This window comes from Bombus huntii, unplaced genomic scaffold, assembly GCF_024542735.1.
Source record: "Bombus huntii isolate Logan2020A unplaced genomic scaffold, iyBomHunt1.1 ctg00000062.1, whole genome shotgun sequence".
In the NCBI taxonomy this organism is placed as follows: Eukaryota; Metazoa; Arthropoda; class Insecta; order Hymenoptera; family Apidae; genus Bombus; species Bombus huntii.
The window spans coordinates 819,280-891,368 of NW_026099323.1; the positions used below are offsets into that span (position 1 = coordinate 819,280).

Below are 72,089 nucleotides of genomic sequence, written 5' to 3' on the forward strand. Positions count from 1 at the left end.
TAAATAAAAACCTAAGAGAAATAGGATATAAAGGAATTAGTGATAATATAGTTGGAAGAAAAATAATATACAATTACAAGACGTATAGGATAATGATGGTTTATAATCAAGATACATAAGGGACATGGAAAAAATAGAGGAAAGAGTAGACGGAAGAGAAGAGGAAGTGATGATCATCGGCGGAGACTGGAACGCAAGAACGGGAGAAGAGGGAGGGTCGATAAACGAGGACGTAGGGAAAGAAAAAAACAGACGATCAAAAGACAAGACAATAAACATGGAAGGAAATCAACATGAAGATAAACGAAGCAATGCAAAAAAAGAAAGTAAAGATAAGGAATAGAAAGAGAGGAAAAGAGAGTAAAAGAGAGATGAGAAGGAAGGTGACAAAGTTTATGAAAGGAAAATACAGTAGCGAAGCTCTTATGGAGGAAAGAAGGCATTCAAATAGAGGTGCAAACAAAGAAAGGAAAGATACGAAGAAGAAGAAATGGTGAAAATCAAGAAGATCAAAACAGAACAAGAAGCGTGGAAATACATAAATAAATACAGAAGAAGAAGAGAGAATATAGATGAAGATTATATGAAATAAGCGAGGAAGAGTGGAAAAATCATTTTATGGAAATTTTAGAAGGAACAGAGCACAAAGAGGGCAGGAAAAAAGAGGAGCATCGAGCAGAAGAGAAAATAATGGAGGAGAGAGAAGATAATATATAGAGAAGGAAGAGGAAGAGGATATACAAACTAAGAAACTTGAAGGAGAAGAAAGCAATGGGGGAAGGCGGGTTAGAAAATGAAGTATGGAAGTATGCACCGAAGGAAGTGGGTGAAGCGTTATGGGCTCTGTTAAGGAAAATATGGAATGGGGTGGGGATACCAGAAGATTGGAAAAAAGGAGCAAATATGTCCGATATATAAAAAGAGGGACAAGAGAGCAGGGAAGGGTTACAGAAAAGTAACATTAATGGATACAGCATACAAGATCTGTGCAGGGATACTGCACGAACGACTGAAGGCAGAGATTGAAAACAAACTGAAAGAGAGCCAATTCGGATTCAGAAAAGAAAGACGCGGTATTTGTGATAAACCATATCATAGACAAACAGTTGAGTAGAGAAAAAGAAAAACTACATGCCTGCTTTGCGGACTTAAAAGCGGCGTTCGACAGGCTAAACAGAAAGAAATTGGAGGAGAAAATGAGAAAAATGGGGATTAACGAAAACTTAACCAGAAGGATTAAAGAGATATACGCAGAAACAAAGAATGTGGTAAGAATCAAGAATAACAACACAAAAGAATTTTGGACAGTGAGGGGAGTCAGACAAGGATGCCCGTTGAGCCCTACGTTATTTAACATCTACGTGGCGGGGCTGGAAGAAGAATTAAGGAAAGGACAAGTCGGGGGGGGGCATAGTGGTAGGAGAAAGAAAGGTATGGTCATTGACATATGCAGACGATATTGTGCTGATGGCTGATAGAGAGGAGAAGCTAAAGGAAATGCTAAAGAGATTCGAAATATTTTTAAAGGAAACCGAATTGGAACTGAGCACGAAAAAGGCCAAGAGTGTAGTTTTCGAAAAAAACGAAAGAACAAGAGGAGACAAAGAAAATGGAAATGGTGAGAACGAGAATTAGAAGAAGTGGACGAGATAAGATACCTAGGGTACATACTACTGAAAAAACGGTAGTGATGAGAAACACATAGAAGACAGGAAAAAGATAGCAAGAATAGCAATGAAGAAAACATGGAGCGTGGAAGAAAATATTTCCAAACAGGACAACAAGAGGAGAATGAAGATGTTTGGAACGCTGGTAGAGAACGTGGCGCTGTTTGGAGCATAGGTATGAGGCTGGAACATGGAAGAAAGGCTGGATAGAATACAAAGAAGATATGTGAAATGGAGCTTAGGTTTAGATATGACAACACCGAATTATATATCGATAGAAGAATGTAAGCTAACAGAAATCAAAGAAAAAGTATTAGGAAGAGCAGCAAGGTATGAAGAGAAAGCCATAAAGTCAAAAAAAGGAACTAGTAAAGAAGTGCATAAAGGAAAGAGAGAGAAACTGGGGAAATGGCCAATAACGGAAAAGAGCAAGAAAGAGAAAGAAGGGACTAGAAAGGATGAGAAATGGAGGGACACAGATGGAAGTAAGAGAAGAGCAAGAAAAGATGACACTAGACCAAATTATAGAAGAAAGGAGAAAGAGAGAAGCAGAAGAGAGGGGGAAAGGATAAGGGAATCAAAGTATGACAAACATTATAGAAAAATCGCCAAAGAAGAGTTAGCAAAATATTTAGAAGGGAGGATGAAGTGGAAGGACAGAAAAATATTAGCAAGATTCAGATGTGGAAACGAGACTAAATCAAGGGAATACTGGAAAGAAGAGGGAGAAAAAAGATGCAAGCTATGTAAAAAGAAAGAAGAAGACCTGAGACACGTAATAGAAGAATGAGAAATAACAGGAGAACCAAGGGACACAGAAAATAATAATAATAATAATAATAATAATAATAATAATAATAATAATAATAATAATAATAATAATAATAATAATGATAATGATAAGAATAAGAATAAGAATAATGATAATAATAATGATAATAGTTATCCTTACTCATCCTCAATTATTAACAAATCACACACCCATACATTCTAATTAAAACGTTAAAAACCTTCCTTATTTTATTTTGTCTTTTTTTTATTATGGGTAATAGCACAGAAATCCCCATGCTATAGTAATTAGCAAATGATACAAAAATGTAAGTATTTGTAGAAACAAATAAGAACGTTTAATAAAGGAAAAATTAAAAAGAAAATGATAGATACTTCTACCTCTCAGAGGGATCAAGCAAAAGGACCAAACGCATCGAGATCTACAGTAAGACACGGTAAACCGGCCTATCCTGTTCAATATCCATGTTTAGTGTCCTATTATAAATGTATGGCATGAACAAGAACGGCAATCAAAATAATAAATCAGCAATAGCATTCGTAAATGATATGTTAATTACATCAGAAACAATAAACCGTGACAAATAAAAATCCAGCTGCAAGACCTAGTCAAGAAAGTAGAAAATTACGCTTTCCAACACGGAAGCTAAGAATCTACACCCATAAATGTGAAACAATCTCGTTCAGTCCATATATTTCAAAAACTTCAAAAGCAAAGTACGACGTGAGAATAAATTCGAAAATATTCTTCCATACAACAGAAAATATCAACGGAAAATTTTCCGATGCAAACAAAGTTAGATGCTTCGGAGTCCATCTAAACTTCGGGTTAAATCACAACGACAACATAAAGACACAGTTATAGAAAGCAGATAAATTCTTCTTATACCTCATAAGACTACCTTGCTCGAAAGATTCGCACAGATCAATAAAACTTCACTGCTACAAAACACTAATTAGACCAACCATTCTAATGGTCGTTAAATCTGTTTCAATGTAAGTGTCAACGCCACGGAAAAATTAAGAATCATTGAAAGAAAATACATCACAGCATGTTTAGGAATATATAGATTGCCAGAATTGAAATTTAGCAAATATAGCAAATCACAAGCTATACGAAGAGCCAAAATTAATCCATATCGATTCTTCATTCTTAAATTAGTCAGACCACTGGTCAAAGATACACAAAATAATCATAAACTTCATCGTCGCCCACAATCTATAGTCAAACCCGTTATACCATAAACACGTTCAAAAAACAGGTTATTTCCCCCCGGAATCCTTCACCTGTTTAGATAGCGTGAAATTAATCCAAAACAATAATAACTTAGCATTATTCTATCACTACAGCAGAAACGTAATAATAAAAAATACTGTACGATAGCGACATAGACCATAAGGATAGCAATATAAGACTTATGTATAAATTGTCAACCGTAGATTTAAGTGAGACACTCAAAGACAATAAAGATAAATATTGGTGGCTAACCACCGTAGAAAATTAAATTATAGCGATAAGAAAACCGTATGTTTAGTTAGTAAATGAACCAAAGATTGTAAGCAAAGATCACAAAAGAACAATGCAAATGTCACGTAAACTTGAGGGTTAGACGATAAAATAAAATAGCTGAGTCGTAACACAACTATTAATTTTGTTTTCATTAATCTTTATTATGAATTCAGCAATCACAATGAAATACACACTGAATTAACACACACAAATCACAATTCACTCCAATCACCTTATGTAAAACCTAGTTACACTGATACGTTAAGTACGCGAATGTTATAAGGATAGAGACCGGTAAAGATATGTTGACTATTCTAAGGATACGGAATAAGTGAAGTTTTACTGACGATACTGTGTCTGGGGAAAGCTAGGGATGGGTGTGTCTAAGGACACGGGACTATCGGACTTGTTGATGATAATTTTGGTTAAGGAAGTGAGGGTAGTAGACATCTTTCTCCGATTGGATAATAAGACGGTTGGTGGACCAGGAAGGGTTTTAGCCGCCCTCGTGAGAAAGTTGCTAACGCAACATACCAGACGCGAGGAAAACCTACTTTCCCTGTTAACCCGTAGTAAACAATAAACGTAAAAGGAAATCTAAGACAAGAGATACTCGCTTGGCCTGAAGGACCTTAACTATGAAAATTCCAAGACCCCTGGTGGGTACTTAGGACTACTGAGGGCACGCGCCAAGGATGTGCAGACATCTGGGCGCCATCCTGCCCGCGGTGTGTGGCCTGGTCTCTGATGTGAATTGACGTTATACAAACACAGTTAAATTAAGAAAATGTTCCCTGCAATTGTGTAATCATATATACGTAATTATATATCTCATACGTTTATTCTCTTTCTTCCCCCTCCTAAAATGTCAGCGATCCATAATACAATATCGGGCCTACCTATACTAGTTTGTAAGTTCATAGTCTAAGGAATGGTTACATTGTAAGTCAATAAATGGTAGTATGAAGTGCAACGTTTATGTGAGCACCTATACTAGGCGTACATTACGCAAACATTAAAAACTTCCCACAAGCTGAGACCCTCAACTCATAAATCAAATTCTTTTTATTTTTGATTCATTGTAGTAAATGAAATCATTTACCAACATATTTGTCACACTTTTCTCATTCAGATAAGACCAAGCACGATATAATTTGGAGCATATTTGCTTACTGAGTAAATGATAATTAAATACATATCAATAAGTAAATCTAACATCACAAATATATTAGTAAAAGTTTAATTTTGGAAAAGTTAGAAATAAAAAAGTTTTACTTTTGATTCAGCACATAGATACATTGTCTCCGCGCTATCTGCCACTGGACCATATTACACCACCACAAAATATCCCGAAGTTCTTGTTGGACTCAATGGGTATAACATCGCATATACTTTGCATATTTACTGCATAGACCTCCGCAGTTTATTTAATTTTTTATAATCATTGTAACAAAAGTTAGTGTTATAATTTCATTTTATTGCAGCATAAGTCAAGTTTTTGTGTGTGCAATAAAATATTGTTATACTACTATCACCAGGAACGATGTGTAAAAGTACACTTACAAGAAAAGATAAAAATTTATTTCGCAGTTATACTTAAATGTGGCATAAAGAGTAATATCTGAAAGAAAATTTCAGAAACATTGATTTCCAGAATTATTTCATTACTTTCCACATACAGTTGTCAATATCCACAGTTGGCTGAATCCCACATGTAGAGTGTAATAAAAGAAGAACAAGACAATACGATAAAATGTTGTAAGAAACAAGAAATTCTAACAGTGAAATAAATAAAAAAACAGAAAAAGATAAAACAGATAATAGGAAACTACAACGGAACAAAGAAAGCTCAAGAAAGTAGACAGTTACAACTAAAATGGCAGAGGAAAGAAACACAAGAGGAAAATTAGAAAAACACATCATAAACAGCAAAATGGCAACAAAAGACAAAGAATAGATAACAACAAGTATAAACAAAGGAAATATAGTTGTGAACACAGGGAATAAAGGCATGAAATTTGAAATCCTGAAAAAGATAGATATGTTTAGGGAAATGAGAAATTTTTTTTTTTTATTTATTTGTTGAAATTACAATCAATTCTCGCGTTGAGAAGAAATGAGAAATATGAAAGACAAATTAAAGAAGATAAGAAAGGCAAATAATATATTTAGTTACACCTAATACAAGATGTTAAGCTAGAGAAAAATAACAGGAGATAAGGAAATAAAATGGATAGAAAAAAGAAGAAAACTTGAAACTACAAGATAAGATAGATGAACTCGAAGGGATGACGATAAATTAAAAGTGATAAATGAAGCGGAATATATTCTAGAGATAAAAACAAAACACCATTAAAAGCTGCAACAGTTATACTTTCAGACCAGAAGAATAAGATGAGAGTATAAGTAAATGAAAAGATATGGAACATTTAAGGACATTAGATATAGCATTGCAAAGAAAGGACAAGATCATACATGATCTATCACAAACGCTATCATACTTTGAGAAAAATATATTTTTTATCTTTCTTAAAATCCTTTTTAAGAAGGAAAAATGATTTGAAACAAGAACAAAAGAAACTTTCAATCATTTTTCTTGCCTTAAATCGCAGTGTAAAAATAAAGATGAAAATTTGGGGAAATTAGGATTACATCAACATGGATTTTAGCAACAGGTTTGGAACCATGCAGGATCTTAATCCTACTACAGAATTTATCATCAATACATTTGCGACATAAATTCCTGTAGATGGATTTCTAATATCTTCATTGGAATTTTGTAAATTTCTACCAGAATAAAATATACAAAATTAAAGCTAGTGGTTTGTTGAATGACTTGACATATCTCATAGCTGTGTATCCTTATATTGTAGAATGAAGCTGATAAAAAATAAACAGTGTTCAATGTTATAGCGGATTGTAAAGACAATACAATGAACGAGCATACCTTGTTGTCGCGAATTGAAACGTTGCTCGTCACCGTGTGTGTCTGATTTGACGTGCAAGGCATTTCCTTGCGGAAGTTGAATTAAAATTAAATTTTTTATAAATAAAATATATATAATAATATTGCTAATAAGTTTTAAATTAGAATAAAAAATAGATAAAAATAGGATAAAAAATATATAAATATGAATATAAATATATATATATATATTAATATAAATTTTATTAAAAAATTTTAGTTTAAGTAAAAATATTTTACTTACACTAAAAAGATTAATTATTAATTAAAATTTTAATAAAAAAATAATTTAATATAAATTAATTATATTTAAATAAATATATATATATATAAAAAAATTGTGTGTTATATATATATATATATATATATATATATATTATTTATATATATATGAGTGTATATGTGTGTATAAAATATTTATAGAATTAATTATTAATTAAAATTTTAATAAAAAAATAATTTAATATAAATTAATAGTATTTTAATAAATGTGTGTATATATATATATATATATATATATATAATGTGTGTGTATGTGTGTATTATAAATAAATATGTAAATATTTTATATTTTAAAAATAAAAATAATTTAATAAAAAAATTATATTTAATGTAATTTGCATATTAAATTTTGATTTTAAAAGAATTAATAATATTAATAATATAAAATAAATTTTATAATGATTTTTTAATTAATTATATTTTTGTATTAATAAATAATGATTTAAAATTAAAAATTTATTTTATTTTAATAATTGAATTTAAATAATTAATGAAAGTTAAATTTAGAAAATAATATAAATAATGATTAATTTAGTGCCAGCAATAGCGGTTAAACTAAATTTGTAAATTAATTTTATTAATTTATATATATATAAATATTTAAAATAATATTATTTAATAAAAATTATATATTTTAGGTGAAATTTAATTTATAATTAAATTAAATTTTATATTTATAAATATAATAAGATAAAATAATAAACTAGGATTAGATACCCTATTATATAAAATAATAATATTGGATTTATTATTAAATGTTGAATCATTAAAATTAAATTATATGGCGGCTTTTCATTCTTATTAGAGAAACTTGTAGTTTAATTTGATAATCCACGATAAGATAAACTTAAGTAGATGTTTATGTATTGTTGTATATTATTATATAAAATTAATTTTAATAAAAATTTAATAAAAAATTTTAATTCAAATCAAAATGTAGTATATTTAAGAATTTATGAGTTATAATAAATTTAATTTTTTAATAATTATATTTTAATATTAATTTGAAAGAGGATTCAAAAGTAAAATTAATAAATTAATTAATTTGAAAATAGTTTTGAAAAGTGTACAAATTGCCCGTCAATTTCATTTGTGGAATAAGTCGTAACATAGTAAAAATATTGGAAAATGTTTTTAGATAAAAAATTAGTTTTTATAATATTTCATTTTTAATGAAAATTATTTAAATTGAATTTTTTTTAAGATAATAAATTTAATATTTTAGTTTAAAATTTATTAAATTATATTTTTGTAAAGTTGTATAATAAATAATTGTTAAAGTAATAATTTATGAAATAATATAACGATTTATAGATTTAGTAATGTGAATGAAATTTTAAAGAATTAAATAAGTAAAATAAATTTTGTACCTTTTGTATCAGGGTTAATTAATATAATTTAATAATTTTATTATTCTCGAAAGAAAAAGAGTTAAATATATAATTATGTTTTTGTTGAATAAAAAATTATAATATATATTTAGAAATTAAATGTTAATCGATTTTTTTTATATCTAGTTTTTTTTAAATGAATTTAATTTATATATAAAAAATATAAAAAATTTATTTTACAATTTTTTTTATTTTTATATAAAAAATTTATGGGATAATCTATAAATTTAAATATATAATTGAATTATTATTATTATTTAAGAACTTATATTATAATTATATTGATTTAGTAATAATTTTTATTAATAAATACTTAATAATTTAATGATTTCATTTTAAAAATTTAAGAAATTTATATAAAATTGAATAATATATATTTATTAAAAAAAAATAATTTATAATTTATTTAAATTAAGTATAATGATTATATTAGTAATATTTTATGTTTAAAATTTTTATTTTTTAATAAATTTTGAAATATATATATATATAAGGAATTAGGCAAATTAAATATGTCGGGTTTACATTAGAATTAGGGTTAGGGGCGTGAAACGAATCTTCGTTTGGGTTACACGTTGTCGTTATGCAATAGAGAAGACATTGACTAGTGCAAATACGATTATTATAGAACCGGACAAGTAACCGCGGTAGTTAGGTGCTCGAGATACTAATGACAATGATCCTAGGTTCAATAACGAATCCGCGGTCAACGGGATGACAACAGAACGTACTCACAAAGTCTAAGTCTGAGAGAATAATCACTGATCGCGAAGGCGTTACTCTTGGATCGATGAGATCGCGGGCGAGAATGCCTTTTCCGTCCCGATGATGCCACACAGGAAAACTATAACGGGGTGTGTCTAAGGATACGAGATCATCGGATTCGTCGAGAAAAGCCTTCGTTCAGAAAGTGTTGCTGCTAATTGGTTAATCTCCATATCGGTGGTTAGAAAAGGATGCTAGCCGCCCTCGAGGGAAAGTTGCTAGTGGGAGACGCCGCTCGTTGAAAAATATGTCTCCCCTATCTTCCCGTAGTTGGGACAAAGACTGTTTGTCTGTTTGAAGGACTTTAGTTAACTAAACCTTAAGATTTATAACGGGCCCTCGGGCTAGCCGAACATGTACTGCGGAGACGCATCGACATCTGGCAATCATCTTACTCGAAGAATAGGGTCTGCACGTGGCGAGCCACGGGACAGAAACCGTTGGAATGTTTACTGTCGCGTGTCGCCACAAATATTTCTTTTAAGGAGAGCTATAGAATTACTTCATACCTTTGTTAGGCAAAGCGTTCATCCCGTGACCGCGGCTACGTTCGGCGACTGACTGTCGCCTCGAGCCCAAGCTCATTATCACAATTCTCGAATAATTACAATCGGGTTGAATAACTACAATTGTTCAATTACAGCTATAGTAGACTCTAGGTTACAATGTTGCGGGGTTATCCAAAATTCCAAAGGCTCCGGTGTTCTTTCATCTCCGACATATATATATTTAAATATGTGTGTATATTAATAAATTTGTATGTATTTATATAAATATATTAATATTATTAGTAAGTTTGTGTTTTTATATATATATATATATATATATATATAAATAAGTAAATTTGTGTGTGTATTTATATATATTAAATATATATATATATAAATTTATGTGCATTTAAATTTTAAAATATTTATATATATATATATTTATGGATATATATATATATAAATTAAATTTTTTATTTTTTATATTTAATTTATTTATAGGTTTTATTAAATAAATTATAAATTTATTAGATAAATTTAAAATTAAAGAAAAATGTAAATATAATTAATTTTGATTTAAATTAAATAAATTATTTATGTTTAATAATTATAATAATTTAATTATATAATTAAATTTTAATTTATAATTAGATAATTGTTTATTTAAAGTTAATAGAAAATTTTATTTCTATAATATGATTTCAAGTCATATACTTATTCAAGTTCATTAACTAATTATTTTTTTTAATAATATATCTCAAATATTATTTATGAAAAATGATAAAATTAAATATATAAAATATACTGATGTAAATAATATATTTAAATTTGTATATGGATATTCAATTATTTGTTTTCCTAATCAAGTAAGTATAATAATCGTTAAAAATCAGCCGATGTTATTTGCAAATTGTCAGTTGTTGTTATCTGTTTAATAAACATTATTGGTTAAATATCACCTAGTGTACTTCAGTACCTATTACACCATTCCACCTCATATTCAAGAGATAAAAACAAAACACCATGAAAAGCTGTAACAGTTATACTTTCAGACCAGAAGAATAAGATGGGAGTATAAGTAAATGAAAAGATATGGAACATTTAAGGACACTAGATATAGCATTGCAAAGAAAGGACAAGATCATACATGATCTATCACAAACGCTATCATACTTTGAGAAAAATATATTTTTTATCTTTCTTAAAATCCTTTTTAAGAAGGAAAAATGATTTGAAACAAGAACAAAAGAAACTTTCAATCATTTTTCTTGCCTTAAATCGCAGTGTAAAAATAAAGACGAAAAAAATGTTATAGCGGATTGTAAAGACAATACAATGAACGAGCATACCTTGTTGTCGCGAATTGAAACGTTGCTCGTCACCATGCGTGTCTGATTTGACGTGTAAGACATTTCCTTGCGGAAGTTGACCCTCTAGTTGTTGGCGCGAGGTTCGCCGCTAACGGTTGCTGCGATGCTGATGATGATGTGATCATGTGGCACTGTATGATTTACTGCTGTATCTCTGTTCACTTGATCGTCCAATGCTCGTGATCCGGCTCGAAGGACCAAATGTTACGACCGTTCGCGTAGAGACGCGATCGCGAGGGAAACGTGTGAGCGGGAGACGTAAATTTTTGCTACGATTATGATAATCGACGCCGCGAATTAGTCGTTCCCCTGTTTCGTTTAGAATAACAGAGATAGTTCAAATGATTTTAACTTTGAATTAACACAGTTAATATAAACGTGTATATTTAACGATATTTAAAGTTATAATGAATACGTCACAAATGATTTAACGATGATACAATTAGTTTGTTACAGTAATTTGACCCGATTTTATGATATTTCTCGATGTATTCGTTAGACTAAGCGACTTTGATTTTATTCGTCTGAACCTTTCGATGCATCCCGTTTGAATTCTCATTTGCCACTGACTGCCCTTCCATTTGGTCCTTTGTCTTCTCTGGAAGACGACCCCCACTACGCTCGGATCACGCCACCGTTCGCGCCTATGATCACGTATACCAGCTTCTTTCTTTATGCGGATAAAATAACGCACCGAAGGCGAATAGATGTTTCTGGAACTCGCTGCTTGACGACAACTATGCGTTTATCGCTACTTTGTGTATATCTCGACGGTCATGTAAGACGATCTGTTTGCGACGGTTAGGAACACGGCCTATAGTAAGCCTTGGGGCGTAATAAACGGAGAGAATAGAATAATCTTCTTTCTCTGTGGGATGTTAGAGACTGATGTGTACAAATCGAAACCGCTGAGGAGAATATCGAAAGGCGAGTGTCACAAATAAGTGAAGAGATATTATTAAGCATCTTTAAAAACATGTTCCGAAGAAATAATAAATGTACTGAATATCAAGGCGGGCATATTTAACAATATTTGTAATTATTTTTATGCATATTAATTGTAAGTTATCGATCCTTATCAGGAGCACGAAATTACACAATTAACAATTATCGAGATCGTCAAACTTTAAAACGACGAAATTTTCGGCTCTCTCGTTAAGTACCGAAAGAACTGAGTTACAGTTAAAGGTACGCGAAATTACATTAGAGAAATTAATGCAACATGTTACGCCATGCGGCTTACCATAGATCATATTCTTAACTGTCGATCGCGGCACTATAATGTCGCAGACGGATCGTCGCGGCTGCCCGGCAAACAAACATTGTAGTGGCAAGCGCATGGTTCATTAAGCAGGGCGACCTCCAGAAACGTCGATTCGTGGCCGTTATTTTACCTCGCGTAAAAGAATGTGGCGTGATCCGAACGTAGTGGGGGTCGCCTTCCAGAAAAAACGGAAAAAATCGAAAGGCGTGCAGAACTTTTCGAGAAGCCGAACCGTCAACACATCTCTTATATCGCGCATTACTTATCAAGCAAAACGCAGTTACATTTCTTTTTGTTGTTCTCTTTATGTCTTCCCAGTTGATAATTTGTTAAAATAAACGTTAATTTATTTGTGTTAATTCTGTGGAATTCATTGAACTATCCTTATTATCCTAATCGAAATGAGGGAATCGATCAGTTCGTGGCGTCGATTATTTAATCGTAACGGGAACTTACAACTCTCGTTGACGTGCTATCTCGCGATCGCGTCTCTCCGCGAACGATCGAAACACAACGTTCAAACGACAATTGATAGTCCTGACGAAATAAACGTCGCTCAGAGAGTCGAAAATTTGTCTCTTCAAATTTTAAGCGAATACGAGTTATCCCCACTACTTCGCGGAACTGATCACTGCAAGTAGTTTCCGGTGTTTTCTTTGTCTGCTCCAGCGATAACGCAATTACTCATAAATTGCCAAAATAAGAAAAACGAAGTTTTCATATTTTTTATTTCATTGTTATAAAACGATTTAATTGGATTTTTGAGAATCTCACGATCAAAATGATATTGGACGATAGCTAAACTCTGGAAATGCGCAACGTTCGGTCAACTGCACAGAAGACCATGCCTAAGTCCGACACAATTCTTTGAAGTTACAATGAATGTTGATACCAAATCCGTCGTTTAGAGATACCTTGGCTTCTTATGACACTAAGTTAAACAACTTCCGTTATTTGCTGACTAGTCCAAATGGATCCAGACACTGGTTAAATTATATTTCTTTTGACTTTATTTGTCTAGATATAAAATCTGTAAGGTATCTCGTTGTATCTCAATTGCTTCTCTTCTTTCTTATTCCCACATTCACCGTATTCACAAAACAACGATCCAAAGACAAGTAACAGCGGTCAGTTTGTGAAAAGTGCTCGTTAACAAATCCTAAATTACAACGAAACGAAATTGTTCAACACCCTAAAATTGAAAATTACCGAACTAAGTAGGAAAAAGGCCACAATGTTTGTAGAAAAACAGAATAATTGTATTATAATTCACCAATATCTGTGGCAGGCTAGCGCGATTTTCAATTTAACAAAATTACATCGTAATTATATTTCAGGTATGCATGAACCAAAATACTAATCATAAAAAGAAATTTGCTATATGTAGCGAAAAACCGTGTTACGTCGCGCGAGATAAACCGTACGCCATCATCTCGTTGTCAAACTTCGGCGCCTCTACACGAGATGTCTGAGGGAGGGAGTCTACCCACGAGCGTGGCGGACGGCGAGGCTGGTCTTACTCCGTAAAGAGGGCCGAACGGCGACATTGCTGTCGGCATATCGGCCGATTTTTCAATTTTGGACGATTTGTACGAGAAAGAAATGATCAGACCAAGCAATTCACCATACGCAATCCCTTGTTGTATTAGTGCGGAAAAAGAATAAAAAATGCATCTCTGCGTCATCTACGGGGAATTAAATAAGATCACCGTGAAAGACAATTTTCCGGTGCCTTTTACGACAAAAGAGAAGAATTAGAATTCCTAAAGTACCTACTATACAAAATAAAAGCGCAAATGAAACGAGAATTCGCAAACGCTATAAACCATTACTGGACAAATAAAATAAGAAACATCTCCAAAAACGACTCAGCCAACATGTTCCCACAAATAAATCAAATCTTCAGACCAAAAGGACAAAGCTCCATCCCACCTCTCAAATTGCCCCCAGAAGAAACCTCCCTCATCCAAGAAGCAGGTATAACAATACACAACACCACCAAAGACATCGAGGGTAACTTCATAATAACTAAAACAACGGAAAAACTAGACATCATCGGCACCCACTTTTCCAAAATACATACACAAAACGAACACATGGGCCGAGATCAACTAAACAGAATTATCATCGCCGAAACAAACTTAAAAATGAAATGGAACAAGACAAAACGCTAAACAAAACAGTCTGTACATTCTCAAACGAAAACACCGCAGACAACCCCAAACAACCAGATCCAGAAATAAACTACTTCACAAATTACAATCAACCAAACACAATCTTCTCCAAACTAAACAACAATAAATCCTCCGGCTTCGACGGCATCCCAAACGTTTTACTCAAGCGCCTACCGAACAAAATAAAATGGTACTACACAGTACTCTTCAACAATGCTCTAAACAACACATATTTCCCCAGAAAATGGAAAAAAGCCAAATTGATAGCTATTACAAAAAAAAGACAAAGACGGCTCATCGCCCGCAAACCTACGACCCATAAGTCTCCTCCCCAACATAAGCAAAGTACTTGAAATAATCATAAACAACCCCCTAACTTCCTTCTGCACAAAAAATGACATAATCGCAGAAAATCAATTTGGCTTCAGGCACAACCACTCCACAATCCACGCAATAAACAAACTTACGTCGGACATCTGCTGGGCCCTAAACGCAAAACAACGAGTAGCCGCCTGCTTAATAGACCTCGAAAAAGCTTTTGACACAGTCTGGATCCCAGATCTCATATACAAATTGATCAAGATAAACCTTCCTAAACATCTAATTAAAATAGTCTGGGACATGATCACAAGCAGAACATTCGTAATGACCGAAGGTTCAAACACATCAAGCAAAGAATTCTCCATAACAAATGGTCTGCAACAAGGTACAGTAAATTCCCCGCTACTTTTCAGTATTTACAATAGTGACTTACTAAACCTCTTTAATTTCAATACATCCACCCACAAACGCTCCATAGCCTTCGCAGATGACCTAATCATCTACGTAACAGGCCGCAAAACTAAGACAATAAAAACTGAACTGCAAGAACTTTTCGATAAAATAAACGACTATTACCACGCGTGGAAACTAAAAATCAACACAAGCAAATGCGAAACCATACTATTCAGGCCCAAGTTAAGTGAAATCGACCCAACAGAAAGAGAACACTGCCGAAAATTCCAAGTAAGAGAAAAAGCAAACAAAGGGGCTCTCATACCACACAAAAACTGCGTAAAATACTTAGGAATAAGCATAGACGACAAATTAAACTACAAGCAGCACACCGAAACCCAAATTGCTAAGGCCAATAAAGCATTCTGGCGAATAAAAAGACTATTTTACTCCAAACATCTCGACAGCAAAGTGAAAATACTATGCTACCAAGCACTAATCAGACCAATCATTACCTACGGCAGCCCAATCTGGTACAACATATCAGCCTCCCAGATGGAAAAAATCCGCATATTCGAAATAAAATGCATCAGGGCTTGCCTGAGCACATACAGATCCGAACACAGCGGATTCAAAAAATATGTAAAAAACAAAACAATATACGACCTAGCCAACATTCACCGCATCGACTGCCACATCCTAAAGCTAATAAGAAACCACTTCGCGCAAGCAGCAAAAATAAAAGAAAACAGCTTAGTTTTCAGCTGTCTATTTCCTAACAACGCATATTACAAAAACACTGTGAAACAGGCCACATCCCCCTAGAAGCCTTCCTATACCTAGACGAAAAAACTACCTCCAGGACCAAAACAACATCCCAATAATATATCACATAAAAAGAAAAACAGGGATCAAAACCATACTCTACGAAGAAAACATAAATGGACAGACCGCTGACCCGAGATGGAGATACAACATTGCCCTCCCCCGGAAAGACACCAAAGACAAACACAGAAGAAACACAAAAAAATACTGGTGGATACAGAACTCATAACAAAGTAAGAGAGAACATTAAACCGACAGAGCTCAATTCTCACACCGCATAACACAGGTGTAAAATGTAAACACTGTAAATATTTGTAAATATTTGTAAATAATCCTATTTGTCCCCCCCCCCACCCGCCCCATCCCTCTCATCCCACCCTTCCCCAAAGTTACACAGCACTCAAAAAGCAAACTACCGAAGCGTCCTGTTTTGCGACCAAGTTTTTCAGGGCAGAAAAAAAATAAAAAAAAAAGCTCCGCTCCCCAGAGGCTTAAAGCCAAAAACCGCATCATACAACAAAAAATGTAAAGCGCCGACACATAATACAGCATGGCTACGTCGTACCGCCGCGTATCGGTACCTTTGCCTAACATACCATTACAAAAATTCATGTTTATTGTGAATATATGCACTTAAAATCTGTATTTTCTGGGCCCAATAAACTCCTTTTAAAAAAAAGGCCTAAAAAAAATATTTGTATGATTTGAATGTACAACCGTCTCTAAAGAAATTGCATGTAGAATTTTAACATGTTTCTCTTGGCATAAAAATTGTGCAAAGTGATCAAGCGACAGTGATATAAAATAATATCACGTTGCAGTTTGTCTGAACGAAAAAACGAAATATTTACTTGTGCAATATTCACAAATAAAACTATGCAATTGTGAGAGATATCGCAATCGATCGAAAATGTTGCACGATTCAAAACAGTTTGTTAAAAAAAGTTGAAAGAAGTGTTGGTTTATTAGATCATGTGAAACAAGAAAGTATTCACATAATAACAACTCCGAGGCTCTTCTTCCTGGGATTATGGAATTTGGAGGTCCAGTTCTACCCCAGAAATCCTTGTAGAGCCTCTTCACCTCCCTTGCCTCTGGCGGTTGCCTGCCTGGTTCTAAATAAGCCAAGTCATTGTTAACAATTACATCGACCAACATCCTTGGACATATTTTAAAGATCTCCTGACAGCATGCGTTGACCCAAGACGATGGCATGCAGATAGGTTGTGTTCGCGTCGCTTCGTACACTGTGTACAAACAGTCCGCCACGAAAGTAATCCAGATGTCTTCACGTGGGCAGACGCCACCCGCCACGAATGCAAGGATGGTTTTGCAACCCTTGAAAACGCAAAAGCCTGAAAAAGGGGAAGAGGGGTCAACCACCAAAAATCCTAGTATAAGCGCTACACCGAAAAAGCAAAACAACCCAGAAATCAAGAAGCGGTCTGATGAAGAGAAGGAGGATACTAAAGAAGAATCGCGGTCAATACCCGACATAAGGGAACGAGCTAGCGATATGGAAAAGAGGGTCCTACCATTCTGCCACGACCCGAGCAACAAAGTTAACAAGGGCAAACCGCAACGATAATGCGTTACTTTAAGGATATGAGAGGATTTGTGGAGAATCTCCTGCTCCACAACTGTCATCTAGCCGGAAGGCTAGAACAAGCTAAAAGCTAAGAATAAGGAAACTGCGATATTAAGTGCTGTGAGTAAGTCGCTGTGAGTACGCGGAAAAAAGTGAAGATGGCCAGCAGTAAACAATGGACAAATGGCGGTAAAATGTAGTTATAATCCGCTCGGAAATTGAGAATGGTGAAATAAGAACAAGCGGAGAAGCGCGCGACGCGCTATTCACGCTAGTAAACCCCCGTAAAGGGGGTATACAAGTCACAGCAGTTAAAAAAATAAGCGACACTGGCCTAATCGTGGAAACGACGAAGCCAGAAGGGCTGGAAGCGTTCACAGAGAATGTACAGAATACACACATAATGTACAGAATTCGGAAAAAAAATAAAATAATCAGATGACTCATGCGGAAAATCGTTCTTCACATAAGTGGATGAATATCTGAAATATATTCGAAATTCGAACATCTTAAACATGTTCGCACATTTATCGAGAAGTGAGTTGTTTATTATACAATTTCTGTAGATGTATATGTTTTTTGTCGCATACATGAACGCAGTTGGCGTTATTTGGCCAGTTGCTGAACAAGAGCATAAAGATTCTTCATCACTTTGAGTACAGACATATGCTTGTACTTGTACAAAATAATCTTCTTACCATTGAAATCTATCCATAATTAAGCTATAAATTATAATACAATTTGTATAGTGAAATTCAACAGTACATCTCAACTGAACAAATGTATTGCGTAACAACTATTTATCACTAATGCGCAGATGTCTAACCCAATCGAGTTTTATTGTCAATGTTAGTATTATTTTAGAAATAATATAAATAGTAAAAATGAAAAGTAAACAATTTTTAACGTCTGATGATTTAATAAGAGGAGTATCTAACGCTCCTTTTCTCTCGATCAGTTTAGCAATAATTTTATTTACTAATTTTTCGACAGCATCAAATATGATGTCACTGCACTCAAGACTGTCAATAGACAACGTTCAGAGAAAACTCTGACGCCACATAGTTAAAAAGGCTTTAAGTGAAAACATACATACATGCCTGTATGAAAACTGCAACTGCTCACGAATACAATTTCGACTCGGATTTGAGAATCCTATAAAATATCATTTTAAACTATACTAAATATATAGAGTACGCTGTTCCGCGTATCCTGGAGATATCTTTAAAACTACAGTCCTACCAAATTAAATTCAGACTGTTTTCTGAAACTGCTTAATCAAATGATGCATTGATTTATTTATAGTAGTAAATGTGGGCATCAGAAATTTGCTCCGTCCATTTGAAAGTCCATCGAACTCGGTCTATTTATCGCCGTTACGAAACATATATACTCTAGTAGGAACATTCCTAACACGATAATGCTTAGAGGAAAGCACGCCAGAATCGCTGTCTCTCAAATCCATTCAATGAATAAGAGACGAATGAAGATGCGTATTATAGTTATATGCAAGTATCCGTAAAGTGGTGAGACGTTCGAACAGGTTTGTTCGATGAAGATCAGCTACATACTCTGTTCCGGGTGAAGAAATGAGCCGCAAGTGGAAAAGGGTGAAAAGGGAAGGGGAAATAAGGAGAATACAAAGAGTTGATGAATGTAAGGAATGGAAGCTGAATCTCAAAATAAAGAACAAGAAAAAACAAGTTACTTACGATAACACGATTGCTAGTCATCTGTTCTCGATGACGATTGCCTATACCACCGTCCTTGTTGAATATTTTAGCAGTTCTAATATAATTGAGCATATTATATTATATTTCGATGTACACTATCTCTTCGACCACTTATTTCCGTGATTATGACTGAAGAACAAACAGAAGATACTTATCGCAAATTAAATTTAAGCATGAAGAAACTTTATGTAACTTCAAATGGGAAACTAATGTTAACTCCAAATGGGAAAATATGTATATATCAGCATGGATCATGATCTCCCTATTTTTACATTAAATGTTTTGAAAAGTTGTATTTCAAAGCATGGCATGGTTTTCGTTGAAGGAAATCGTTTCGTGGAAGGAAACTTCAAATAGTGAAAGAGGAAAATTATATAGCTCTGAAAGAATAATATAATTTAACATGAAAATATAAAAAAACTGAGTACATCGAAATATAATAGATATTTTACAAGGGAAGTAAAAATATAGGAAAATAAATATAAGTAAAAAATATAAGTAAAAAAGTATAAGAAATCATTTATTTTTTCTAAAATATATTTTGTATGACGCGTGCTATCATTTTGTTATCTCAAATTTATCTTCTATTTATATTTCTTTACATAATTTTCATAATATATTTCTGAATTAGATGTATTTTCATAACCTACGTTCGACTAGTGAGTTTTCACATGCTCAATGAGATATGTATGAGTATAGGAAGTGTATAAATATATGTCTGGTTTACATTATAATTAGGGTTAGGGGCGTGAAACGAATCTTCGTTTGGATTACACATTGTCGTTATACAATAGAGAAGACATTGACTAGTGCAAATACGATTATTACAGAATCTGACAAGTGATCGTGGTAATTAGATACTCGAGAAGCTAATGACAATGATCCTAGGTTCAATGACGAATCCGCGGTCGACGGGATGATAGATGAACGTGCTCACAAAATCTAAGTCGGACGCGTAATATTCACTGGTCGTAAGGGGTTACTCTTTTCGTCGATCAGATCGCGAGAGAGAATGACTTTCCCGTCCCGATAATGCTACAGAGGAAAACTATAATGGGGTGTGTCTAAAAACACGAGATCATCGGATTCGTCGAGAAAAGCCTTCGTTCAGAAAGTAAGGGAAATTGGCGTTGCTGCTAATTGGTCAATCTCCATATCGGTGGTTAGAAAAAGATGCTAGCCGCCCTCGAGGGAAAGTTGCTAGTGGGAGACGCCGCTCGTTGAAAAATAAGTCTCCCCTATTTTCCAGTAGTTGGGACAAAGACTGTTTGTATGTTTATATATTTATAACGGGCCCTCAGGCTAACTGAACATGTATTGCGGAGACGCGCCGTAAGCGAGCTACGGGACAGAGACCGTTGGAATGTTTACTGTCGAGTGTTACAACAATTTCCTTTTTAAGGAGAGCTACAGAATTACTCCATGACTTTGTTAGACATAGCGTTCATCCCGTGAACGTTCGGCGACTGGCTGTCGCCTCAAGCCCAAGCTCATTATCACAACTCTCGAACAATTACTATCGGATTGAATAACTACAATTGTTTACTTACAGCTATAGTAGACTTTAGATTACAATGTTGCGGGATTATCCAAAATTCCAAAGGCTCCGATGTTCTTTCATCTCCGACACATATATTTTTTATGTATCTTTAAACACAAACTAGAATATCGAGCATGTTATCATTTTCCTGTGGATTCTAAAATGATCAACTGTGGTTGATAAATTAACAAATTTTAAAAATTTGTCGATTTGTACTACGAGTGCGGAGTGCGAGTAGTAACGATAGTGAACACACAATTGAATACCCAAACGACAAACTCCTGAGCATTATACTTATTTTTACATGGGTCCAAACTTTATCGATTCGATGTAGTATCCGACCGCTCTGGGTTATTCAAAATGTAGGTGGAGGAATAGAAAAGGAAAGGGGAAGACGTTTGGATATAGTGAATTTGAAGTACAATTTCATTCGCAAAATATAGCGAACCGAGAGAGAACCGTGGAAAGATTTGGTCATTTGTGCGCTTCATCTAACGCTGGAGAGAAGAAAAGAAAAAAGAAACGAGAGGGGAGAGACCAAAAGAATGAAAAATAAAATCTTTCTTCATAAAAGAAAGAAAAGATTCAATTTTGAAAAATCATCTTTAAATGTCAGAAAATACAGTTTCTTGCCTAATGACTCGACTTCCATAGGTCCACATACATCCGCATAAATAATTTCGCGAGGTTTAGTCGCCCGATTGATTTTCTCGTGAAAACTCGATCTATGAGGTTTCCCGTACGCGCAACCTTCACAGAAAAAGTTATTATCCTCTACAACTTTCATATTTAAATTCTTTAAGAACTCTTTAACATACCTGATATTTTGATGACATAGCCGTTCATGCCATAACTGTAATGTGACCGCGTTTGACTCTGCTCTATTGCTAAAATTACACACTGACGGTATGATAACTCGCATATCTACTTTATACAAATTTCCGATAACAGAACCTCTTGCTATTATTTTCTGATTTTGTGAAAATATACAATTGGTCCCTTCCTTTGAAACACAGAAATCTATGCCCCTTCTTGTAACAGATCTAATGGAAAATAGATTTCTTTTCATACCTGGTACGTACAGAACATCGTTCATTGTACATGTTACCCATTTGCCGCCCACAAAAGTCCTTTTTTCCTTTGCCGCACGCATCCATGAATGTGCCATCGCCGATCTCTATCTTCACCGTGTTATCGAATTCTTCGAAGACGCTAAACCATTCCCGTCGTCCTGTCATGTGATCCGTAGCTCCTGAGCCGATTATCCAAACATCAGGGTTTGCCGCTTGTATCGCTGAGGTACTTCCTAATAGACCAATTCCGCTGTGATCCCGATTTTGATTTCTAGGTTCCTGGTTGTCTCTTCTGTTACTTTTAAAACAATTTTTACTTGTGTGGCCTTTCCTTTTGCATATAAAGCATCTAAAGCAATCCTTCTTTAGATGGCCAACTTTTCCACAGTAGAAGCAGCTTGGTCCTTGTTTCTCGTTTTCACGTTTACTTGACTGCTTCTGCTGTTCCCTTTTATAATTATTACTTTTTGTTACCAGTGCCACCGATGTTTCCTGGTCGTCTTTCTTCCATCTGATTTCTCCCGTCATCAGCCTGGTACTAAGCCTGTCTAAGGTCTTCTTTTCTTCTTCCACGGAATCCCACGCACTGTGAAAATGATCAAATTTGTTTGGTAACACCGATAAAATGCGTGTTATCATCATTTTCTCGCCAATTTCACTCCCAAGGTCTTTCATCTTTGCCGCTATGAGTTCCAACTTTGATAGGTTGTACGAGACATTTTCAGATTCTTTCCATTTAAAATCGAAGAACTGCTTCTGGACCATATTTAAATTCTCATCCGACTTCATATCATATACTGTATTCAGCTTTTTCCACATTTCATGTGCTGTTGTGCAACATGAAAGAAGATCCAACGGTTTCCTTCCTACTGAGGTCACGATTAATTTTCTCGCTAACCGATCTGCTTTCAAAAATCTTTTACGAGCGATTTCTTTCTCCGCGCTGTTACGTGGATGACACAGATTCCCTTCACACACGTTGATCAGGTCGTCATCTTCCTCCAAAAGTGTACGCATAACAAAACGCCACTGGAGCCAATTTTCTTCGCCGCGTAACATCTCGATCTTCGCACTTGCTGATTCCCTTTTAGCACTATCCCTTATTTTACCAAGCACAACACTTTAACAATTTATTCACTTCACGTTGCTACCTTGCAATTTACAGCCCTGGGCCCATAACCTGTTGAGGTTATTCGATGTGTAAACAGAGAAAACATGTGGATAAATTGTAAGGCATCGTTTTCCTTTGATCCACAATCTTCTATCCACGAAATTATCACTTTTTGCAGGAAATTTTTTATACGTATTCTTATTCTGTGGCCCATAATCATTTCCGTTGGGGCCCGGGAGCATCTTCTTTTATGCCCTCGTAGTAGTGATCCCCGCCGCTTCACATTCACCGTCGTTACTTCTGAGGTGATGGGCGTGATAGGTATTGAAGGAACACTCGAACATGTTTAACAATAAATATTTATTAACAAAATATATTCGGTGAGTATACTTGGCGTAAAACTCGCGGTTATTAATTTCGGTTCGCGATTACAAGTTCGAACTCGGGTAGATACGATTCGATATGCGCTACGAGTTTGGACGATGATTGCCTGAGATGTCGAGCAACTCGGATCAGTGATTACTGCCAACTACCAACTATCAATTAGGACGGGCGTCTCGCGACTGACTTTCTGTCACGATGATGCTGGATAGGAAAAGCTGTGGTGGGGTGTCTCTAAGAATACGAGATCATCGGATACGTTGAGGAAAGCGTTGGTTCGGAAAGTGAGGGAAGTGGACGTCGCTGTTAATTGGCTAAATTTTGAGTTGGTGGTTGGAAAAGGATGCTAACCACCCTTGAGAGAAAGATGCTAGTAGGAAGCGTCGTAGGTGAGGAAAGCAGATTTCCAGTATCTTCCTGTAGTGGGCGGTAGGTATAGGGGCTGTTAAGACAAAGACCATTTGTCCCTTTGGAGGATCTTAGCTAAATTAATCCTAAGATTTGTAGCAGGTCCTTAGGTTAACTGAAAATATTCTGTAATAATGTATAGGCATCTGGCAATCATCTTGTCCGAAAGATAGGGTCTTTGTGTAACGAGCCATGGGACAGAAACCGTTGGAAAGTTTGCTGTCGAGTGTCGCTATAATTCCTTCTGTTACTGCCCTCTTAGTACATTCCTTGGTTAGCCGTTCCACCGTCTCCTGGAGACGACTGACCTCACTCTCCAGAAAGCGCACCCTTCTCCGCAGGTATGCGCTGTCCGCGTGTTCATGTCCCTGAATCGGTCAGCTGTCCTTCTCGGTCCCTTCTCTTTCCTCCGATTCCGTCTTTATATCCTCTTTCCGCACGTCGTCGTCGCCAACGGCACTGTCGCGGATGCAGAGACGGCAGAGATCGGCGATTGTTGAGGCGACGGCGGAGGTGGTGACCACGTGCGCCGTTGGAGTTCAGCGTTAAACGCTCTCGCCCTCCGTGAGGCCAACCATGACCGGGTAATTTTCCGGTATGATCGCTTGCCGAGCGCGTTCACAACGGTCGTAGAGGAAGGACACGATGACATTTCGTCGTCGAATCTCACCCTGCCGCCGCCACCGTACCGCGAAAGCAGCCCATCCGACGAAGATCCCGGGCCGCTGATAGTTACATCCGGACCCTCTGACCTTCCCCGAGACTCCTCTGGTTGCACGTCCTCGTCACCAGACGCATGAACACGCCCGGGAGCCTGATGGTCCACCCCCGGACGGCCACGATTGCTCGATGGCGACGCAGCGGGGCTCGCTTTACAACCCGCGGCTGCACCGGTACTGAGGTATCTTTTCCCTGCGCCGTAAACGTTACTGCCTTTTTTGTCTGCCATATCCATCCTCCGCAAAATTCTCTGCACCGGATCTGCAAACTGGCGGGTGCCAAAGGCACCGACGAGCCACTTTCCCAGGGCATAGTCCTACGCCCTGAAAACCCATACCCGCCTCGTGTTCCCCGAAAGTGTGGATCGCTTCACGATTTTGCGTGTCATACTTGCGCAGGGGTCATGCTAATCTTCTATGTATCGTTCCAATTTTAGTATATGTAATGCCGAAGCAAGTACTCCCCAATTTCTACCTGATGGAACAATAACCATAAGGAATGTCTCGATTTGAAGGTGTTTTAGGCCACTTAACTGCTTTAGCGGTAAATCCAGAAGCCTCGTTTTATGACCGTTCCTTAGGATTATTGCGACCCGCATAATTATATGTCGGGGATGAAAGGAAAACCGGAGCCTTCCCTTTGCAACTTTTGGGAAAGTTTTCTAATGCTTTAGCCTAGATTTTATCATAGCTGTAATTAAGCAATTGTTGTCATTTGTAATTGTTTGATATTTGTGATTGCGAAAGTGGGTTCGAGGTGACAACTGGTCGCCGAACGTAGCCACGGTCACGGGATAAACGTTTTGCCTGACGAAGGTGTGGATCGGTTATATTGTTCTCCCTAGAAATCACATAGAATTGTACTTTGGAGATGTCGATATAATGGGACACACGTTGTATTAGGAATCAAACTCCAGATAGAAACTGCCTAGCAACGGCGTTTGGATCTTTCTCGATGCTTCCAAAGAGTATACAACAAACTTTTGACAGAAACTGCCTAGCAAAGGCGATTGGAACCTTCTCGATGCCTCCAGCGAGCATATAACAAACAAATGCAGTCGTATAGCGAAAAAGATTTTCATCAGATATTCATTCGTGTGATCGCCTTGGAAAGTGATACATCGAGCGATTTACCGAGTGTCTCAGCAATCGCATCTTTTGTATTTAAAATTATTCTACGCATAGTAAAGAGTTATCCCGTTGACCGTGGATTCGTTTGAACCCAGGAACATTGTTAATAGCGTTAATTAAATTCATTATTCGTAAAACCTATTAATCGTTAATCTCATTATTCGTGAAATTTATTATTCGTAAGACATATTATTTGTTCCCCTTATTATTCGTTAAACTTATTATTCTTTAATCTAATCATTAGTTAAACTTATCGTTTGTTAATCTTATCATTCATTAAACTCATTATTCATAATATTTTGTAAAATCTTGTATATTCGCGTAAATATAATCTCTGTTTCGTAAAACAATGGCTAATTCAAACGAAGAATCGTTACGCGCCTTAAATTCTAATGATAACCCGACATATATATGCACAGTTGATGGACACCTCGACCGTAGAGAGTCACCGGACGTAACATATTCCATACTTCTAACAAAATATGGTGGTTTCCATAAAATGCATGTTAACATCTTGAAAGTTTTATTGTTTGGAGTGATGGAGTTAGACCTTTATATTTTTTAGTTGTTTCACATACTCACAATTTGTTTTTCAGAAGTGTTTTATCCATATCGATATTGTTATAGTAGTTATTGTGATAAATATGTTGCCATATGTTCTTGTAAGGTTCAGTAATCCTTAGAACAGTGTCTTCTAATTTTCTTCTTTCAACAGTATACACGTAAAAGTTGCATACGTAAGAGCATCCTGTAAGAGCTTCACATAGCACTCTTGAAAGTATTCCATATTTTGTAATTTTTAATCGAAATAAATTTTAATCGAAAGTCTGCTCCTCTAGAGAATCATACACTCATCCAACTACAATTGTTGTTAAGCTGAGGTTTCGTTTTCTTGGTTGTCTTGTGTTACGTTTTGTTTGGCCCGTTTTGGTTGTGTTGCCGTTAATTTTTGAATTCAGATTAAATTGTAGTGTTGTCTGTTATTTAATGCGATTGACAATTAAACTCCACGTTTCGGCTAACCTGCTACGCGCAGGAGTACTGGCACGGGAGAGGATTAAAGTTGGTGAAAATAAATGTTCGCTTAATCCTATTATATTATTAGACAAATATTCTTCACAAAAAAATGTTTATTCATATTTTAATTGGATATTGGCAGAATTCTCGTTGAAATTTCAAATACTCGAAGTTACTCGAATCGTTCGCAATACGTTTTCACTCTTATTAATTACAAGATTTTAATTTGATAGATTTGCAATAATTTACAAATTGACAAATGCAAACACGTCGATTAACAAGACTAACAAGAACTGGGGAACTGAGGAACTCTGAACTAAGGAATTACCTCTCTCTCTTCTATGTTGCTACGCTTATTTATATGTCGGAGATGAAAGAACACCGGAGCCTTTGGAATTTTGGATAATCCCGCAACATTGTAACCTAGAGTCTACTATAGCTGTAATTGAACAATTGTAGTTATTCAATCCGATTGTAATTGTTCGAGAATTGTGATAATGAGCTTGGGCTCGCGGTCACGGGATGAACGCTTTGTCTAACAAAGGCATGGAATAATTCTATAGCTCTCCTTAAGAAGGAAATAGTTGTAACACTCGACAGTAAACATTCCAACGGTCTCTGTTCCGTAGTTCGCCACACGCAGACCCTATTCTTCGAGTAAGATGATTGCCAGATGTCGATGCGTCTCCGCAGTACATGTTCAGCTAGCTCGAGGGCTCGTTATAAATCTTAAGGTTTAGTCAACTAAAGTCCTTCAAACAGACAAACAGTCTTTGTCCCAACTACGGGAAAATAGGGGAGACCTATTTTTCAACGAGCGGCGTCTCCCACTAGCAACTTTCCCTCGAGGGCGGCTAGCATCTTTTTCTAACCACCGATATGGAGATTGACCAATTAGCAGCAACGCCAATTTCCCTTACTTTCTGAACGAAGGCTTTTCTCGACGAATCCGATGATCTCGTGTCCTTAGACACACCCCATTATAGTTTTCCTCTGTGGCATCATCGGGACGGGAAAGGCATTCTCGCTCGCGATCTCATCGATGAAAGGAGTAACCCTTTACGACGACTGAATATTACGCGTCCGACTTAGATTTTGTGAGTACGTTCATCTATCATCCCGTCGACCGCGGATTCGTTATTGAACCTAGGATCATTGTCATTAGTTTCTCGAGTACCTAACTACCACGGTTACTTGTCCGGTTCTATAATAATCGTATTTCCGCTAGTCAATGTCTTCTCTATTGCATAACGACAACGTGTAACCCAAACGAAGATTCGTTTCACGCCCCTAACCCTAATTCTAATGTAAACCCTACATATATTTAGGTCTACCGTGGAGGGGTCGTCATGTGACGGGTTATTCCATGGGGGTTGTGAGGCTCGAATTTGGTTTCTATACAAATTGTTAAAATTTATTTACATTTCAAATTGGAACGCTCACTCGCGCTATTGGTGGTTTCAGTCTACGTTACACGCGGGATGTGACACTTGTTTACGCTGTGTCTTAATTTCTAATATTCCCTTTTGATGCTACCTGGGAAAACGCGGGTGCTGCTTATCTTCTGCTGAAGTTTCGTCTTCTTGATTATCCTGTTTACGCCGCTTATTGCATAACCTGAGGCGTCTGTCGTAAGATTAAAGTGTTTGGAAAAATCCGGATATTGCAGAATAGGTTTTGTCATTAGCGCTGTTTTTAAATTGTTGAATGCATTTTCTTGATTCTCCGACCATTTAAAGGGGATGTCTTTGTTCAATAGTTGTGTTAATGGTTTTGCAATTTTGGAGAAATTAAGTATAAATCATCTGTAGTATCCCGCTAGTCCCAAAAACTGTTTGATATTTTTCGCTTTCCTTGGTCATGGAAATTTCGATACGGCTTCGATCTTCTGTGGAGCGGGTTTTACACCATCTTTACTGATTATGTGTCCCAAATAACTTTGTGTCGTAGGAACTCGCATTTATCGGGTTGCAATCGCAATTTGGCTGCATTTAGTATTTCCATTAACTCGTTAAATTTAATTTCGTGTTCGCGAGGAGATCTTGAATAAATCACTATGTCATCCAGATAGACGAATAGTTCTACTCCTTACAATCCTGATAACGCTGAGTTCATCAAGCGTTGAAATGTTGCTGGAGCATTTTGAAATCCAAGGGCCATTCTTTTGAATTGGAAGTGTCCGTATGGTGTTGAGAATGCAGTCTTGTGGGCATCCTCCTGTGTCATTCGAATCTGGCCGAAGCCTGATGCCAAATCGAATGTGGAAAAATATTTTGCACTTCATAATTGATCCAATATCTCTGTAGTGTTGGGGAGCGGATAAGCATCGCCGAACATTTTATCATTATGCTTTCGAAAATCAATAACTAGACTGCAATGTTTGTTTCCTTGCGAGTTTGGTTTCTTTGGCACAATCCATAGCGGAGAATTGTATGGAGATATCGATGGTTCTACGACATCAGTATCCAATAATTCTTGAATTTGACGATTTATCTCTTCTTGATGTACAGGTGGATAACGGTACTGTTTAATATTGATCGGTATGTCGTCCGTTGTGATTATTCGATGCTCTAGAATTTCGGTTCCTTCCAACGTATCTCCTGGGATTTGAAATCTACCTTGATTCCTCCGAATTAATTCTTCGACGATTTTTCTTTCCTCCTTGTTCAAGTGTTCAAGTCGCAATAATTCGATTATTTTGTCGAACCTATTTTCTTTTGATTTTGAAATTGCTTTGCAAGTCGTGCTAGGCGGCGAGCCGAGGTTCTCCAATTCTTTAATTAGCATTGTAGGTGTGATAAATTCGTAATCTTTCGATGTGGTATTTATTATTCTTGTATATCCTCGTCCCTTATGGTTCTTCGCACCTACATTACCAAAATAGACCCCCTTGATTGGTTCGATTTTGGGAATAAATCCCTCTTTTATCTCCGGATTTGTAATGCTAATCGAACATGGCACCGAACTTCGTTTCAGCACGATTATCTTTTTTCTTGTATCGAAGAGGATATAAATATTTCCCCACTTGATATGTTTTCGCTCGTAATCCAAACGAGCCTTGCATCCTGGGAAAAATTCGGATCGCAAGATTCCATCTTGATCGATCAGCAATGAGTCAACTATGTGAAAAATAACTTTTTTTTTATATATATTTTACGTGAAGGAAATCGGCACGGACGCCAGGCCGCTTCTGATAACCGTCCCGGCTGCGATCGAGAGAGGCCCGGAAACTGCTGTGAACGTCGCAACGGGGCCTCCCCCGCTGATGGGACGGTGTGTGGCCATTGTCACATCGCGCCTCGTCGCCGGAGCCGCCGTGCCAGGCAGCCCGGTTTCCCTACCGGACTGCTTGGCGGCCCCGAGGCCAAGCGCCCAAGCCCGAACCCCATGGTGGGCGCGGCGCGCCCGGCGCACTTCGCCAACGCCACACGGAATCCCAGGCGATCACCCATCCAAGTACTATCCCTGCACGCCGCTGCTTAACTTTCGTGATCTAACGGGAACGAGTGCACTCAGCGCGGCCAGGGCGTTGGCTACTTTCACTTGAACTGGAATGCATTTAACTATGTGTACTGCTTCTCCTGCGACCAAAGCCATGTGTCCTGGAGTTTTGGTTATTGCATACGCAAATTCACCAGGTAATATAGTTGCTAGACTTAATGCATTCTCTATTATTTTCTTTTCCGAGATGCATCTTAGTGTCAATATATCCTGATAGAGTGCCGTTATTTGCCTTCTGACAGTTTCTCTACGTAAATGAATTTTGAGTTAACGTATGCGAATATATCCAAATTTTCGACTGCTGTTTTACGTTTGCGTATAAATGTATTTCCTTTAGTCGTTTCTAGGAGAAAGAGCTTGGGGTGTTCTATGGATAACAGGGTGTATCCGCACAAAGGCTGTTCTCCAGCCTTGGTTGGCATAAAGGTTATTTCTTGAGTCGTAAAGGCAAAACCCGGTAGCGTCGGGTTGCTATTGGTTTTTATTTCTTGAATTTTTGTGGCGATTCCTTCGTACAAGACGTCATATTGGTCGAACTTACATAGGAATAGTGGATGTGGCTGCCAATAGGTGTATCCATCTTCTGAATCCAAACAAGTTCCTTTATTAATAGCGCATTCATTAAACTATTCATTAGACTTATTCATTAGACTAGCACTATTCATTAAACTTATTTAACGAATAGTAAGTTTAATGAATAGTATGATTTACGAATAATAAGTTTAATGAATGCTATTAACAACGTTTTTGTGTTTAAACGAATCCACGGTCAACGGAATAACTCTTTACTAAGCGTAGACTAATCTTAGACGCAAAAATACGATTGTTGAAAATGCTCGATGTGTTACTCTCCAAGACAATCGCACGAATGCCAGCCTCGTGGAGATTTTTCTCGCTGTACGATTGCATTTGCTTTCTATACTCGTTTGGAAGCATCGAGAAAGTTCCAAACGCCGTTGCTAGGCAGTTTCTGCCTGAAGTTTGATACATACTCGTTGGAAACATCGAGAAAGTTCCAAACACCGTTGCTAGGCAGTTTCTACCTCGAGTTTGATTATTAATACAATGTATGTCCCATTGTATCGGCACCTCCGAGGCAACATCACACGTGGCTAGGCCCGCTCCCGAGGCCGCATGCCGCCACTACCACATTTCTCGGAAAACCCATACAACCACTCCAGACCTCCGTTAGGCAAAACGTCCATCCCGTGACCGTGGCTACGTTCGGCGACCAATTATCACCTCGAACCCAATCTCGCTATCACAAATCTTGAACAATTACAGCTAGGGTAAAATCTAGGCTAGAGTAGAGGATGTTCCCAAAATTTCCAAGAAAAGGCTTCGGCTTTCCTTTCATCTTCGATATATATAAAAAACGATAGGCGAATGAACAATACTTTATTCAAAAGGCGAAGTTACACTTCAATAGCAAAATACAGACTGACTTACTTACTAAAGAACTGGGATCTTTGCCTCCTCACTATGATTCATATATCTCACGGGTGGGAGTTCGGTTACTGTCTATTCTCGCCGCTATCGCATGACCAGGTGTTGTATGCATATCCTGAGGTCGGCGGATTCCTGGCTTCTGGGCGACGTTACAAACTGATCGATCCCCTGATTTCTGTTACGATAATAGGGGTGGTTCAATTGAGTTTACACTAAATTAACAGGTATAAATTAATGTTTATTTCAACAACTTCGTAAAGAGATAGTTACGCTGGTGCGTATGTACAAGTTAAGTAAGCGATTGATTTAAGGGTAGAAACCCGATAAAGGTATGTTGATTATTCTAACGATGAAAAATAAGTAAAGTTCTGTGACGATGCTCTGTCGGAGGAAAGCTAGTGATAGGTGTTTCTAACCATCGGATTTGTTGATGATAATGTTGGTTAGGAGAGCGAGGATAGTAGACATTGCTTCTGACTGAAATTGAACTTCGTATAAGTTGATGGAAATTTTATTGTATAAATCCAACAGAGTGTCGGTTCAAAGTGTTACAACAGAATAATGTGTTGAGCGCTAATTTAGGAGGGTTTTTATATGGAGGTTTTAGTCCCTTTGGAGGGGCTGTTTTGTTATTATTTCGATGGCATACAGGATGTTTCGTCTACTTTATTACTGTTTCTGAGCGGGTGGCCTTTCTTGAGCGTGTGACACTTCCACCGGCATGTCGGTTGACGTCCACGGTTCGGCTAGCGAAAAAAGGAATAAATCGTAAAACTAAAGGATCGTTCAAAATTGACACTTTATACATTCGTTCAAGTTTGTATAACGAGATTGCGATATTAATTACACTATGTTACGTAGATATTAGTCTATATTCATTATTTACCGAAACTGTAGTAAGACTGACTAAACTTCGATTTTGATGTTTTTTGCGTATGTCGTGCAAATCTATATTTTGAAAAATCTTTTCCTATCCATACAAGGACTGAAATTGCTTAATTTCCGAGATATTCGCGAAAAACTGCCGGTATCGCTTGAATGAATTCTGCCTATAGTTGTGCGTCCGTGCAACCTATGCGTAGGTTGCTACCGGATACAGTATTTTGTTCATAGTATATGTAGGTATGATAGGGGGAGATTGAAAGATTACGGGAGATTAAAAGATTACGGGAGATTGAAAGATTACGGGAGATCGAAAGATTACGGGAGATTGAAATATTATTTAACTGCCAGGTAAAGAGAGACGTCCGCTTGAACTCGCTGACTAAGCCCTCTTGTCTTCATGTAGGCATTCTCTGCAAACACACACATACATTCCTTTATGCAAAAACTGCCTAGGTCGAGTTCACCGTCAAGCCACAAAAACGCGTGTGCTCGGCAGAAACAGAATAAGCCGATGAACCACCAATCAACGAAATAAACTTGATCGTTACAATAGACAATATAGAGGAAATTTATGTCGATTTTTCCCTAACAATAAATAATGTCAATGTTTGCGTACATTTATTGTACAATTACATTATTTATATAAATGTTCTTATGCTGTACAATTACATATATGTCGAGTCAAAGTTCGAATCTGGGCCCGAGTCGTCCTCTTGGCGGAGGCTTGGGACAGGTAAGGATTCCTCACTGAAGCTATCCATTTTTTTACACTGAAGTTATTTTTATTGACACACACAAAAATGTTACCAGTTGACACAGCTCACAATGATCACACACTCGCGACATCTGTGACATCGTTCGTGGAAAAATAGGTCTCTCCTGTCTTCCTGTAACTGGGACAAAGGCTGTTTATCTGTTGAAGGATTTTAGGTAACTAGATATTAGTGTTTATAACGGTCCTCGGGCTAGCCGATCACGTACTGCGAAGACGCGTCGGCATCTGGTAAACATCCTGCCCGGAGAATAGGATCTGCGTGTGGCGAGCTACGGGACAGAAACCGTTGGAATGTCTACTGCCACGTGCCGCTACAAATCTTTCTTTTAAGGAGAGCTATAGGGTTACTTAATGCCTTTGTTAGACAAAGCGTTCATCCCTTGACCGCGGCTACGTTCGGCGACTAATTGTCGCCTTGAGCCCAAGCTCATTATCACAAATCTCGAACAATTACAATCGGACTGGGTGACTACAATTGTTTAATTACAGCTATGGTAGATTCTAGATTACGGTGTTAAGAAATTTTTCCGAAATATCAAGGGAAGGCTCCGATGACCTTTCATCTCCGACATATACTTTAGCCTGCCACGTGATTCTAACAACCTCGATTGAATTTATGTGCAAGTGCAAGTGCATTTTACGCAGTTTATCAATAGTTAGCGACTATCTCCACTCGAATAACTCTACCAGTGCTATACAACTCTCGGGGTGCATGCCGTGATCGCCCACTCCTTATAATAATATCAAACAATCCCATTATTTACATCTACAAATTTAAGACCGTCGCAACAGAATACCCATCCACTAGGTAAACAAAACAAAATAATACACCCGCCAAGCACGAACGCTCTGTAGATTGTTATCATCTGTTCCATTCGTGCTTTATAGACTAAACACTCATTCGTTAGATATTTAATTATTAAATTCAAATTATAAACTGAATTTCAACCACTGTCTAATAAATACTGCTCGCAAACCATCTATCATTTCTTAAATCAAATATAAGAATTGTTTATTTTATAAATTATGTTGTGTGTCTAAACACAGCCCACTCAAACATTGTATCGACCGCATGACATTGATTGTCAACAAGTCCTATAAACTAAGATCTTTCAAATTTCTTTTGTTTTTGATAGACACAACCGCTAGCCGATGAGTTATTCCGGTATATTTGGCTTGTTCTTTGTTATTATACAATTACTGCCATTTGTACGACTGACCTCCTTTCTCGTAGTGACACGACACTATGCTATATTTAATCAAAACTCATAATTGTAGCGATAAAATACTTCCTATCAATACAATATTATTTAATACAATAATATAAAATTTAAATATCCTGGTTTAGGGCTGTTAAAGGATATAGGTTTGGGTTTATTAATTAATCGATTCACGCAGATTTGATTTTCTCCAATATATTTGATCGCCTCGTACAACACGTCTTAACACACAGAATACACTCGGTCAATTAACACGTGGTCGACTTCTAAGACAAAAGAGCGTCGTTAGAAGTCGTACCAACTTAGCTTGTAGTAACTAGCGATCATGCCAACCTAACATTTTTCAACACTCCCCTTTGATCGTAGTTCCTACAAGCCCCATAGCTTTGGTGAAATACTGAGTCTTAACCCTATTTAAGCCTTTGGTAAGGATGTCAGCGTCATTCTCAGGACTAGGTATATACGTATAATCTAATATCCCCTTCGACACGCAGTTCTTAACATAAAAGTAACGCACTTGGACGTGCTTAGAACTTTCGGCAACTACTTCATCCTTTGACCATGAAATAGCTCCGATATTATCACAGAAGATCTTGCAAGGGCGAGGGCAATATGACAATTGGCCCAACTCCCTTAACAGTAAGGAAATCCACACTGTTTCCCTTGCTGCTTCCTGCATCGTCACGAACTCCGCTTCGCACGTCGATTGAACTATGATCGGTTGTCTTTTAGACAACCAGGATATTGCACCACCAGCGAGTATGAAGACATACCCACTCCTGGATTTCCTATCTACCGTACAGCCCGCAAAATCCGAATCGCAAAACGCCTTCAAAGGTTGTCCCGTTCTTTGGTACACTAGTTTTGAGTCTTTGGTTTTCAACCGGTACTTGAATATCCCCTTCACTGCCTTCCAATCGGATACAGTTGGATTTGCACACCTTTGACTTAGTTTTCCTATTGCACACGCGACATTAGGGCAACTTACAGTGGAGACATACATTATATGCCCCACAGCTTGTTCGTATAATTTATTGTCGAATAATATATTTAGCTAGCTGTGTCGACACTCCAACCTCATGAGTAATGTCAAACAGATCCAGCATGATCCAGATGGATAGAAATTGAGTGTCTACACCTAGCATTCTTACGTCTAATTTGTCCTTAATCCTAGTTTTGAATATTTCAATTCTTTTTCGGTAGCTCTCGAAATTGGACGATTAGATACCCGTAAGACAACAGAATGTAAATTTTCCGGACAGCCATAGTATCTATTGATAGCCGATCCCTGAAAAATATCCATTAGCCCACAAAATAAATTTATCTTTTCCATTCCGTTCTCTAAAAGTCGCCAACACAATCCTGCGATTTATTTCAGATGACTTTTGGTATGGATTGGCATTGCCAATTAGTGGAGATGAATTGAAAAATTTCATCCAGTACTCACACTTACTTGCAATTTTGGAACCAAAGCCGCGGTTTCTGGTTCTAGAAGATTGAATTTTTCTTTTGCAATTCTTGCAAATAACACTAGTCGCTATCATCGAAAATACAGCAACAAACTTCAAGATATATTAACTAAGATCACTTGCAAATACTTCATTGTTATCTCTATTTTACAATTTTTTAGTTGATACGCTTGTTATTCGGTTCAGCAACGTGTATCATTCGAGTTACAGTTGATGTACACGCAGAACGCCATATTAGACCTGATGCAATTTTCGTGAACCCATCTGCTGCTATATACGTACTGCAGCTAGTTCTCATTACGAACGCTATCGCTATAAGGTTCATTTCATATCAAGCATTCTGTGCAAAGCAACAGTAATGTGTAATGTTGCCAATATTGAATCGCTTCTTTAAGAGGAAGGCATTCGAGATAGATCGCTTTCATCTTTGATTCTGTTTGGTTTCAGTTTTCTTGGGAAGTACGCAACCGCGTGCAACATACCGTTATCTTGGGGTTGTTTTAAAACGGCTCCTAAACCATCACCATTTGCATCTGTATAAATGAATATTTCTTTGTTTTGCTCATATGTTGCTAGGGCCGGACTTGAACAGACATATTCCTTGATCCTCTGAAATGATTTCTCACATTCTTCATTGCAGATGAATTTGACATTTTTCCTTAATAAGTTATGAAGTGGTTCCAGGAGTTTGCAGGCATCTTCCATAAATTTATAATAAAAATTAATTTTCCCCATTAATTGTCTTACATTCTTTTTTGTTCTTTGGGCGTTCCAGTTCGCCCAAGTCAAGAAATGTTTTTTCGGCTTTCAGCCCTTTTTTTCTCTTTTCCAAATCGCTTTCTTCCTTCCTTTAAATTTTTTAATCCTTTTTTCTCTTTTTCTCTTTCTCTAGCTATCTGCACGATAGGCTAATCATGTCCACACATAGTTTGTTTCTACAATGTTTAATATAAAGAGAATGTCCCGCGAATGTGTACGAGAACATATGCCCAGCGAAGTGCACTGGTACCGATTCTCTAAACTGATAGATTCGAACGGACTTGAAGTGACTTGACGACTAGGCAGATAGAAAGGAGCGCGGTGTTATCGTTCGACGCTCTCTTAGAGTAGGTCGCGGGACGACCATGCAATTTCAAAAACTCGTCGTTCTGTCGATCACCCAATGCAATCCATGTCTTCATGACTTCAGCAGTGAGTGTTGGAGTAAGACGCCTTATCAGTGCATCAGTTGGCAAAACAGTTAAAAGACGCTTTATGAGAGATCCAAACATTCTGTTGATGGTGTGCATGAATATATAGGCTCCAAGACAGACGACAACGATACGAACTACAATAAGCTAAGTCTATGAAGGGAAGCTAAACGCTACGATTAAATTTTACAGATAACTCACACTTCATGGACATAACCGGAATAAGTTGCGATACGACGTAAGAGATCATATAATTAATCTAATGAGCAGTGCTAGTTAGTTAAACCATCAGTCCTCAACATTTATGCAAATTTCATGTACCCATGTTCTTGTTCGACCTGGCTTTTACATTGTTCCGAGATGATTGTTACAGTGTTCCCTCTTTTCTTTGTTTTTTTCTTTACTCTTTCCTTTGCTTGGCAGATAGATTTGATTATTATTTGATTATATAAATATAAATGCTGAAGGCTTTGCATCCTTAGACATCACTGATAGCGTTCCTACGTCCTTAGAAGTGAATAGTAGCGTTTCTACCTCTTATGATAATAGGGCTTACTACACAATGTTGATCGCCTGTTGGTCTGTTGGATCCTCTTGTATTATTCTTTTATTTTATTATTGCTTAGTTCGTGCCTTTCGGCTTTGAATGAACTTTCGGTTTTACATCTCTTACATCTCTTTTCCACTCTATTCTATTGCACTACCTTGCTAATTTTACCTCTAAAAACTAAAAGTAGAAACTACAAATTAGCAACTAATGACTAAAAAACTACTGCAACTTTGGTCTTTAGCCTCCTTGCTGTGCATCCTTCCTGTCGTTTGCCCTTCTCTTCTCTATTATTGCCTTCAGTTCTGTTAAACCTTCTCCAGTCTCATTTAGCGTTTTTCCTATGTCCTTTGGTCCTCCCGTTATTTCACATTCTTCTATTACATGCCTCAGGTCTTCTTTCCTTCTACATAGTCTGCATCTTTATCTCCCTCTTCTTTCTAGTATTCCCGTGCTTTGATCTCGTTTCCGCATCTGAATCTTGCCAGTATTTTTCTGTCCTTCCACTTCATCCTCCCTTCTAAGTATTTTGGTAATTTTTCATTGGTTATGTTTCTGTAGTGTATATTATACTTGGAATCCTTTATCCTTTTCTCCCTCTCTTCTGCTTCTTCCTTTCTTCTTTCTTCTATAATTTGGTCTGCTGTCATCTTTTCTTATTCCTCTCCTGTTTCTATCTGTATCCTTCCCATTCTCACATCTTCTAGTCCCTTCTTTCTCTTTCTTGTTCTTTTCCCTTCATGGCCATGAGGTGGGATGTCGTGATAGGTGCGGAAGAAATACTCAGATGTATTCAACAATCAATATTTATTAACAGTAATATTCGATGAGTACACTTGTACTAATCCCCATTTTCCTCATTTTCTCCTCCAGTTTCTCTCTGTTTAGTCTGTCGACCGCCGCTCTTAGGCAGGTATATAATTTCCCTCTTTCTTCACCTATGAGGTGGATAGGTCGTGATAGGTACTGAAGGAACATTTGGATATGTTTAACAACCAAGATATTTATTCACACTTATGAGGTGACAGTCCGTGAAGGTGACCGTCCGTGAAGGTGCCCGCAAGAAAATACCCTTGATTTTCAACAATAACGTTTATTAGACTCTTAACAATTAACAACAAATAACGTTTAACCACGGTTAACGTTTAGCAACAATTAATAACAAGTAACGATTAAAACTAAACTCTCAAGAGTAGTTTTAACGACTCGTTTCTCTAATTGTGTTTGCTTCTCTTAACCTTTCGCACTTCGCGGCTCGGGGCAAAATGAATCTTTTTGGTTCAAAACCAAACAGATTCTTTCCTTTGTTGCCCCTCGATATCCCCACTACGCGCGCGTTTATCAGAAGTCCGCGACGGTTGCCACGTATGCATTCTACCGAATATTTGGGGAAAAAGTCGTAGGGATATCGATGGTACATTAGGCCTGTCGGCCTTACGCTTTGAAGGTATAGCGCTTTGTGCCGCGAAGCCGTTGGAAATTTCCGTGGTCGAGTGTCGCCACATCTAGCTGCTTGTCTGTGATGTGGTTTATTACATAAACCGTATCGGTCACTTCTCTTCCTTTTCTGAATCCGAATTGGCTCTCTCCGTTTCTTTTCAATCTCTGCCTTCAGTCGTTCGTCCAGTATCCCTGCATGGTAGTGAGTGGTACCATCCGCTTGATGCTCCGATCGAACGGTAGCCGTCTGTATGATGCGTCTGCGCCGGGTTGGACCTTGATGATTCTGCCCAGTGGCCATTGCATTGGGGGAACGTTGTCTTCTCTGAGAATGACGATGGCGCCTTCTCGTATGTCGTGACTGCCCTTACTCCATTTGTTTCGGATGTTCAGCTCGTTCAGATACTCTCGATGCCAGTGGCGCCAGAAATGTTTGAGTTTTTGAATATGTTGCCAGCTGGAGAGACGATTGGATGGAGTGTCCCTGAAATCTCGTTCTCGGAAACTTGTTAATGAATCACCGAAGTGACCGGGAGTAAGGACAAGAAGATCGTTTTGGTCTGATGATATTGGAGTCAGCGGACGGGAGTTGAGGATAGACTCGATTTCAATGATGAGTGTGTTGAAGTTTTCAAATGTTAAGAGCTCGTTACCTACGATACGTCTGAGATGTGGTTTGAAGGATTTCACTGCAGCCTCCCACAACCCGCCGAAGTGATGTGAGTTGGGAGGAATGAAGCGCCATTCGATCCGTCGGTCGGTTAAAAAGGACTGAACCTTTACCTTATAATCGTCGGACTGCAGAAGGTTTCAGAGCTCTCGTAATTCGTTGTTGGCGCCAACGAAGTTGGTACCGTTGTGTAAATAGAGTAGTAAATCGGCCGATTTGAAAGCCTCGTCTCCGATGCAAGGAGGTAATTTTGTCTGTGTTCTCCATTGGTATAGTAGATTGTGAAGACAATGCAATAAACGAGCTTACCTCGTGGTTGTGAGTTTAAATGTTACTCGTCACCGTGTGTGTCTCGTTTGACGTGTAAGACGTGTTATTGCGGAAGTTGACCCTCTAGTTGTTGGCGCGAGGCTGCGTGGTTGCGTTCTTCAACCACCGGGTTATGCCTCTTCAAAAAACTGATGAATTTGGCGTTACTGACTTCGCTGGAGTGGTAACGCTTCTGCTGCTGTTTGTGTTGGATTCACGTGGCACTGTATGGCAGTGGGTGTCACTGGCGTGCACTTTTCACTTGACACGTGATCCGGTTCGAAGGACCAAAATGATTCGACCGGTTACGTGTTCACACTTTTCACTTGCCACTGAATCCGGCTCAAGGGACCAAAATGTTACGATCGTTCGCGGAGAGACGCGGTCGCTAGGAAAACGCGTCAGCGAGAGGCGTAAATTCTCGCTACGATTCGGTTAATCGACGCCGCGAAATAGTCGTTCCCCTGTTTCGATTAAGATAATAGAGGTGGTTCAATGAATGTAACACTGTATAATAAGTTATAAATCACAATTTATTCCAACAACTTTGTAAGGAAGATAGTTACGCTGGTGCGTATGTATAAGATAAGTGAGTGGCTGCTCTACGGGTGTAAGCCCGGTCAAAAGATGTTGACTGTTTGAAAGATGGAAAATCAGTGCAGTTCGGTGACGATGCTGTGGTGGAGGAAAACTAAGGATGGGTGTGTCTAGCTCACGGGACCATCGAATTTGTTGGTGACGATTTTGGCTAAGAGAGTGAGGGAAATAGGCTTCGTTGTTAATTGGTTATTTACTATGGTGGTGGATGAAGAAGGATGCTAACCGCCCTCGAGATAAATTCCTGAGATTTACGGAGGGCACTTGAGACTATTGAGGGTACGCAGTAAGGATCCGAAGACATCTGGCTGCCATCTTGCCCGAGGTGTGTGGCCTGGTTTAGAGTGTTGTCCGACGCAACATCTTCTCTCTCCTCCGTTATTTTCTCTTCCTCTCTATGCCCCGTTTTTCTGCCCTCTTTGTGCTCTGTCCCTTCTAAAATTTCCATAAAGTGATTTTTCCACTCTTCCTCGCTTATTTCTTCATCTATATTCTCTCTTCTTCTTCTGTATTTATTTATATATTTCCACGCTTCTTGTTCTGTCTTGATCCTCTTTATTTTCTACATTCCTTCTTCTTCGTGTCTTTCCTTTTTTTGTTTACACCACTGCTTGAATGGCTTTTTTCCTCTGTGAGCGCTTCTCTGCTGCACTTTCCTTTCATAAACTTTGTCATCTTCCTTCTCATCTCTCTTTTCCTTTCTTTCCACTCCTTGTCGTACCACACTTTCTCCCCCATGCCCCATTTCCTTATCTTCACTTTCTGCTTAGGCATTGCTTCATTTATCTTCTTTTTGATTTTAGTCCACATTTCCTCTACTGTTCTTCCCTTGCAGGTCCAGCCTTTACATTCCTCCAGGTATTTTTCCACACTTTAGTTTGTTCATTCCCTTTTCTCCTTCTCTTCTTCTTTCTTTTCCTCACTTTTTGTAATTCCGGCCCCCTATTTCTATTTCTAACGGCATGTGGTCCGACCCTGTTCTTTTTCCTACTTTCATGTCGATTATTTCTTCTGTCGTCTCCTGATTTCCAATCACATAATCTATTACTGAGTTTCCTCCCTCCCCATATATGTCCACTCCTCCCCTTCTTTATCTCTTCCAGTGATTATCATCCAGCTTCTCTCTTCCAGGTACTTTAGCAGAATTGCATGCCCAAGTACTTTTCTAGTACTGTTCTATCATTGATCTACGTAGGGCAATGGTACAACGCATGCTCCGCATCATTTTCTTCAGCATTATAATCCCAGCATCTTGAGTGGGCCTCCTTATTAATAGCCTTACGATATACGTTAAATATTCCATGTCCACTCAAGTTCTGCATGGTAAAGTCTTCAATATTCCTTCTGTACTTCTTTTAAAAATACAAGCGTCATTTATAAGTCTCCTTGTCCAATTATCCTCCCTATAATATCTCCATTCTTCTCTCCACTTTTTCTCCATACGTTCTTCCACTGTCCTAATCCTTTCTATAAAAATTGAGGCGGTTCCTGACCTAGAACGGGTGTTATATCGCTCCTGTTATTCTACCCTTCTTATCTCATAGTTTTTCGCCTGCAGCTGTGTTTTAAAATATATCGATATAGTGCCCGTAAGCATACACAGTGCTGACACGTGTTGCTTGCTGTCTCCCGGTTCCAGCAATTCTGTTGTCGTTATTTTTAAAGATCAAACTACGTTACGTTTTGTTTCTTTCGTCGTGAGTGCTTGTTGTTTTCTTGGTAGTTTTGTATTTTTATTTTGTTTACCCGGAGTTTGTAAATAAAGTCCCGCGGGGCCTTGTTTACTTCTGCGATCACGAATCTTCGTGTAGTATTCAGGCCATGCCAAGTCGTAAATACGAACAACGTCTTCCTCTAATATCTTCCTCTAGCGTTGACTTGCTAAGAGTATTTTTATTTGCATATTGTTTCAAAAAATTTACCAATATCACGTTATTTAAACACCTATGGACCATATGCAGTTACCATTACTTCGCATAAATCAGTATAAACGTTATTTTGAAGTACTATTATATCATGTGTCACTGCATAAATCTTCTGATTTTGCTTCAGCATTTCTGTTGTATACAACAGTATTGGTGTGCTGTTTTAATCGAGATTTTAGTTCACATGGAACCTAAATCACAAGAATAATAAAAAAAGAAAAATGTTACTTGCTTCCGGATACGACGAAATAAACCACTACTTTTATGGCGTTTACGGGCCCAAATTGGAAAATATGGACGAATTTTGGATCTATGTTATTATCGTTTTTGGCTGAACCTTGCTTTAGGGCAAAACCAAAAATTAATCACTTTTTTGCAATCTATCAGTTTTCAAAACGGGGAAATGTAAAATTATGTAAAATTTGTGTGGTATTTTACACTTTATTTTAGCAATAAATTGGATTCTGGATCTTTCAATGAGTACAGTTTATGGAGCCACTGACTGCGCGTGGATGGTAATCATTTTGACCTATTGAGTCAAACGTGTTTGATTACATGTATTTTGTATACATGTATTTGGTTACATGTATTTGGTTTTTCATTCTGACGACTCAAGGACACTTGTATACAGCAAACCCGGATTAGTTCGATTACTTTTTTTAAAAAAAGGCTGTAATATTACTGTTTTTTCATACTCTTTTTTTGTTTTCGGCAAATTGAAGTGTTGCATAAGTAATCTATGAATTGAAATATTTATTCCTTTTTTTAATAAAAATCATTAATATTGCAAGTGCCTGGTCTTATCCGTATGTTCAGGTTAGAGAGTTCTCCCATTACTGGTGAGATCCACCTTGAAGAACGGTAAAACCTGTTGCTACTTGATGCGACCGGTACACAGGTGCTGAACCTTCTTTGGAACATGTACCCACCAACTATTTCTAATTTTCCATTCATCTTAAAAAAGTGGCAAATCCGAAAAATCGGATGTCCACCCTTAGGAACTCGCTTTTCAACATCGTTTCAATCATCGATCTGTAATAGAACTTTATTAAGTAAACTTATTTAAGTATTTTTCTACAAGTCTGTGCATGCATCCTCCTTTTTTTCCCAGAGCTGCCTTTATGCTCTAAAGAAACTTGGTTACATTAAGTTGAATCTCGAGACAGTTCAGTAAAAGTTCGCGTGAACGGCGCATTGCAACAATATCAGTGTCAAGGCCTGTAGGTAACAGTTTTTTCCAATGCGTCCAAAGAATTCATTTGCGTTTTTTCACCACTGCGTTGTTTTTTCGCTCTCTTTTTATCGTGTTATGCACCTTTTCGCAGTTATCGAATGTTTCCTGTATTTATTTTCAGGTTGACGCTAGACGGCCAATTGTGTTAGTACGAACTAATTTTTTGCGAATATAATATACTCAATGTAACATGTATGCATACTCAGGAAATAGAATTCATTTAGAGACCAGCTAAGGATGGGGACAAAGATGAGGATTGTGCGAATTTTTATGGCGACGTCAACTCATTGAATGATATAATGGACATAAGCTCATTTGGCGCCAAAGAGAAATGTAAAATACTCTGAAGATGTTTTGCTTTGCATAGTCATATGGTATGCGTCATTGGATTCCGTAATTTCAAACTTGGATTTGTGGATTCCACACATTGAAAACTACAAAATTGCAGATAAAAAAGACAATGATTTTTAGTTCCCTACAGTAAAGTTCAACCCCATTTTTTAATATAATTGCCAGTTCTAATGCATAACTGACAGAGCAAGATCGCTACTTTGGAGTATGTTGCTATAAACAATATATTAAACTTTAATATTATATCCAAAATAAAATGTTTAACTCAGTAATGAAAAATATATAAAATAGCACGATATTGATCGAAGGGCTGCTCTGAAAAGATATAGGTTTGCTTTATCTCTAAGAGTCCAGGATTGCACGTTATTATTTTGTGATAGACGCTCTTGAGTTTGCAATCCTTCAATCATCCGCCTATAATAAGTGTACAATAACGATTATTCTATTTCCTAAAATAATATCAATTACTCATTCATTTTTTATGTTTATAATACACTACGCATGCTATTTGTATAATTAATTTGTTATTACTTCACGCAACCGCTTGCGCCCACCTTGCAGCGGTCGGCGAGAACTCTAACCCACACTTAAACCTAATAAATGATGATATTCTCTTTTTATTGAGCTGGTATATAAGTTATAGTAGATAAGTTATAGCAGGCATATGCTGCACATCGTATATGTAGTTATCGTTATCGTATATGTTGTGCCATTATTTTAAGCCTTTGCTCGCCTTACTCTCGTTTATAAACAAAAGGTAACCTACAACTAATACTGACGTTCCCATTGCCAAATAGGCATAACTGTAGTCAAATATACTTTGTAGCGATACCGGCATTTTTTACGAATATCTCAATAAGGCCGATCCCTGGTTATATAGTCAGGCCGGAAAATATTCGGACACTAGAACAACTTTGATTTCTCTGCCCTGTACTTGAAATAAATACGGAAAAAACAACAAAAACATTTTGCAGTATACTGAACTATATTGCATAGGTCTCGAAGTAAAAAACTTTTGATTTAAAAGAAAGCGTTTTTTAAATATAAGAAGTGTTGAAAAATGTGAATTTTGGTGTTATAAAAATATCTGAACATTTTATAAATTAATGTTAGAAAAACTAATATGGCAATACTATTTTTCATAAAAGTCCAATATTTTGTCCGATACCCCTTTTGTTCAATAATGTGTTAGTAGACGATTTTCCAGATGTTGAAGATTATTTTTTATTAATAATCGATACTGTAATTTATTTCTCTATTAAATGAACTTTCTTCAGTGTTTATTGTTATACTTTTGTATGATTGTATTTTTTACTAATTGTGCGACGTAGTTTATTCTATAGGGACGGTCGTGCTTCTGTGAAACACTCGTTATCTTAGTTTGATATCTTAAATCTGTAATGCATTGGAGCATTCTCGTAAATTTTGAATTCACTTTCCGTCGATCTCCAGAAGAATGGAACGTTTCTTCAAGTTCGCTGTTCATTTTATTTCAGGAATCGTAATTAATGGATTGCGCTTTATTTCGCGAACGATACGAATATCTTGCCGCAGCGTCATTTTGCGTTTTCTACCCGTTCTTGGCACATCTTCAGCGAAACATCTCTCTTTGACTGAATCACATGGCATTCTTTTTTTTTCTAAGCTAGAAAAATTTACGGAATGTCCAGCTGAACAAATTGTAAACTACAAATTATTTATTATTTATTATTGCTTAGTCCGCGCCTTTCGGCTTTGGACGAACTTTCGGTTTTACATCCCTTATACCTATTTCGCTTCTTATATATCTACCTCCCCTCTTATCCATTCTATTATATTGCACTCCCTTAATTATTCTATCTCTAAAAACTAAAAAACTAGAAAAAACTAAAAACTAATGACTAAAAAACTATTGCAACTTTGCGCTTTTGCCTCCTTGCTGTGCTTCCTTCTTGTCGTTCCGCCCCTTCTTGTATTACCCTTCTCCTCTCTATTATTGCTTTTAGTTCTGTTAGTCCTTCTCTAGTCTCATTTAGTGTTTTTTCTATGTCCTCCCGTTATGTCACATTCTTCTGTTACATGTTTCAGGTCTTCTTCTTTCCTTTTACATAGTTTGCATCTTTTTTCTCCTTCTTCTTTCCAGTATTCCTTTGCTTTCCACATCTGAATCTTGCTAATATTCTTCTGTCCTTCCACTTCATCCTCCCTTCTGAGTATTTTGGTGATACTTCTTTGGCGATTGTTCTGTAATGTATGTTATATTTGGATTTCTTTATCCTTTCCCCCCTCTCTTCTACTTCTCTCTTTCTTCTTTCCTCTATAACTTGGTCTGCTATCATCCTTTCTTGCTCTTCTCTTGCTTCCATCTGGGTCCCTCCATTTCTCACCTCTTCTGGTCCCTTCTTTCTCTTTCTTGCTCTTTTCTCTTCTTGGCCATTTCCCCAGTTTCTCTCTCTTTCCTTTATGCACTCCTTTACTAGTTCCTTTTTTGATACTAAGGCTTTCTCGTAATACCTTGCTGCTCTTTTTAATGCTTTTTCTTTGATTTATGTTAGCTTGCATTCTTCTATCAATATATAGTGATAGAATTTGGTGTTGTCATATCTAAACCTAAGATCAATTTCACATATCTTCTTTGTATTCTATCCAGTCTTTCTTCCATATTCCAGCCCCATACCAAACCGAAAGTCCTCAAACTACAAATTAAATAATAAAAAAAGCATCTTTCTGACTCCCATTTTCGAGAGCTTATATTTTCCAGGCATTGCAGACAAGGAATATCCTTTTTTTCTTCGCTGAGAGATCCTCAATCTCTATAGTTCTCTTAGTTCTCTACTGCTTACCATAACCAATAAAATATTACCGTTATTATTCCAAGGTAGATTATAAATACCGATAAAAGTAGCGCAAGTGTTCTAATATATTTAAAAAACAGTTTCACAATAAATATTGCAATAGTTCTTTACAAAAAACCAATAATTATGCAATCGTTGACTTATCTTCCGACGATGGAACTCGTTCTTTCTACATTTTTGACTTGTATGAGTATGAGAATTTTTTGCCAAAACAAATGATATATATATGTCGGAGATGAAAGAACACCGGAGCCTTTGGAATTTTGGATAATCCCGCAACATTGTAACCTAGAGTCTACTATAGCTGTAATTGAACAATTGTAGTTATTCAATCCGATTGTAATTGTTCGAGAGTTGTGATAATGAGCTTGGGCTCGAGGCGACAGTCAGTCGCCGAACGTAGCCGCGGTCACGGGATGAACGCTTTGTCTAACAAAAGTATGGAGTAATTCTATAGCTCTCCTTAAAAGAAATATTCGTGGCGACACGCGACAGTAAACATTCCAACGGTTTCTGTCCCGTAGCTCGCCACACGCAGACCCTATTCTTCGAGTAAGATGATTGCCAGATGTCGATGCGTCTCCGCAGTACATGTTCGGCTAGCTCGAGGACCCGTTATAAATCTTAAGATTTAGTCAACTAAAGTCCTTCAAACAGACAAACAGCCTTTGTCCCAACTACGGGAAAATAGGGGAGACTTATTTTTCAACGAGCGGCGTCTCCCACTAGCAACTTTCCCTCGAGGGCGGCTAGCATCTTTTTCTAACCACCGATATGGAGATTGACCAATTAGCAGCAACGCCAATTTCCCTTACTTTCTGAACGAAGGCTTTTCTCGACGAATCCGATGATCTCGTATCCTTAGACACACCCCATTATAGTTTTCCTCTGTGGCATCATCGGGACGGGAAAGGCATTCTCGCTCGCGATCTCATTGATGAAAGGAGTAACCCTTTACGACCAGTGAACATTACGCGTCCGACTTAGATTTTGTGAGTACGTTCATCTATCATCCCGTCGATTGCGGATTCGTTATTGAACCTAGGATCATTGTCATTAGTTTCTCGAGTACCTAACTACCACGGTTACTTGTCCGGTTCTATAATAATCGTATTTGCACTAGTCAATGTCTTCTCTATTGCATAACGACAACGTGTAACCCAAACGAAGATTCGTTTCACGCCCCTAACCCTAATTCTAATGTAAACCCGACATATAGTATCGTTCAATTACTGATTACATTGATATAAACTATCTTATACTTTTATTTGCGATATTTTATACATAAAAATATTTCTTGCATCGTATCGTACAATTTTAAATTACTCTCAGTGTTATAAAGAATTCTGTATGATAGTTATGTAATTATTTCATTCTGATCGGTTGTAATTAATTGTAGATGATTCTCATATATAAAAGCACTGACACAACAGATGATGTATAGAGGTTGTGTTGCTTTAAACAAGAGACATCCTACTTTTTTACATTGGTTACTTGTATTTTCCATTTTTTCCAGTAATATTATTATTCGTTATAGTGCAACCTGACACTACATTTGATACAGACTACATCATGACGCATGTTAAGGACTCCAAGGGGAAATGCTAACATGTTCTACAAGGGGAAATGTTACATATATTTTATAAATTATATATATTATGCTAAACGCACTGGGAAGATCGCTGTCATATGTTGTAGAATATTATATGATTAATATTATATGAAATTTATGGAGGGAAACATAATAGAATCTTGTTATATCTCTTATTAATTGCTATTGACGTGTTTTGATAGCAGAGTAATAAAGTACAAGTCTACTCAATATTTTATTGTTTTATTCCTTAATGAATTTTGGAAATAAGTCTTCCTTCATTTGTTAGTAGAAATGGAAAGATAACAGTATAATTGCTTAGAAGTTCTACGAAATATAACACAAACAAGAGCAGAGAGCAATCGCTTTGCCAAAAATTTATTTGCTAAAATAGTAGATTTTGCGATAAACCGTTCAACGTATTTTGCAGCGATATAACATTTGCAACACTGCAACGTTAGATATCATTCACGTCTCAACGTAAAGAACAATGTATAGAATTCATAAAGATACGTGCACAGTATACAATGCAGGAAACATTAAAGAAAAATTGTACTTAGCGATGAAAAAGCAATCCGTCTAGATGGACGGAATTGTAGAATATGCAAGAAGTTTCTAGCCAACAATGTACTATATATTATGTTGTAATTTGTCGTATATCAACATATGTTGGAAAATCTATAACAAATCTAAAGATATTGATATTGGTCGAGAACTTTATGCAGATTGACCAATGACACAGCAACGTGTTTTGAACTTGCAATATCTATTTATACGATGAGGAATTTGAATAGTTTGAAGAACTCGTACTCAGAGTAATCAGGCAATAAAAATAAATGGTGCAGTACAAAACGATCATTAGTAAAAGAAAACGAAGAAAACATAAAAGTGAAAAGATTAGAAACGATAAACTTGCGTTTTGAAGTTTGAGACGGAAACGGGAAGAAGATGCATGTGATATTATATGTGAAATCAGATGACCACGTGAACAGAACACGCGAAGGAAATGGATTCAATTATTGCTGTCAGATATACAATGCAGTACACATCAATTTTCTAATCATGAAGAGGAGATTTTCATTATTTCACAAACGAATACATTTGTATACTTGGAATCTAGAATTGTGCTTTATCTGTAAAATATATGTCCAGAATTTTAACATATTTCTCTTGATACAAGGATTGTGCAATGTAATATAGTAACAACAATAAGAAATAATATCAAGTTTCAATTTGGATAAATGAGCAAATGAAACATTTGCTTGCCTAATACTTACAAATAAAGCTATACGCAATGAGATCGCAATCAATGGAAAAAGGTTGTAAGATGCAAAAGCTTCTGGAAGAAAGTTGATGAACATCTCAAAAACATTCGAATATTGGATATCTTAAACATGTCCGCACATTTATCGAGAAGTAGGTTGTTCATGACACATTTTCTATAGGCGTATTTGCATTTTGTTGCATAGAAAAATGCAATTCGCATAATTTGATCTCCAGTTACTAAACACGAGCACAAAATTTCACCGCTATGGTTACAAACAACACACTCCGTAATTTCTCCATACAATAATCTTTGTACCGTTGGAAACTAACTATAATAATATTATAGGTGACAATACAATCAATACGATACAGTGCAGCGGATGCAGTGGATGCTTTGTCAACAGCTATGTTTCTCACCAAAACACAGATGTCGAATTCATTCAAATTTTATAGCAAATGTCAGTATTATTTCAGAAATAATATAAATAATAAAAATAAAAAGTAAATAGTTTTTAAAAGTTTATAATTGAATAATAGAAGTATCTAATGCTTCTTTCTTCTCGGGCTTCTGGCGACAGTTTTATTCACAAATCCTTCGAGATTTGCAAATATGAAATTACTGCATTCAAGACTGTCAGTAGACAACATGCAAAGAAAATCTTGAAGACAAACAATCAAAAAAAAAAAATTGACACAGTCAACACAAATAAAAAGATCATTTAAGTGAAAACATATTTAGCGTTTTCACTCAAGGCTGAAATCCTTATATAAAAACTACAACTCTGCTTATAAGTGCAATTTCAGCTTGGATTTAAGGATCCTATAAAATATCCTTTCTAACATCCGAGTCTATTGAAACAATCGCCTCATAAAAACTTCCTTATAATATATGGAGCATATTATCCTGAACATCGAGAAGCTTTTTGTCAAGTGTTCTACCAATTTCTTAAACTCAACTCAGTTTGTGAAACTACTTAAGCAAATGTTGCATCGCATTACGCTAGTAAATTTAGATGCCCAAAATTTTATCTATATGAACGTTTGCTGAACTCGATGTATTTATTACCGTTATGAAACATTTGCACGCTTTAATAGGAATACTCTTGAGATGACGATGCGTAAAGAAAAATGTATCAGAATTTCTTCAATCTCTTTAATGACCGAATGGCGAATACGTATTGAAGTCGTGTACAAGTATCCGCAAAAGTGACGACACGTTCAGACAAGATTGCTCGTTAGGAATCAGTGCAAAAAATGAGTCTCTAAGTAGATAGAAAAAGAAGAGGGAACAGATAGAACACAAATATCACAGTCATCCGTGTTGCGTGACGATTAACTATACCGTCCTTGAAGAATATTGTAACAGATTCCGGTGTATTTGACAATATTATATTTCGTTGTATACTATTTCATCGATCACTTATTTCCATCAGAACAGACAGAAGAACAGATACTTATCGTGATCTTAACTTCAGAAAGGAGGAACTTCCTGTGATATAAATTCGGAGCAGGAACATATATAAACCTGTGTCATGACTTCTCCATTGTTAAATTAAACGTTGTTTAATCTAAACGAAATTTATATTCGAAAACGTGACAAGTAAGAGAATGATGAAACAAAACGCAATTTTCAGAAAAAAATTTAATTAATTTAAGCAGTGAATAGAATTAGTAATGATATAGTGCTATAAACAGTCATAGATATATCAGTTTAATATATGGAAGATAAGAAAAGCATGTTAGTCGCATTGAACGGAGAGATCCTTTCAACGTGATAATGTTCGATACACTTAAATTTACTGAAACTATTATCTTTTTGAAAATATTCAAACCTTGATTTGTTTCGCAAATTTAACAGATCTGAGTATTACGGAAAGTGTTCGGATAGATTTAGTCAGAAGTGTTTTCACAAAAGGAAGTCAATCATTTCAAGCAGTAAGATTAAATTCAATTATGAAGTTCTAGGAAAATAATATAATTTAGCAGAAAGATATTCGAAAACTAAGTATATAATCGAAATATAATAAATATCTTACAAGGGAACTAAAACATGAAATATTATAAATAGCGAATAATATATTCGTTCTACAACACATATTAAATAACGTTTCATATAATTTTGTTACCTCCGGCTTACATTCTATTTATATTTTCCTCTATAATTTTCACAACGTATTTATGAGTTAAATATATTCTCATAATCTATGTTCTACTAGCGATTTTCTATATGTTCAATGAGGTGTGCAATATAGAAGATGTATAGAAAATATATGTTTTATTTTTCTACAGCTACAAATTAGAATATCGAGCATGTTATCTCTTTCCTACGGATTGCAAATTGATAAATTGTAATTAATGAATTGATAAATTGATAAATTGTAAAAGCATCACGACTAATTTCACCAGTCTAGCACTTGTTCAAGATTTGTCAACCTTCGAACGAGCAAACGCAGATGAACTGTTACAGTAGGGAACACGCGATAATGCCCGAGCGAGATACACCCGAGCTTTATATTTAGTTTTATTGTGGATCCGATCTTCATCGGTCCTATTTATATAGATCTCGATTGTTCTGGATTACCTGGAACGTAGTGTAACGTCCATACAGGTTACTGTGTCTGTTATTGATAACGTCGTTCCCCAAAGGCTGGTCATGTGTTCAAGAGTACTATGTGCGAACGTGTTCTTGAGCATTTCGGCAAACTTTTATGACCGTTGCTCGCGAATACTGGTAGTTCACGTTTTCAGACTCCACGAATTTTATCCTACGTATCTAGATAATCTGACTAAACTCGTGTCATAATGATATAATAAGAAATGTGAGAAAACTCAGTAATTCAGTATCAGATGAATGATGTTAAAAGGTGATCATTCGGGTTTTTTATTTATTACGGAACGTCATGAAGGAATGGGAAAGAAGAGATGCATGTATGAAAATTATAACTAAACGGAAGTATTCTTCTCCGGAATAATCAGTTTTTATTACTTTAGAAATAAACGTCTTATTTTTTAATATATACACAAAATGTCTTTTATATATGTCGGAGATGAAAGGACATCGAAGCACCCCCTTTGGAACTTCGGGAAAATCCCCTAACACCGTAATCTAGATTCTATCATAGTCGTAATTAAACAATTGTCGTTTTTCGATCCGATTGTATTTGTTCGTGATTTGTGATAATGAGCTTGGCTCGATGCGACAGCCAGTCGCCGAACGTAGCCGCGGTCACGGGATGTACACTTTGTCTAACAAAGGTACGGAGTAATTCTATAGCTCTCCTTATGATGGATACCAGATGCCGACACGTCTCCACAGTACGTGATCAGCTAGCCCGAGGGCCGTTATAAACACTAAGATCTAGTTATCTAAAGTCCTTCAAACAGACAAACAGTCTTTGCCCAAACTACGGGAAGATAGGGGAGACCTATTTTTTCAACGAACAACGTCTCCCACTAGGAACTTTCCCTCGAGGGCGGCTAGCATCGTTTTCTAACCACCGATGTGGAGATTGACCAATTAGCAGCAACGCTAATTTTCCTTACTTTCCGAACGAAGGCTATCCCCGACGAATCCGATGATCTCGTGTCCTTAGACACACCCCATCATAATTTTTCCTCAGTGGCATCGTTGGGACGGAAAGCCATTCTCTCTCGCGATCTCATCGACGAAAAGAGTAACCCCTTACGACCAGTGAATATTACGCGTCCGACTTAGATTTTGTGAGCACGTTCATCTATCATTCCGTCGACCGCGGATTCGTTATTGAACCTAGGATTATTGTCATTAGTTTCTCGAGTATCTAATTATCACGGTTACTTGTCCGGTTCTATGATAATCGTATTTGCACTAGTCGTATTTGCACTTCTCTATTGCATAACGACAACGTGTAACCCAAACGAAGATTCGTTTCACGCCCCTAACCCTAATTCTTAATGTAAACCCGACATATACATATATCCAATTTATTTGATTTAATTTATATCTTGGGAAATAATAATGTAAAAAGAATTCGGCTTCGTCAAAAATGTACTCCGTCTGCACCATTCAATTTTTCCTATCTATTGCACAATAAATTTGACAAATTAAAGTTGAAATATCTCTTAAACCGCTTTTATATAGGGATTTTTATCCATTAACTACCGCATAAAAATTATTATATTAACATATTGTATGTTATATATTAATATATAATGTGTAATAATTAGTAGATATCTTAATGTATACATATTTTTAATTTTTTTATTGTTACTGAAGTTACAGTTATTGAAGTGTGCTATTCATTAAATGTGTTCAGGGAAAGTTCGGTCACCGAGATCACGCTGTTGAACAGTTTGCGAACAATCATTGGATATATGGAAGGAATTACGGTTTAGGACCTCGATGGCCAAATTTTTATGTCCTCTGTTTGGAACCAACTCTATTCTATTCGCGAACAAAGATTCACGATGGAAGTATCCATCAGAGAGGTTGTCCTCTGCAACTTTACATTGTGAACAGTCCTTGAAGCTGTTTGCGAAGTAACAGCAAGCAAAAGAGTTCTATTCGAAAACCAATTGGGGGGCAATTTACGAAGTTCAGTGTTTGGCCAGCGGGCACTGATCTTTAGACGAGCGCTTTACTCCAATGGTATCTCGTAAGATCGAGAGTGGATAGCGATCGTGGGCGTGTAGAAATTTACAGGTTACTATCTTTAAAGAGATTTATCAAAGAACAGAAATATCAAATAACAATATTTGTACAAGGAATATAGTAATATTAATAGAATAGCTAAAATGGCAATCATTTTAATCATAATAATATACTATAATGATGGAAGCTAGAACAAAAAAGTTTATAATATTATGAAAGGCTTTCGAATATGTAGAATAATTGAAATCCTTAGAATCTGTTTTATCAATCAATCCGTAGATGGACCTTAAATGGCAGACCCAGCAGAACTTAGAACTGAACTCTGCTCCTCTCTAGCTCATTAAATTTTGGGTGATTCTTGAATCAACGTCTGTGTTTAACCTGAAGTAAGTCTTTAAACCGCAGTGTTGCTAATTTGTTGCTAATTTATATATACAGTTACGTGCAAAAGTTTTTGATAACATCGTTTTACGATAGAAATCTTATAATATAATGGAGTTAACTTGCTCTTTGTCGTAAAATATTGTTGATATCTTGTAGCTATGCCTTTCGCAAGGATAATAGCAGCAACGTGGCCGGTTTTCTTTAGAGCATTATTTTGGCCAGGCCAGGTCAGAATTTCTTTGTCTTTGAAGATAACTAGTGTCTAATAAGACATTTTCTGAGCGCCGACGTTGACATGCGAATGACATCTCATTGTCCGAGCTTCTCTGAGGCACCGCGATCTCTTCCCAAATTCATTGCCGGAATGACGAGACCTCTTGGAATGATCCACACCTCTTGAAGTCGTCCTAAGGTTGGACTCGCCACCGTCGCCTGGAAGAGATTAACCTCATTTTCGAGGATACGCGCATCGTTTCACGCAGAAGCGCGTATATTCTAACCGGTCGTACTTTATGGGATGGCTACCTGAGCCTATGAACATAGGTAGCCTTCAGGCCTTTAGAAGGAGTGACAGCTGCACCTCCTCTATCTCCCGCATAATCTCAGCGCCAATGTCGGTAGTTATTCGGACAATTATAGCGCTCTTGACATTGGATACCTGTTCAGAGTCGTCCCCAGAAAGGATAATATGACGACTTAAACTTGTTTTATTAGTTATCAAATGTCCATATCGTAAATTATTATGATTAGTTTATTAATGATAAATGGATTAAAGAGATGTTAATTAAACAGAAAACAGTGGTTATTAAACATGACCCAATTGCAATAAACGTATATTAATTAAAACAATTAGATAATTAATTAACAATTTTCGTCAACGCAAATTCAACTCTCTTTTAACAACGCTAACAACACTATCTTGACAACGCAATCCGCACTCTCAATTTATACTCCTGTTAATTCGTTTATCGTTCCCTAGCATCCCCTTGTCTTTTGTCATAGCCCCAGTACGCATATGCTGAGCAACCGCTTGTTTATAATTCACACCTAGGCAACCGCTTGTTTACGATTTTCACAACACCCCTTAGGCCCCTCGTTCATGATACTACATTCGGCCGTACCTGACAATCACATCTGCCCTCGGATGTGCTCATCATCACTAATTTCACCCTCACCTCTGACTTCAACAACGTCCCACCATTTCATGCGATTAGCCGCCGCGGTTGTTGTTCGTGACCCTTCGTGTTCGCCCTCTCGTTGTACCACATAGCAGTCATTCCGCAAGACTTTTATCACGCGGTACGGCCCAAGGAACTGCGACTGCAACTTCGGACCAGGACCTGCGTTCTCTCGATCGCCACTAAATCTCCTGTCTTATACGCTGTTGCCTCTTTACGTCTCTTGTTAAACGTCCGTCTGTTTTTAGCTTGAATTTCCTCGATCCGTTTTTTTGCCTTTACGCGTAGCTGATCTCGCTCCTCCTAGAACATCACGGCCCACTCGTCTTCGATCAGCTGCGCGCATTCTCATCCGCGTTCCAAACAAGAGTTAGAACGGGGTAACATTCGTACTTCTGCTGGTGGTTGCGTTCAAATACCTTTGCGCTATCTCTAGGTGTAACCGCTTGTCTGGTGTTGGCGCAGACAAATTCGTCAATAGGGGAATAAGCGTCCGTTTCACTCTTTCTACTTGTGCATTGTAGTCCAGCCGTGCTGTATACCTTTCTCATTCCAATAATCCTCAAAGGCAACGGCTGTGAATATCGTCCCGCGATCCGAGATAATTCTTCTCGAATTTCCGAAACCTACAGACTGCTTCCTCAAATGGCGAATAACTTCCGCAGAACTTGTTGATTTTGTGGAATACAACTGAGGTGGTATGGTGATAGGTGCGTAAGGAACTACTCTTGGTGTTTTTAACGAACAATAGTTTATTTAGAACTAATCAACAATCAGAGTTAACAATTAACAATTAACAATTACACTTAACAGACAACTGGTAAACAACTAACAAATAACGATAGACACCGACAGATCATTCGACGCGTTGCTATGCAAATAGTACCGAGGAGTTACACATTTAATGGCGTAAGACAGACTGCCTGCCCTTTTGTTTCGGAACGCGCAGATTCTTCCCTTCGTAGCCCATCGATATCCCCCACTAGCGTGCATTCATTAGATGTGCCGCCAGTGCTGGCACGTGTATGCTCTTCCGAGAATTCGGCGGAAAGAGTGTGAAGATATCGATGGTACATTGGGCACGTCGGTGTTGCGCTTTGGCGGCGTCGCGCTTTGCATCCGGAGCCGTTGAAAAGTTCCGTGGCCCGTGCCGCCACACAACCAAACGAACTTTGTAAAGGCATCAATCGCCACGAAGATATACCGGTACCTTTTCTTCGTAGATGGCAATGGTCCAAGATGATCGACACGATAAGTGTCAAATGACAACTCCTCCTTGTCAATAGGTTTCAGGAACTCCTCTCGTTTTCCTTATTTTTTCTCCGCAAGGATACAATCGATGCAACTCTGCACTACCTTATCCACCTTCTCGCGCATGCCCACAAACCGATAGTCCCTTTTTAATAACGCTTCCGTTTTAGTGATGCCCAAATGGCCGTGTTCGTGAGCTCGTCGAACCACTTGAGTCTGCATTGACTTTGGCACGCCCGGCGATGGTATCTCCTTTATTTCTTTGTACAAAACTTCGTCCTTTGAAACGTATCCGCCAGCTTCGTGCTGTTCGATGTTGTCCCGGATCTACCGCAGATTATCTTCTTGCAAATGCGGCTTCCTTAGCCGTGCAACAATCCTTTGTTCGTCCTCGTCTAGCAGCATGACCATGAGCAACGGATTTCGACTTAGCGCGTCGATGTGCAGTATGCTCCTCCCTGGCCTAATTGAATTGCTCTAAAGGAATTGCCCACTTCGCAACACGCTCTGGTCCTTCTTCTCCTCCTTCCTTCCCTTTTTCTCCTGACCTCCATCTCCCTTTCTTTAGAAAGCCGGCATTTCATCGCCTTTGTGCAGAAATCATAAAACCTATTCCAAAACCGCTCCTCCGCGGCGATCTTCTCAACGGCCCGGTTCTCGAATTTAAAGACTTCACCGATCGCGACCTCCAACTCCGTTCTCTCCTCCGTTCATCTAGGGCACAAAAAGAGCACATGTTCGGCGTCATCCAGCACCGCACCACAATCCCAACAACTGGTGTGCGACTCTTTGCCGATCCTATGACGGTACCAGTTAAAGATACCGTGTTACGTAAGGATCTGCATCTGTATGGTAGTTGATCTTCCTCTTTCTTTTGTAGAAGATCAGCGGATCTTCTACCAGTCTCGTAGTTCAATTGTGGGGGTTGTGGAACGCCCACTCCAATCTCCACCTGTCCTCTGCCTCCGTCTCCAAATCCTTCATTTCTTCTTGCCCAACATGTGCCATTTCTTCAGGGCTCTCGTTGATCCGCCTCTTCACTCCATACTGCTTCCACCGCAACCATGCCTTGATGTAAATCGGCATGCTACCGGTAAGCACACACAGACCCCCATGTGACACCGTACGGTAGGCGGTAGACGTACGGATCAACGCCGCCCTTTATGCCCTTCTCATGATCGTCCTATTTGTTTCTCTTCCCAGGGAGGAGGCCCATATTGGTGCGCCATATAGAACCACAGACTCCCAGATACCATAATACAGTCTCCTGACTAAATCGTTGGGCCCGCCGACGTCTGGGAGTAGGCTCCGTATGGCGCCCAAGAATCGTTCCGCTTTATCACAAACTGCTTTGAGGTGGGGGAGAATCCCCTAGTACTATCCAACACTACCCCTAAGTACTTCACAACACGGCTAGTGGAAATCTCGCCCCCATCCCCCACGTCGAAGTTAAAAATCGTCGGTATCCTCTTCCTTGTTAAGAGGATAACCTCCGTCTTCTCCCTGGCCAGGTGCACTCCAGGCTCGCAACACCACCTGTGGCCAAGGCTATGATCGCCTTTATCTTCTCATTGACGCCGTGGAACCCTCAGAGCTTGAGTAGAACCGCCAGATCGTCGGCGAACGCTACTGCTTCGGTATCCTTCTCCCGGTCCAGCGCCTCCAGCACCTCGTCATACACGAGATTCCACAGTAACGGTCCTAAGACCGATCCCTGCGGAACCCCCGCGTAGATGTTCCTCCCTACGACACCGTCACGACAGTGTACCAGTATTCTCCTCTCAGCCAGATAGTCCACTAACAACTCCTGTAGCCGTCCCGGTAGCCGTCTCCTTCGATCCTCCTCCATTATCCTCTCCCACCTTAGAGTCTAGAAGGCGTTCTTCACATCAAGGGCGACCAGAACACACGCCAGGCCCTTCCTTCTGCACTCTTCAGCAACTGCGACCGTCCTATTCAGGGCTTCAAGAGTCCCCCTCCTTTATGAAGAAAGCCATACTGGTCCCTATGAAAGGGATCCAAACCAACGCTCCTCTCGATGAGCATTTTCAGCGTGTGCTTCCACACCTTTCTCAACGCCGACAGTATGCTAATCGGCCTATACGCCGATGACGTCGCAGGATCTTTGCCAGGCTTGGGTATTAGTACCACCCTAGCCTATTTCCATACCGCCGGTATTTTTCCATAGGTATTTATTCCGTTGAGCACTGTCAGGAGAACGCTAGGCTTTTGCTCCGCCAATAACCTCACTACAGTACCAGGAATCCCATCCACTCCAGCCGCCTTCCTGAGATCGCATTTCCAAACGGCCATCCTCATGTCTACTTCCTCGATACCTAACCCTCCTTCTTCGCCAGGTAGGATCGATGTCTCTTCCTGTGCAGTTCGCTTCTTCCAACTCTCCTCCTTGCTACACCCAATCGCCCTTTTCAGCCGCCTCCTAGCATCCTTGAATTCGGCCACCAGGACCTCGGCATCATCCTTGCGGGCCGCCACCGCTCGCTGGGCTCTTTTTCTAGCTCTTAGAGTTCGCTCCTTAACGTAGCGAGCTCATCGCTCCACCAATAGTTGGCGCTCCTCTTCGCACTCGCCGGGTATCTCCTCTTCAAGTCCACGGCACGCGTATGCTCTAGACTCATGTGCAGCCCTTCGCCGCATGCCGTCTCGTCAAATTTAAAACCATTTTCGTCATAGACTCCGTCATATTTGTTTAAAAAACCCTCTACATCCATCTCTTTTGTCAAGTATTTAAAGGCGCCACCCTCCACTCGCTTAATATTATCCCTAAACTTATGCTCAATATAAAAATGGTCAGAGGCTGAGTACCAACCTAGGACCCTACTCCCCCTCCAACTCAGCCTTATTCGTCTATTAACACTAAGTATATCCGGGAAACTAGTCCTTTCATTTCTCAGGAAGGAATAGTTTCCCGTCGTCCTAATAGGTATAAGCTCGTTCCTCATTGTAACGTCCAGCAGACATGTTCCCCTACGGTCCGTCTTAGACCCCCCCCCCCCGCGGACTTCGCATTAAAGTCACCGGCAACCATAATCGCCGGGGCTCTTTTTCTCCCCTCCTTTATGATCCCTTCCAGTTCCTTCAAATAATCGTTGAACTGGCCCTTACTCTTATTAGGGGAACAATACCCACTGACGCAAAATAGGTCACAAACCCTGAACCCTACAATCCCTACATTTCTTATCAGGGTCTCGCTTGCCGCATGTTTTCCATTAAACAGGGTGACCCATATCGATTCACCACTTCGGCACCACCCTCGTCATTAAACCAAAATGGCAACTGCCTATAGGGCTCGGAGATGACCACAATGTCCACCCTGCTTTCGCATACGCACTGCATCATTAGGTCTTGCGCAAGCCTGCATCTATTTAGATTTATTTGTAGAACCCTAACTGGGCCCCCGTCTATTCCTAACACCTAAACGCTCCATAGGGCACGCCAACGAACCCGTTACATGCCTTGCATTTATGCCACCATGTTTCAGACACATTGCGCATCTCGGCTCTTTATCACAATCTCTCATTATATGCTCAGCGCTGCCGCTCCTCCTACACGACTCCCTGCCATGACATGCAACAGTACACCCTGCCGCCACATGCCCCAACATGTGGCACCTATAACAACGCCGAATATTAGCTAACTGCCTTACAGAAGCTATCGCTAACCCCGTTCTCAGCCTCCTCTCTCTCGTCACTAGGCACTCCACTCGCTGGGCGGACCACCACCGCCTCTTGCGTACCCCATGGTGCCGCTTTTATAGATTTGACTTCTATATCCGCATTCTCCTCAATTGCCCACTGCGACCTGATCTCGTCCACCAGCTCTTCTTTGCTGGTGAGGGGATCGATGTTCCTTATTTGTAGGGTCGCCCTGTTCACCAGAGCGGCCACCTTCGTACTATCACTCAAGGCGGCTCTCAATTTGGCCGCCTCCTCGCTAACCACCACCGTCCTATCGAATTCAATTAGGCCCGCTCTCGTCCTACGGACCCCCGTGGCTCCCTCCAATGAACTCCTCGCCTCCATTATCCTCTTATAAACATGAAGCCATTCGCAACCTTCCCTTCCTCCACCTTAATTAGAATGGCTTCCTTCCTCCTCCTGTTCCTTGGTACGTCTCTCTCTTCGGCACCAACCTGCCGTTTATTTCCCGGACGCACCATCGGGGTAGCTTGCTCTAAGGGAGCTTTCCTCTTCCTCTTCCTTTTTTCTACCCTCATCCACCCTTCGGAGTCCTCGCTGAAGTCACCCCTTATCGCTCCGTTCTCCCTCCCACACGCCTCGGAGTATGTGACCTCTCTTCTTCGGGGCCTCTTATACTCCCCAACTCTCATAATTTCAGCCGGCGATACTATCTTTCTTTTTGGGTATCCGCCCTTAGCTATCGTCACTTCTCTCTTCATCCCTGCCCTTTTTTTAACCTCGACAGATTCTCTCCTTCTCCTTCTTCCTGTTTCCTTGTGATCCCCACACTGCTCCAAGGAAGACAGGATGCTTTTCATCAGGTTGCCATGTCAGCACATGCCCTGTCACGATCAATCCTTTGAAAACTGCGTTTATGTATTTCTGGAAAACAGCTGGTGAATTGCATAATCCGAACGGCACACTAATAAATTCATACTGTAGGAACTGTAAATGCTGTATATTTCCTGCTACTTTCTCCGACAGGAACACGAAAGAATCTATTCTTGGGGTCCAACGTACTGAATACTATCGATCCCTGTGACAAATCTAATTGATCCTCGATCAAGGGTAGCGGGTATCTGTCTTTCACTACCTTTCGATTCAGTCGCCTATAGTTGACGCAAATTCTAGTTGAACCATCTTTTTTTTCAACCAACGCGATCCGGCTTGCATAGTCGTAATGTGACTGGCGTATTATTCCGTCATGCAGCCACATTTTGATCTGACCGTTGACTTCGACCTTATCTTTGGGGGATAACCTTCGCGGTCTTTCATAACCGGGAAGATCATCTTGTAATATTAGATTCATTTCAACCCCTACTTCGAGCGTTTTCTGCGGCTTATAATTTCGAATCAGATTCTCTATCGCCTGCTTATATTGTATATTCGTGATATGGGACGAATCTACCTCTTGCCTCCCCCACTCCCAACTTTAGCACCCAAATACCTGAAGGCTCTTTCTGGGATTCTTCCGGGTATCCTTAATTTACTAATTTTTATTGCCGGGTCTTTAATAAACCAGGTGTCTTTTTCGCTATTACCTGGAACATTTGACTTTTCTCTGCTGATATTTTCATGCCCCGACCTCTCCAGGTATTTCTGAAGCTCGTCTATCTGGCTTTGTGCCGCCCTCGTATTTTCACCAAGCAAGACGATATCGTCTGCGAAGGCCAACACAGAGACTTTGTTCCCTTCATTTATATTAATGCCACCGATATTCTTTTCGATTACTTCAAGCAGCGGTTCGAGACACAAGTAAAATAGCAGCGGTCATAAAGGATCACCCTGCTTGACTCCTCTGAGAATTTCTACCTCGACCCCTATATTATTATTCGCTTTGATCGTAGTTTTACATCCTTTGTACATTTCATTTATAATTTCAATTATAGGGGTCGGAACGCCTTTTCTCGCCAGACATGGTTTTATAGCTGAATGGGGTATAGTATCGAAGGCCTTAGAGATGTCCAATATTGTGAAAATTCCCCTTCGATTTCTTTTACTATAATTTAAGGCTGCGTTCATTAGGTCAATATTGATTTTACATCCACTTTCGGATGTAAATCCTTTGTGCCTTTGTTGAGAATTGTGGATCTTTGAAGCCGAAATAATGTTATAGGAACATTAAATTTATATTGACAGTTATTACTAAAATAATGATATATTTATTACATGGACGATTCTATATATATTTATCGATACATACTTGCACACGTCTCAGCACCTTCTATACCCGACTCTTCATCGACGACTCTTAACCGACTGACTGTTTACATTCCTTTGTTTCGAGACGCTGCGCACACACACATACTTCCACACACTGATATATACATATAAGTATTTCTACTACTTAACTCAGTCCAGCACAGAAAATTACACATATCTCAACAGCCTTATATTTTGATCTATACCCCGTCTTAGCTGCCCATCGAGGATTGATAAGAAAATGCGGCCTAGAATTGGGCCGATCGTAATTGGTCGCCAGTTCTCGACCATGTTTCCATCTTTATTAGCCTTTGGTATTAAGGCTGTCCTATTTTCCTTCCATGCGGTCGGAAAATAGGAACTATACCATAATATATTAAATAACTTTGCTAATATTATGGGCAAGCCAGGTATTTGCAGATTCTCTTTTAATAGCCCGTCTGGCCCTGCCGCTGTCTTATTTCTAATTCTTTTTATTTTCCCATCAATTTCCTCAATGGTAACCGGCATAAAATAGTTGTCTAAAGGCAGCTCTGAAGCTATACTTCCCAGAATTTCTGGTAGCTCCCGTAAACTCGTTAGCGTGTCGCCGATTAGGAAATGAGCGCGAGTAAGGACAGGGAGATCCTTCGGATCGGATGATATGGGAGTCAGTGGGCGTGAACTGAGAATGACTTCAATTTCAATAAGAAGGATGTTAAGATGCTCAAAAGTCAATAGTTCCGTGCCGACGACGCGAATGAGATGGCGTTTGAAAATTTCACCGCGGCTTCCCATAAACCGCCAAAGTGTGGTGAGTTTGGAGGATTGAAACGCCATTGTATCTGTCGGTCAGCGAGAAAACTCTATACCCTTTCCTTGTCGTCGTCGGACTGCAATAGGATCCGAAGTTCTTGCAACTCCCGGTTAGCCCCGGACGAAAGTGTGCCATTGTCTGTAAGGATGGTTGCGCAGTATCCTCGTCGCGAGATGAATCGTCGTAGAGCGGCCAGAACGGCGTCGGTGGTTAGATTGCTGACCAACTCTATGTGGACAGCCTTTGTTGCCAGACAGACGAATATGGCAACTTAAATCTTGACTTTACGGCGGTTGCGATCTCTCCTCTCCTTAATATAAAATGGGCCGCAGTAATCGATTCCAACGTTCGTGAACGGACGCGATTCGGTAATACGCGCCTCTGGCAAATCACCCATCAGGTATTCTACTGGTGGAGGGTCGGCTCTGCAGCAGCGGACGCACCTTTTGATAGTGCGCCACACTTGGCTACGGCTGTCGATCGGTCAATAGCGCAGTCTCACCGCGTATAGTGTAGCTTGTGTCCCTGTGCGATGGTTGTTCTGGTGTTCTTAATTTATAATGAGCTCTGTTACAGTGGATTTCGGCAAAATAATTGGGTGTTTTTGACTGAAGGGTATAACTGAGTTGGTTAGTCGTCCTCCGACTCGTAGTATCCCATCTTCGTCGAGGAAGGGATTTAGTGGCTGTAGTTTTCCTCTAACGTTCCTGCTTCGATTTTTCTGGAGTGTCCGAATTACAGTCGCGAAATAACTGGATTGCATTATCTTGATTAATTTGTTGTGTGCCGTAGTTAATTCTTCTGTTGTTAGATGGGCAGATCGGTTTTGTTTATGTCTCCACCGGAGACACCAAGCGACGACTCTTATTAGTCTTGTCCAGGACGAATATCGATGGAGGAGTGTGTTATCGTTGGTATTCGTCGTTAGACAGGTCGTCTTTTTTTGTTCCGGGATTTCTCCCAGCGGTGTGGGAATCCAGATCGGCCAGGTTTCCTCTTGTTGCTTGAGCCATTCGGGTCCGTTTTTCCAGATGGTCGGACGCAGGAATTCCTTGGGAGTCTGCCCTCGGGAGATTAGATCCGCTGGGTTGTCGTCGGCGGGGCACATGACGTCAGTCAGCGATGTTGGTTTTCGTTTGGATCTCGACCACGCGGTTTGCCACGAAGGTTTTTAACATGTGTGGCGAGAACTTGATCCACTGGAGCACTATAGTGGAATCAGTCCAATGCACGATCCGAGAAACATTTATAGTAAGTGATTTACTTACCACGGACATTAGCGAGGTGAGAAGCAATGCTCCGCTTATTTCGAGTCTTGGGATAGTTAGAGATTTTAGCGGCGCCACTTTTGATCGCACAGTAAGTAATTGAGTTTGTATATGTCCATCAGAGTTGCCTTCTCACTGGCGTCGCAAAAACCGTGTAATTTTATGTTATTAGCTGCTTTGACTATTGTTTTACGAGGGAACCGAATATCATTAAGTAGGGGTAGTTGGATGTAATATCGGTTGCATTCTGTATGCAACTCTGCTGGAAGAGATTCATCCCAGTCGATTTTTAATGCCCAGACGCGTTGAAGTAAGATTTTTGCTCTGACAATCACTGACGCGAGCAATCCTAGTGGATCATAAATTCGGGCTATCACCGAACTAATTGATCGTTTTGTGACACGAGTGGTGGTCGTTTGCGACTTTCTCAGTTCAATTCGAGTTTGCGAATTTCTCAGTCATGAAATTCATACTAGATCCAGTGTCTAGCAAAGCTCTGGCTCGTATTGGTAATGCCCTTTTGTTTAAAACATTGATCTGTGCTGTGACCAGCAGATCATGTTGCAGTTTGACGTTTGCAGAGGTATTTATCAACTTGGGCCCCTTTTTTGTCTTCTGTTTGGTTAGTCACCTTTTCCCCGATTAGGGTTTGGACGAGGAGTTTTGGTCGGTGCATTTGGTCCGTGATGAGCGTGATTCATACGGAGCATGACCTTTCGGATTTTTTTGGCGCCGAATGTGTAGATTTCCATGACGTTTCGGTTGTACGTCTCCAATTGTCGAACGAACGCGGCTTCGATGATCCAGGTGGAGATCGTCCATTAGAGGTCGTCGGATGAACGACCACCCGACGGTCGATCTCCAGACGACCGATGGCCCAACGACCGACCGCTCGATGACCGACTGCTCGATTACCGATTGCTCGATGACCGATTGCTCGATGACCGACTGTTCGACGACCGACTGCTCGACGACCGTGAACTGACCTGAGTGTGTTCTCTATGTAAGTAGGTATGATGGCGTTGCCCGTATATATAACACGAACCCGCTGTACATTGTGTAAGTGAATGTCCTGTGCCTAGGCAGTTTGTACATAGCGATGCCCGTTTTACGACTTGAAAGCGTTTCGTTGCCGATTTAGCTTTGAAGACCTTGCAGTGTTTTATTTCATGGGATCTTTTGCAGGTCGGACACACCAACGTCTTGCTGGTTGTAGTGAATGTTCGCCCTTGCGGTACGTTTTGCCGGTGCCGATGATATTTGTGGGTTGACCCTTTTGTCTCCTTTATTTTAGAGAGGAGTTGATTTCCGTTTGCCCGTGTTTGCAGAAAATCCATCAGATGTTTGTAAGAGTGCATTCTTTTGCTTGGTAATGTGCGCTGCCACTTACGCATGCTGGACGAAGGTAATTTCGACGCGAGCAACTAGATAATCATCACAATTGATGTAACAGGCTCGCTTAATTTTTCGACCCCTTTGAGATTTACGTTGACTGTTTCCAACAAATCCTCTATGACTTCTGGAGTTTTCTTCTTTATTTCGGGATAATTGCGCATCAACTCCCAATGACGCATACAGATCCTGAGGTGATAGTCAAATTTCTCCTTCAACGTGTTAAGAGCGATCGAGTAATTGGCCTCTGTGAGTTCCAACGATTGAATACTCCGTGCGGCCCTTCCAGTTATGGATGATCAAAGATGTTGGAACTTTTGGACCGTTGTTAAATGTTCATTGCGGTCCTCTGTGGATGAGAATGTGTCATAGAAATAGTTCCAGTCTTCGAGGGCACCGTCAAACTCAGGCAAGCGCACTTCTGATAATTTGATAGGTATCGGCTCGGGTTTCATGCATGAATCGCGTGTTTTTGGTGTCGAATGTCTCGTTGGTTGTAGTTGCTCAAGGACGTCTAGTTCGTCAAGGAGTTTCGTGTGTCAATGTCATTATATTCTTACGTTAAAGAGACTGCACGATCAGTTTCCTCCTGATCTAACGCTTGTAATTCGTCTTGAACCGCGATTATCTTCCTCCAATTCTCGTCGAACGTTTTGCGGCAAGATATTAGATAGTTCTTGCTTACCCGTCCAGACTCTTCATATTCGTCTAGTTGACGCTTCGTGATTGTCAATCGGCTGATTAATGAAATGGGCGTTGATCCGGGAATCGGTTGCTACTCTTTACAGTGCGTCGTGGGGTCGCGTATATGCTTAGCGAGGGAGGAGTTCCTTTCCGATGGCCGCTCCTTTGGTTAGGTGATTAAGTCGATGGAATGTTGATTTCACGTGACACTGTATAGTCGCTGGTAAGTGTACCTTTTAATGGCACGTGATCCAGCTCGAAGGATCATGTATATTCGACCAATCGCGGGGAGACGCAATCGCAAGGAAGCACGTCAACGGGAGTTGTAAATTCCCGTTACGAATATAATAATCGACACCACGAGTTGATCGATCCCGTGATTTCCGTTAAGATAATAGGGGTGGTTGAGAGGGTATAACACTGTGATTCACGGGGTTATAAGGTTTTTATTTCCCACACTTATGAGGTACACTGTTGACTATGTATAAATCGCAGATGAATTGGCGCACGAAGATACGATAGCTTTGCACAATAGAGCAAGGCTCTTATAGTTGAATTTATTATGTTAGTGGACGTAGCACTAGAGGATACATAATAGAGGAAGTGAATGTTCGATAATCCCGAGAACCGAATTAGATTGATGACGTGAGTTAGACTAACTTGTCGCTCTTATGTTAATACGGAAGAAAGTTCGGTGTGGGTGTGCCCTTTGAATGAAGAAGGCGGATTCGTTGTTCACACTTTTCGTTAGGGAAAGTGAGGGTAACGGTCCGCGATGTCGATTGGTTGTGGCCCACGTTGATACTTGAAGGTATGAAGAGGAAGTCTCCTACCAACGTGGTTCGTGGGTGACCTTGTTCATGGGAAAAACCAGCCTGTTTTATTAGACAGCTATTCAGTTTTTCCCAATAGGTGCGTACCCGCTTCCTCCGTGTCTTTAAAAGCGCTTAATAAACCCAAGGACCTCTCCAAAACCCAGGTGTGGGCCGAAAATACTTTTAGGCCTAAGAAATCCTTCAGGACAAACGGATTGACTGAAGATACATGTTGGTAGAATGAAACGAAAAGCGAAAGGTTATGGTGGGTTCTTAGATTTATTGAGGGTCGGAGTGACTACACGCCGACCGTTAGCTGCCCGGTCGCGAGGGCTGGAGTGCAGATGTCTTATCTGTACATAATACTTGTTGTTACATCTCCAGAACACTAAATCTTCCCGAAAGAAATTACTCAACTACTGAAAAAGAACTCCTTGCAATCGTATGGGTAGTAAAATCTTTTGAGACAATATTTGCTAGGAAGACTTGGCTTGAAAACTGCAAAGACCCCGCATCACGACTGATTAGATGGAGATTACGAAGCATACAATTGCGAAATACAATACCACAAGAGAAAAGATAATATACGGCAACTGACGCACTCTCGAGACAAACTATTAACAATTTGACGACTGAAGACGATCTCCTTGACGAATATAACAGATGGGAACAAGACACCGACACATTTCCTAAACTACTATAGATAGTCCCCAACGAAAAATCCTTCTTCCAAATAACAAAAGAAACTTTAGGGCCCTACGACAAAAAGAAATGGTTAAAGAAGATCGTAGAATTAACTACAAAACATAAAAAGTTAGGCATAGGGGACAAAAACTTCGATGAAATCCAAAAGACGCGAATAAAAACATTTTTGATGTATGTTAACGACAAGATAGAAGAAATAATTTTTGCATACGACTCGATTCAAATTCTAACAGACGAACAAGTTGACGCGATCATAAAAGAAAACCATAACGACGTTTCAAGACACTTAGGTATACGGAAAACATACGCAAAAATCAAAGAACGATTTAAAATCCTACATTTGTTCTCAAAAGTAGAGGAATTTATAAAAAATTGCGTAGCATGTCAAAATCAGATACTTGTCAAAATCCGCGTGAAAGAAATTTCCGTAATAACTCAAAACCCCACTGAACCAAACGAAAAAGTAGCAATGGACATAATTGGTCCCATGCGGAAAACTAAACGAGGAAACCAATAATTACTCCCTATTCATGATGATTTGACCAAATACCTGATATTGACACATCTCAAGACACGAAGAACTGAATGCATAATAGATGCGTTATTGAATCATTACATTTACATCTTCTCAGCACCTAAAACTATACTAACAGACCAAGGACAGAACTCTATTAGCGAACTCATGACGAAGTTCGAAGAAGCATTTAAAATAAAACATATAAAAACAACCAGCTTTCACCCACAATCTAACGGATCCCTAGAAAGAACATACGCAACGGTAAAAGACATGACACGAACAAGTCTAAACGACTCAGACAAAGAATGAGACGAAGTATTAAACTTCATATGCTTAGGATATAACACAGCAATACACGATGCAACCGGTTTTTCACCTTTCGAACTAACCTCGGGACGAAAAGCTAACCTCCCATCCTCAATATCCAAAACCTCCAACTACACGTATGAAGAAATGTTTACACTGTGGCAAAAGCAATTGGACAAATACAAAACAATAGCTAAACGAACACTTGAACAAAGTAGAAAACGCTACATGCGAGATCAACAAAGAAAAATCATTAAAACACGAATGGTATTTAAAGAAGGAGACGCAGTTCTTGTACATAATGATCACAAAGCAGATAAATTGGACGATGAATGGTTAGGTCCTTACCACATCGAAAAAGCTATGACTCCTTATTACGAGATTTTAATCAATAACCAAATTAAGAAGATACATAGTAACAGAATTAAACCATACTTTTCAGGACGCTCATTTAATGCACAACCCTCATGCTCAGATTGGAATTAATACCGATCGAAAATAACGCAATTTTCCACGAGAAAATATCTAGAGCCTATTTGTATAATGAAAAAGTTAACGTATATATAGGAATAGATGTAAGCGATATGTTTAATCACATCGATACGTTAGGAAAACACATAACGGAGACCCAAAAATATTGTACCACCCCATGTCAAGTAGAATTAGAGATACTTTCCTTAACCAACCAGTTCAATAACATCAAACCGCTAGGAACACATTTAAGATTATTAACTCATTCTAGAGTTAAGAGAGGATTGATAGGCGCTATAGGTTTAATCAGCAAAACACTTTTCGGAACCTTAGATTCTGACGATTTACAATTGATAAACCAGAATATCGACAAACTATTTAGCGAAGGAAACGAATTATAAACCATTGTAGCTAACCAAACCGCTCTAATTAGGAGAATCCTAAACACCGACAGCCTAAAACAATTAGAAAAAGTAAACGCGGACATACAAAATAAAATAAATCAAGTAAACAAGCTAGCACTTCTAACAGTCAAGATTACTTCTATAGAAAGCGCTTTGTCAGATCTACACTTTCAACTCGATGAAATATTCAATTTAATTTTACTAGGAAAACAAGGAATTATTAGCCCCGGATCATAAATCATCACATTTTCGTAGAACAATACGCTAAAGCTTTAGGAAATCACATCACGAATAAAGGATTTTCACCAGAAGAAAATTTCCAAAACATTTTAGACGTCTTTACACTCACACTGTCTGTCCAAAGCGAAAAGATCTTCTTTAAAATTTCAATTCCAAGAATAATTGACTCTGAATGGGAAATAGAACAGGTATAACCCATACCGACTCGAAAGAACGGAGCATTTCTCGCCCCCTAGTCGAACATCCGATATTTTTCACCTTAGGATTAACTTATATGAATGTAGACCAGATGTATTTGGACAAGCAATGTCGAATCAAACACGAATTGTATATTTGCAAACAAACTCAACCCATACATGATAGACGTTCAAAACACGATTGCGCATCCGAAATAATTAGTGTAAGTTTTGAATTATCAACACCGTTCAAGGCCAAATTTGATCCATCAATTCTGAAGAAACGCAAGAGCTTAGAGGACTAAGTTCACTCTACGAAGGGGGGAGTGTAACGTCACCCAAAAGCCAAATATCTACCGAGCTCAGGATATATCGATAACACTTGGTCATGCGATAACAACGAGAACAGAAAGTAGCCAGACTCCCACCCGTGGGATATGTGAACCATAGTGACGAGGTAAAGATCCCAGTCCTTTAATCAGTGAGTCAGTCTGTGTTCTACAATTGAATTGTAACATTTTCTTATTAATAAAGCATACGAATGTGCTATTGCTCATTCGCCTTTTTTTTATATCTCGTTATTTATTACGTGACAAGATCATCGGATTCGTTGAGGAAAGCGTTTGTTCGGAAAGTGAGGGAAATGGACGTCGCTGTTAATTGGATAGTTTTGTGTTGGTGGTTGGAAAAAGATGCTAACCTCCCTTGAGAGAAAGTTGCTAGCGGGAAGCGTCGTTCGTGAGAAAAGCATCCATTCCATCATCATGTCCGAAGGATAGGATTTTTGTGTAGCGAGCCACAGGACAGAAAC

General features: G+C 38.6%; 1 non-coding gene and 1 pseudogene across 1 annotated transcript; both read right to left on the reverse strand.

The window, feature by feature from the left end:
• Window positions 1–25,111: 25,111 nt before the first annotated feature.
• On the reverse strand, window positions 25,112–25,218 carry LOC126876077 (U6 spliceosomal RNA). Its single transcript, XR_007693919.1, has one exon. It is a non-coding gene; the product is annotated as a U6 spliceosomal RNA (small nuclear RNA).
• A 5,103-nt stretch (window positions 25,219–30,321) lies between these two features.
• Window positions 30,322–30,439, reverse strand: LOC126876079 (5S ribosomal RNA; annotated as a pseudogene).
• Window positions 30,440–72,089: the final 41,650 nt, after the last annotated feature.